The sequence below is a fragment of the Nothoprocta perdicaria genome, unplaced genomic scaffold (genome assembly GCF_003342845.1).
Source record: "Nothoprocta perdicaria isolate Ctin4 unplaced genomic scaffold, notPer1 scaffold_96, whole genome shotgun sequence".
NCBI lineage: Eukaryota > Metazoa > Chordata > Aves > Tinamiformes > Tinamidae > Nothoprocta > Nothoprocta perdicaria.
Window position 1 is genome coordinate 1,673,923 of NW_020456265.1, and position 71,864 is coordinate 1,745,786.

Here is a 71,864-nt window from a genome sequence, read left to right on the forward strand (position 1 = left end):
TATTTGCAGAAGTTATGTCTGTCAGTAAATAAATTTCAAGTGCTCTTCTGTTGCATATGAAGAAAATGCCAGTTTCACATTCACTTCAGAAGCAAGACTATTTGACCAGGATTTTAAAGAGGAGCTAACTCAGGAAGCTGCATGTTCTGATCATCATCCAAAATTAAGGGGTGTTGTGTGAATGTATATATATATATATATTAGGACATCAACAGAATAACTGTGTTGTAATGTAGGAGGTAAAATGTTACTTTTTGTGTTAGTAAAATATTTGAAATGTATTTATAAATTTCCATAGAAAACATCTTTATTACTAAAATCTATATATAACATCTCATCTGAGGCATATGACCATCTTTCAGAAGYTTATAGATACTTCAAAAAAATTACATTCCTCAACGTTTTGTCCCTGGTGAGTACAGTGAGCATTCGGACAATGTTACAGTTGTGCTGTATGCTTTGCAATTATCCTTAGCTGTTGTTCTCTCATTCTCCAGGGGTGGGAGTCACTCGTCTCAACACAGGCACCCAATGCTGCTCGGGAGGCCGCAGAGCACTGGGGTGGCCACATGAGGCTCACCAAGAGCCCCAGGGGACATCCGAGCCCCTCTGGCACAACAGCAGCTGGGCCAGGCAGAATATGCTGGGACATCTCAAACGGTGCTGGATGCCTGTAGTTAGGCAACTGAATCCCACAGAAGGTATTTGCTTTTGGAATGGCTGATAGACACAATTACGGATCCTAAACAGTTCTCCTCCATACCTGCCTGACCATCCATGCTAAAGAAATGCTCTCCACTAAAAAGCTTTTTTTTTTCCCCCTTTACAGAATTATTCTAGTCCATTCCTCTATTTTCTTCTTCTGTAATTCCACTACATTATTTAAAAAAAATAATCTGTTGATAGAAATAATTGAGAAAATATGTAATAATTGGGTTGTTATAATCTCTTAATACCCATTTGAATGTACCTACCCTGTSTAACCAAAAGACCACAAAAATTGGCTCTTCTCTTGGGTAAGTTGATAATAATGATCATCAGACTGGCCTTGAAACACTGATTTTTTTTTCTGAAAACACCTGTTTACCCCCAAAAACATAGAAATTGCAGAAGCTTCAGTAATGGACACTTAAGCATTTACATATTTGGAATTTAAAGGGGCTATGGACTTTAAATATGACAATATGACAGCTTCCTAAGACTCAAATTCATGACTTTTGTTCATATAGAAGTGCTGATGACTTGCCAGCCACAGTAGGGTTGTTTGAGAGGTCCTTTGTGTTGCTAAGCCAAGGTCCAGTGCTAGGACAGCCACTTCCTCTGGCCAAGTCAAGGGGAATGTGCTGGGCTAACGTTAGACAACAAGTTACCTGAACTGTAACTTCATCTTGTCAAAAATCAAATCAACAWATAGCTATTGGTGCAAACAGGTACTTAAAACAGCAACACTATTTTGGTGTTATCATTGTTATTCTAGAACTCTATGTATACTACATGCTATTCATGCTGAGAGTTTGATTAAATATTAAAAATGAGCCATGTATTGTATTTGTAAAATCAATGAGCAAAGAAACAAGCACTTTTCTTTAAATTGTATATGCTGGGATATTTCTGGACCCTATAAAAGTGTCATTTTGGCTTTTATTCTTGAATATATGCCTCAGCTAAAAAAACAATGCAAGTTTCATGTAACGAAACGAGAGAAGAAAAGGAACATACACATACTTTTTTCCTGAGGTGCTGAATCTCCTTTGTCCTTTGGAATTCTAAGCATCCGATTTGCATATATATTCCTTATACACAGTTCTCGTTCCTTTTCCTGGGAAGAAGTAAATGTTACTAAACCTCTAATATGTGTTAAGAATTACTTTCTACCGACGTAATTGTCCTATATTGGGAGACAACTGTGAACAATTTGGTTCTGTGTCAGGCCATGTGGTGACTCTATCATTCATATTAATGGCCATAAGTCACATTTTRTGGCTCACTGCAAATTCTCCCTTTATTTGGGAGCAAGAGCACACCTGACCACCTGCATGATCTTTTTCATGGCATGATGCTCAGGCCTTCTCTTTTTTTTTTTTTTTTTCATTTATCATTCTTTGCTTTGTTCAGAGTATTTTTGGCTTCACTTCCCTGGTTTGTTTAACTTACTAGGTGACTGTTTTCTATATAAACTCTTCTGATTTACAACATACTGCTTCGTAGGTGACACATTTCAGGGGCACACTTTACAAATCCATTTTGTAAACCTTCTGTTTCCAATACTGAAATGCATCTAAAGCACAGATGAGGAATTTCTCTAACATTCTCACTGTACTGATTCTTCTTAGTGTGGAAAATAAAGGCTGCCTCTATATTAGAGATACAGGTTGATTTCAGTGGACATTGCCTGAACACTGTGAAGGGTGTGAATAGCTGGGTGTCCAAAACTACGTATGTGTAAGAATAAACACTATCTTGGCACAGAAATAGGGTTAGTATGCATCTCTCCTCTTGTTTGCAGTAAAAAAAGGTGAAGGTTCTGTGAATGTGAAGAGAACATAAAAAGAATGGGGGACACAGAAAACTGTGGAAAACATATGAAGTATTTCAGCCAAGCATTAAGGTAAGAGCTATACTTCAAAATAATTCTAATTTCAAAACAGTTTTATATTAGTGTTCCTGGAACTTTTATTATTCCCCCTTTCCAGATCTGCTCATGAAGGAGGTCAAACTGGGCGGAAGGGAATTATTACTGGAAGTGCTGGTCAGACTGTTGTGCCTTTTTCCTTGCCCAACAGTTGGGGCACAGGGATTTTACAAATGGACRATCCTTGTTTGCAGGAATGCTGTCAAAAATCAGGAGGAAAGTTTCTGATAGGGAATTTAGAAGGAAAAACAGTGCCTCTGGAGAGTAATGCAAATCTCCCTGCATCCGCAGGAGTTGCCCATTTACAATGACTGGAAGAATTCCTTAACAACATCCTCACCTTAACAATGTTCTCCCTAAGAAGTTCCCTAAAGGAATCAACAAATGGATTGGTCACTTCATATTGTTTTTTTTTTTTTTTTTTTAAGTGTATTTTAGTGTATTTTTTAATTATTTTAAAAATATAGTTTAGAATTTTAAAAAATGTTTATTTTTTCTGGAATGTTTACTATTTTTCTTAAAAATTACTTGTATGATGCAACAACTGAATTTCGCTTTTTATTTCTGTATTTCCAGCCTTTCTTTAGTAGAATAATGCTATGTTTGGTTTACAAATATTAGAGTAAGAAATGATGTTGAAAAAAAAAAGTTAAAAATCATACTAGAATTAAAAAATATATATGTTGCAAGATTTATATATTATTTTTAATTAAAGTTTAGTTTTGCAGGTTGTAGTGTTTGGCTTATTTTGATTTGAAAGTGTTCTTGAAAAGAACCTTSTAAAATGTTAACAGATGAATAAATAGATTGACCTACATATATCAAAGTGGTAACAAGTCAGTGAGGATTACGTGTTCAAATTGTTATGGAGTAATCTCTGTTTTGATTACTTATTTAACTACATAAGTTTTTGGCAARTAGAGCTCAAATAATTGCATTATTTTACCTTCTGTCTTTTTTATAGACTCAGATAATTTTATAGACTCAGACCAAATGGTCCAAAACTAGATAATATAGATAAGGAAAAAAGGAATAGATAAAATTAAATACACTAAATACTTGAATCATCTTATAGGAACAGAAACCTACTTAAAATATTGAATACCTTAATCTTTTGGTGAAGAGAGTTAATTTCCATTTGCAAGTGTTTCGTAATTATTCCAGCTTCAACAGCTTTTTTGTTCTCATCTGCCAACTGACGACTAAAGGTGCTATTGTTCAACTTCAACTGCTTTTCAAGGACCTGAAAAAAATTACATACTTTAAAATATGGATGTACTCAGTTCGACTGCTGAAGAATTTCAATTCTTATCAGATTTTAAAAAATAAGCATGCTAAACAATAAAAAGATTCTAACTATATTCCTCTGAAATGTATGACATTATCATGAAGTATCCCCAAATTTATGCAAAAAAAAGAGCAAAAATTAAATTCAAACCTAAAAAACACAAATTAATGTATACTTAGCATTTAAGTAACAAAAATAAGTCTGTAGGTTACATTTCTTATGGATTAAYGAATACAGTCATCTTAGAGATAAAAATTAAGACATCATTTCTATWTATACAGAGTTCTATTAACCATGGCATCATAAAGAGGCTTGGTATGAATTAATACGAGGTATTTTAGCAAGTACTTTATAATCGGAACCCAGAAAAYCTTATACTGTGCACTGAAATCATGGTTACTAAAATTTTAAGTTGAACATCCCATCTTGCAAGCTTTTCACAGCTTCTCACTATAAATTCTTTAAACAGAAATATTTCAAACGAGTCTTAGTCCAGCTGTTTGTGTGTATATATATATTTATAAATATACACACACACACACACACACACATATATTCTTTTTTCATCTAGAAGACTTCTGGCCTAGCTCTACAGATGTTCTTTTCTGGACAGCAATACACTGAAAAGAATATTCAGTGTTACAAGGATTCAATTAGAAGCATTAATTTAAGAAGAAATGGCTAAAAACTTTCTACCATTCTGGCACAGAAACTCTCTTCTTACTGTTCCAGAAACACAGTGGTATGCTCATATTACCTGTATTCTCTTATTATTGATTTCCATTTTTTCTGTAAGGATCGATAATCTGTGATGAAGTTCATCTCTGTCTGCAAGAGCYTTGTCTTCTGAAAGTTTATGCAATGCCTGCAAAGCATCTTTATTTTTCAGCAGCTCTGCTTCAACTTTTCTGAGCTTCCTGGCTGTATTTCGTTCTTCCTCCTGAGACGTCCTCAGGAGCTTCCTTAAAGCTCGTACCTCAGTATAATGTCTCGCCAAAAGACCAGGCAAGTTATTTTCTGAATTTTCATATCTACCTATTGCTTTCAAGTGCCGACACTGAAGTTCCTTTAGAATCTGGTTTTCTAAGTTTGAGGCTTCTAGTTTGTGTTGTAAATCAAATAGTTCRTTTTTCAGCTCTCTGATTTTCTGAAGTTTGGCTGATGATATTCGCTGAGCCACRCCATTTTTTTTCTGGGAAATATTATTCTGCAGACTTAAATATGAAGTATTCTTATGTTGCATTTTCTTAGGTGCCCACTTCTTCCCTCCTGCATTGAGATCAAAGCAAAACGATACTATGGCATCTAAGACAGCAAAATCACTATTTATTTTTATTGTTCATGTAAGCTAGAATATTGCTCAGCCAAGCTACTTAAATATGCTATATTTGACAAGCATCCACAATCTATACTAAGACTGCAATATTCAAATATTTTAGAGATAAACCCATGCAGATTTTTATCCCTTTGTGTATGTGATGCCCTGGATCATAACTGGGTCCTTACAAGGTCGAGGTTCCTTGATTTCCTTCTCTGAAGCCATTTTCATTCTAAAGAGCCATCATGTTCATATTCGATAAGTAAGGGTAGTAAGGGTCCTCTCAGGCAAAGAGCAGTAATACTCTGCAGATTACTTACTAAAGCATGGTTATTTAAAGCAATTACTCTAACATCAAGTGAAGCAGATTTTCTCTCTCTCTAAATCATTCAGGTCACTAATATATCTGTGAAATGGGGATTGACAAAGCAAATCATTCCATCTGGAAAGACTCCCACAGGCTTCAGTGAAGGRGAACCTTAAATAGGGAATGGAGCTTCAATATAGAAATTGATTAATGGAAGAAAAGAAATAGTAACCTATAGACCTACAAGAACTCAAGAAAAATCAAAGTGATCACAGTAATTCATGTTAAGTTTCTCTGCTGCTTGGAATTCTTGTCAGCCTTCTGAAGTTCCATGTCATTTTTCAATTGACCCAAGTTTTTTACCTCTGTTATAGGAACCTATAGTTGTACACAATTGTCTGCATTGATTTTAGACAGGAGTTAACCGGGGGAAAAAAAAAAGCCTAGCATTCTAAGTGCATTACTCTCATTTCTCTTTTCTAAAACATAATTAGAATTTGAAAATAGTCAGGACTGTTTATCTGAGTGTTTTCCCGCTTTCCAGGCAAATAATTTCACAATAGCTCTCCAAGCATTTCCTGCAGCATTTTGCTAGATGATTGTTATGATTATTTATAAATCATGTAGTATTTTAGGAATAAAGGAGGCAAGGTCCTAACCTACGACAAAACAAACACACGCTCACGATGAGACAGATCTTTTTGAGCACAACTATTAAATTCAATGGATAATCTCCATGGGAACTATTGACAAGGGTAGGTTCTCGGTAGGAAGCACCACATTGCAGAAGGGAAGCTGTCAAATTAGTGCCAAGAAAAGGAAGAGGAGACTGCAGCATAAAGCCATCRCCTTGCTGCTTCCACCACCTATGCTGGAGTGCTGGAAAGCTACAGAGGTGAGCGGAGCAGCATCTCCTGCAGAGCAAGTGGCTCCTCTCCGCAGCAGCAGCTTTTCCTACCTTTTCCCTTTCCTTATGGTGTCCGCTGAACCAGCCAGGGGAAAAAAAGAATGTTCAAATGTTAAAAAAAAGAAGCAAATATCCTGCCTGCATATTCTCTGTAATACAATTTGTAGAACTCATTTCCATTGCAGAAGGACTACAAATATAAACATGAAGCCGGCCACACAAATATTTGCAAAATGAGACAACGGTTACATTGCTAATTTACTTCTTGCCACAATGGGATGTCAGGATATAAGTTWGAAACACCTAATAGCAAAAGCTAACAAAATGTTGTAAAATCTAATAGCACATCATGCAGGATGGAAATTCTGGCTATAGGTTGTTCCTAGGAGATAGAGTCTATGAAGTTGCCATGCACAACCAAAACCAATCACTGAAAGGACCCAACAAAGCTAGAAGCCAATAATGATGTTTTCTGTTAAACAGATAAAAATATTTGGTTACTCGTGCAGTTTCACACCAGGATAACTTCTTGAGACTTGCATAAAACTTTTATAGTAGAATAGAGACCCATGTTTACATTTGCATCTTTATAGATTTTGTAGAGCTAGGTGAAATTGAGAAGAGCAGAAGGAAATGGGTCGCCGGTTTATTGTGATTTTTTCACTTAGGATGGTGAGATTTAGAAAAGTGTATGTCTAGATATGAAAAAAATGCCTATGTGAAATGATTTTTTACTGCTMGCATTTACATAAATGGAATATATTTGTCCTACATGGTCATTCATTTCAATTAATTAATTGATTTCAATTTTCAATTAATTTCTATTTAGTTTTATATAATACACCATGACTAAGCTGGCCAAAATATACAACTTTTTGGGAGGTCAAAGCTTACACTTTTGTGCAAACTTATCATTTTTGAGTATCTCTTCCTCAGGAAAGGCTTCTCAAATGCAATTCAGAGTCAAAAACAGATAAATWACAGTATACATGCGAGGTCTACTTTCAAGTTCCCAAACTCAATAATGAGGAAAAAGGATTGCAAAAGTGTTCATACAATGCAGATGAATATCCAGCCTCTTGGATCACTGACTACTGTGGTAAAACATATATGGAATATCTCCTCTCCATTCTGTTCTTGAAATATGATTTTTTTTAAATGCACTATAAAACTGTTTCCCAAATCAGGCAAAAAAAAAAAAAAAAAAAAAAAAAAAAGTCGAGGAAAGCAAACAGACACATTTCTCAGGACAGCCTCACTTTACTACCAGAAATTACCTTTTTACCTTTGGGGGCGATGACATGCTGCCCTTTTTTCTTTTTATTCTTTTTCTGTGATTTCTTCTCTTCAGCTCCTGATAGTTTTAAATTATTGCTCTTTTTAGCTGTTTCTGAGCAGTCACTGATGAAGTCCTCAGAATAGTTAGCGTAAGAATTATCACTTCCATATTCTCTACAGCACTGACCACAATCATTAGTTTTGCCACAGATGCTGCTTTTAATACTCTCATTTGTCTTCGCAGAATCATTAGGGGCCCTGCTTTTTGTGCCACTTCCTGACCTATTATCTTCTTGTACTAAAATATGGAGGAAACAATGATCCGAGCTCATCATTATGTTGCTTGTAGAACACTTAAAAATTGACACCCATAACCTGTCGGGAATCAGGATGTTAGTGAGCTGATCACACAGAAACCTTAGCATAAGCAATGCCAAACAGCCTAAGCCAACAGTGTAAGCCTGTTTCCAGAAAGAACTGCAACATGTAACAGCTTTTATCTCACAATTTATTATTATACTGGCCTGTGTTTTCCAAAGATTTACAATGCTAGTATTCTAATGCAAAAAAATAGATATCATAGTTTGTAATGTATATATTTTGCCCATGCTTAACCTAACAGGGCAAATGTTCCAATGTGATTTTGCTTAATAGCTGAAAATTGCTTTGCACTATTAAAAATAATCATAAATGTGAGCAAGTCAAGTCCCTAGATGGTATCTAGAAATTGATTTAATTGATAATTCTAATTGTGTTTTTATATAATTCTTACAGCTAATTTATGTAATAAAAAAGCAGCTTAGTCATATTTTTCAGTATTTATATGACAAATGAGACCAGGAACGTGTACATGAAAACAAAACAATCTTAACTGTTACGTTAAAATTATAGGTAGAATATATAGCAGCAACAAAAGCTGCACAACAGAATATCTATTTTATATATTAAAAGCTTTCTTAATCTTTTGGGATGTTATTTATTTTCAAATTAGAATCATTTGTGAAAACAAGCCCACTAAATTAAAAAAAAAAAGTAATAAAAGTGCCTCTGCACAGTTTTGGAAGAAACATTAGGTGAAATTCCAACGTTTTTCTTAATGATAGCAMTTTCTACACAGCTCAGCTACACTTTGCATATTTTTTCCTTTGAAAATACCTTAAKATATTTATCTACATCTTCAGGATATAACTTTGGAAACATCACCTGTTATTGTTGTCGTTAGATATTTGATTTGGTGATGATMTTTGATCAGCTTCCAGGCCCCAGGCTTCCTTTAGAGCTGTCTTCTCTTGGTAGTCCAATTAATAAGAAAATGAACAACCCTAGTTAGTGCATTTTTTAAAACATGTATTTATAACAAAATGCTTAAGTATTTTCTGTACTTCCGGGAAATTGCAGACTAGCAATTATGCAAAAGGAATAGGAGGGGATCAAAATGATTCTTCAGTTCAGGTAGAAATTAACAAGCAGCTTAAACTAAAACAGACAGGAAATATTTTTAGAATATTTAACCATTTTTACACTTTTTCCCCCCCCCGGGATAGCATTTTATTTTAAATTGACTTAAGTTTATTACAGCAGAATGTGAAAAGAATCACGTAATTCCCTAAGAAAATGACAAAGTACAATTTAGGTTTGCAGAAAACGCTTCCTTTTCATTCCCTCATACAGAACAACTGTCCTGGGTGGAAAAGCAAGGACTATCTTGGAGCAAGTAAATTGGAGCCAGTGCAGGCACCCGTAGGAGATGGGAACTCCTGTTTCCAAATGGGAATAAGGCAGCCTGGTACAGAGACCTGCATTTCTGCTTAAATGGGATCTGGCTCTGCCATACTTTTCTCACCAAACCGTGCTTAAATCAAATCATTGCTTAAATTAACTTGAAATTAAACTGCTCCTTTCATTTGYTTCAGCGAGAAGTGCACGCGACAGTGAAGCATTTAGTTTCGAAGGCTGAGGGTACGGAGAAAAATGTAATGGAAAAGGGCATGAAGAGACAGGAAAGCGAAAAGAGAGAAAGGAAAACAGGAAACAGGAAAAAAATATATATTTCTGTAGAAATGGAGACAAAAATAAATCAGCAGCGCAAGGGGAAATTAACCTCGGCCCCCGCCTCTCCCGCGGGGAGGGCGATGGGAGAAGCCGCGGCGCCCGCAGCGGCCTCCCACCCTCGGGCACCCGTTGGTCTCAACCGCCCCCTCGCTCCGCCCAACGGCCGCCTCGAGGCCGTGGCGGCAGCCGCCCCGACGCCCCGAGAGCCACCCGGGCTCCCTGTCCCCGCGCAGGGCACAGGGCCCCCCGCCTGCCCCTGCGCCCCCGCAGCGCCGCCGCCGCCGCCATTACCGGCCTCCTCGGCCGGCGCCGCGCGGCGCGTCGCCATGGGGACGGGCGCGGGGCACCCTGGGAGTTGTAGTCCTTCCCCCCCCCGCCAGTATCCCGTATCCATACCTTTGTGTGTTTAATAATAATTCCAAGAGGAGAAATCCCATGGGGAACAACGACAGCCGAAATACTATTTTTATTCCCCAATCCTGGCCATTAGAGTTTGGCTGTGAAGACATTCCCCTGTGGGTCAGTGCTAGCTGTCGGTTCYGCTATCGTCACAGCCATTACCTTTACATCTTAAGAGCGCCCAACCAGCTGATTTGGGAATGGTCCCGTCTGAACGGCTGGCCCTGTCTACCTGGCCCTAGAGGTCCCTATAATCCCATTTGGGGATTTTTGGGGCTGGGCACTGCGATGTTGAGCCCTGACACTTGGTGTGTGCATAAACACTTGGCCATTTTCAGTTCTGACTTAGGCTCCGTTTTGCTGAACCCTGGGGTACTCGGCCTGCTTGCAGCAGAAGTGAACTTGGCTCTTGAGATTCGGAAAGCCACCCGTTAACAGCTCACCCTTTGAGAAATACCTGCCCCATGTGCTCCTTTGACAGACACACGCATGCAGGCACTGAGCAGGGACCGGCCCTGTGGCAGAAGGCAACAGCCGCATGGGAAAAAGGCATCCTCGATGACAAGGAGGGATAGAGTAAATTTTACCAATAATTCCAGCCCCCTCCTTTCCCTTGTGCCCTGGGAATTTTGGCTGGCCATACAGGAAGAGGGATAAAATCCTGTATAAGGTTCTGGACACGTGGAACCAGCTGCGCCACCGTCCCCAGCAGCAAACACACGGACGTGTATTTCAGAGAAGTGCCTCAGCTATGCTGCTGGGGTCGCAATCCGAGCTTGCGAAAGCTCCTGGCCTCAGTGCCCAGGGATTATGTCCATATGGTCTSTGTTACTGCTGCTCCACACACACGCTCACTTCCTCAGCACGTTTTTTGCAGTAAAAATTGCAGCTGCAACTCTGGAGTCACCTTTGTGGTGGGGAAGGGAAAGGACAGGAGCCTTGTGGTGCAGAGGGCACCTGAGAAAGCATCAACGTGACTTCGGAGATTGCCCTGCAGGGTTTTTATTTTGATCCCGCCAGCTCCAAGTTCCCTCTCCCGTGTCCTGTCTCCCTCCCCCTCTCCCAAGCATCCCTCCAGCTGGGCCTCATTGGTGCACTACTCTCCTTTGCCTTTTTTGGGCTGCCACCCCGTCAATCTAGCGCGATAAGGCCAGGGGCAGGTGCAAGTGCCCTGCTAAGGGATCCTCTTACTAACCAATCCTCTGCGGGCCCCTCGTCCCGAAATGCCGAGGAGCCAATGGAGCGGGGAAAGCCGGCAGCCCGGGCGAGCAGGAGAGGCCAAAGCGGGCAGGGAGCTGCGGGCGGGATCATTTGGGACGCAGGTTAGCCCAGGCGCGGCCGGATCCTTTGGGACGCTGTCAAGATGGTGATCAAAGTCTTTGTGGCCACCTCCTCGGGGTCGACAGCGGTACGTGTCCCACCTAGCACGCGCCTCTTCCTGCCGGGAGCCATTTGGAGAACAGCCCAGGGCCACCTGGAGAGCCCRGCACAGCCTGGGTTTGACTGTGGGAAACGGGAAACACTGAATTGCTTCTAGTCTCCATTGACCACCTTATTCCTGAAAGCAATGCAGGATATAGAGAATAACTACTAATATAGGAATTCCTGTTAATATGGGCTTGCTTGCATGCCGGTCTTGCTGCTTTTGTATTTGGTTTTTTGCATCTCAGATGTGTCAATTGATAGACTTTTTTTTTTATCTATTTGAAAAGGTGTATGCAATGCATGTTCACCAGGGACGGAAAAACTGGATATTATACCTGCACAAAATGAAGTATATTCTTTACATCAGAAATTAATTGTTTGTGAAAGAGATTTTAAAGAGAGTTTAAGACACTGCTCCCGCTGARGGGGAACAGTGTCTAAGAAAGAGTATGGAGCCAAAGTGAGCGAATAAAACTGCAGAAAAAAATGGCTTCCCCATGCCTTCCCTTTCCTTAGGTTTTCATGGGTATTTTTTTCTTCATTTTGCGGGGAGAGGGAGTTGTTTCTTGAAATGCTATACTGATGATTCTTGATTTTGATGTCTACTGCTGCAGCTGCAAGCACAGTGTTATCAGCTGAAGGGACGGGCATGYGGATAGTAGGGAGGCTGGAAGTCTGTGGGAGGTGGGAACCGGGAAAGGACTGCTTCCTTTTATATCCAGCTCCCAGAGGAGGTCGGATTGCAGCTTTCCTTTGGCAGTCAGTCATTCCCAGTGACACGGCTGARCAAGTTGGCTGGTGCTCACACATAGCTGTAACTGCATCCCTCGCGGTCTGACACGAGCTTCGCGTCCTTAAGAAGCTTCCAGAGTTGAAATGCTCCCTGTTTACAGTGTCACCATCTCTAGAAAATGAACTGGTGGAGATGCACTGAGGTTTAAGCTAGTCCACAGCAAAGGAAGTTTGCGGGTCTCTCCTCTGCATTTTTTGCCAGCCTGTTTCTGTGCTTGAAACTCTGAATTTAATGCTGATATTCTACCATTTTTTTAAGAAACCTTAAATGCAAGGCCGAAAAAAATAAGCAAAGTCAGATTTGGTAATTTGTAAGCTAGCAGTTACTGCTTGAATAGCATTATAAGTTTGCACATACTGTGCACTGGAAGACTTCTTTATCTCCTGTTTGGTTACCAAAGAAGGCTTTTCCTTTGTCAATCATCTGCCTTCAAGGAAAAGTTGTGACYGTGAAATCATTTTGCAGACTCTCTGCAGATGTCCATCATTTTGGTCCTCCTTAGAGACTGACTTTGTGCAACTAAAGCATAAATTGTTGCCATTCCAGCTACAGGACTATTGGGCTGTAGTTCAGCAAAGCACTTGTATGACTGCTTTGATTTAACACTGACATTTAGGGAGATCACTTACACACTTAAAATGAAGCCTATCATATGCTTGCACTACCTGAACCAAAAGCTCTCCCCTTCTCTGGGCATTCCTCCTCCCTCCCTCCCTTTGTGGCTCCTTTCTTCATGGGCTGCAAAGAAGGGATAGATGCACATGCTGTGTTGAACACAAGGCAGCACTTACACTTTATCCAGTCATTTTGAGCTGCTAGACATTGCTAATGCAGGCTACTACTGCTGAGACAGACAGATRAGGTCAGTGAGCTGTAAGAGGTTTTAAGTTTATTAATGCGAATCTTCAATATTTGTTAGCAGCCTGCAAAAACTGCCATTGAGATGCCAGATGCATGCTGGAAGGAAGGATATGGCACCAGTATGCACCAGTTCCTCCTTGTGTATTTTGTGTATGTTTAGCTATTGCAGTCTCAGAAGGCAGTATTTGTTCATGTTATAGAATCATAACTGCAGTTTCAGATAAAAAAAATGTTATGGGGCATATTTCCAGGTTTACTGGCTCAAATGGATGGAAGATATCTTTTCAATGGGCCTTTAATGAGTTTTGATATCTATAAAATAAAAGCTGCTCATAGAAGAAGCAAGCACAAAATCAAAAATATCCTAAAATTCTATTAAAATATATTTTTATCTGCCTTGTACAGGTCTTCCTTGAGAATAACAAAAGAATGCATTTCATCCCAATAGACCCTAAATAGATGTCTACATCTTCTTAGTAGCATTGATGTCCTCTCCAATCTCCATCAAATTCATATTGATGGAATTTTTAATTTTTAATTTTGAAATATGGTGAATCTGACCTCCTTTGGTATAGAGTAACAATTGGTTAGATCAACAGAGTTTAACTGGTTAAAAAAAAGCATTTCTATTCTTTATATTATACAACCATACCACCAATAATTGTAAATGGTTATCCCATTAGTAAATACTTTTCCAGAGTAAATACAATGAATCCAGTAAGACTGTGGTGCTCTGGAGCAGATGCTTAATGATGTAATTCAGTATGTTTCTGGAGCGAAATCCACTGTATCTATTTTCCTCTCAACAATTCAGAACTTTATTTTAARTAGCTTTCGCTTTATTGTCATTCTGCTCCAAACATGTAGTTGATATCTAACTATTAATTATAAGTAGAGACATTTACAGGATATAAATATGCTGAATGGTTGTCTTGAAACATGCAGTAAGAACTAAAGTATTTTCATAATTAGCCACAAAAGTGTTTAGAAGTGGGTAATAACTTACAAGGCTCTAGTGTACCATAAATCACGGGAGAATGGATGTTCCTGTCTTATGCAGGGGTTATCTTCCAAAGTCTTGAAAACTGCTACTCCACTTAGGTCACCTCTAAAGTCTTCTTATTTCCAGTGTTTATGAACTTGCCCACCTTCAAATCTGTAGATGTCAATTTTAATATATCACAATCACCTCRAAAAGACTTAAGCATAATGTAGACTATCTGTATTATCTCCTCTGAAATACTGGTAGTGGTTTGCTATCTGTGATGGTGAATCTGACCACAAGGAAACTGGAACTCAAATTTCAATTCAAGAAAGAAGGCAACACCTCATAGTGTACACAACCTCAGCAGAAGATGTAGTGTAATAAATAAGAATAAATCTCTGTTCAAGTACAGTAGAGATAATGTTGTTCATGCAGTGTTAGAGATGAGAGCTGCAGGACTCTGCCTGCTGACATTAATATTCCTATTGTTGACTAAATATCTGATTCTGAAGCAGGCAGTYGGTAAAAGCGTATGCTCTCCATGGCAAGGATATAGATGAAAATATTAATTCTGCATTAGATAAAGCTAATATGATCTGTAGCTGTCACATTCCAGACACTATTTAAAATAAAATATGCTTTATTTAATTTAAAGGACATGGTCGCAGCTAGGCATGATGGAGCTTAAGCCTTGTTGAAGTGAAAGATGACAGGCATGAATTAATATCCCAATCACTACCACTTTCCACGGAATCTCTTCCCAAGTACTCTGAATTCCTCTCGTGCCAGAGGATACATGTTGGGGTACAAACAAGCTTCTGCAATCCTCACATGTTATGGAAAGGTTTTTGTATGTCCCCTTTGTTGTTAAATCCTGGAAGATTTCCTTCTCTGAACACTGCTTACTGAAGAGATTGMCAGCCATTGCCGAGAAAAAAATCACCACTAAAAAGAAATATCAGTTAGAATTTGGCCAGAACTTTGCAGTGTTTTTTCTAGGCATATGCTTCACCTCTGCACTTCAGAACAATATAGTGGTAGTGGACGTAGTTCTGAACTTCATTGCATTTTGTGCACCAAAGCACAACTTGCAGCAACATGGACTCTCCATAGATTTATTTACGACAGCTAAATGTCTGGTACCCAAACTAGCTTTTTAAAAATTAGCCTCAATACCTTTACACTTAACCTTAGTGTCTGCACCAACCATTAGAGTAGTAATTTTCTAAAAATATTGTCCAGACAGAATAAATAATCCTTTCAGCTGATCTTATTCATCCATTATCTTGTTCTGCATGAGAAGAAAGAAGAGGTTTTATATGAGGAGCAAGAATTTGGGTCASGATAGCATTTTGCCACTTGTCCATGCTACATGTGTGCCTGCTGCAGCAAACACCAGGAAAGTTGTATTTGCAATCCTCAATTAAAAGCTAAGAATGATCAGAAAATCCAGTTTAGAGAAAGTAAAGGTCTCAGAGGCAGGAGCTTCCATCTTGCTATCTGCAGTGAGAGGGTCCTGGTTGGAGCATTTAAATACTACTTCAAGGTTCATACCATACATACGGTAGAGATGAAAGGAAAGCTCTTTTTTTAATATATATGTTCTATTCATCAACATGACATAAGTTATTGTAGTTCTTATAYGCCAGTTCAAAGATGATTGTTACTAATAACCCTCCAGAAAAGGTTTTACTAAGAAATGTTTGGGACAGGACATGCTGAACTTTTTAATCAACTTTTTAATACCAGAAATTTCTACAGTTCTCATTTAGTATCTGAACAAATTTCTGTTTTGTTTTGTTTTTTTTTTAACCCTGTAAAATTGACATCTGGCAAGATATAGTAGTCCTTAACCTTAATTAAACCCCAGAAATGCACAAGACTGCCTTAGTTTATGAAACATTTTAAAAGTACATTTAGGTCTCTCTCAACTTGCTGCTTGATTTTGAAGTGATGAGGGCTGGAAACTTCTCTTTCTGTTCACTTGCTTTAAACATAAGCTACGATTCTGCTCTAGTCAAATCACTTTAAAAAGTGGCTAAGAGAAATGGCAGAAATTAGGAAAATTATTGTGGAGCCCTGAGATTTGACAAGAGTGATTATACATTAAAGGCTCTCTCCCCCCAGGAAAATTCACACTTATCAGCAGGGATTAAGGATTTTAGAGGAGACATGTAGTAAGGAGTAAGAATTAATATTAAAGCTAAGTAACGCTTRGAAGAGTATCCCCAGCCTTTTGTAGTTTGTAGTCCTCTGAAAAATTTCAAAGGGAAATGTCCCCTGGTGTGCCCCAAATACAAGCCCTTCACCAAGATCTGACTTTTCATAGTCACTCCTTTTTTACACTCCTTGAAATTAATTTCCTGAGGTCCACTGATTGCTGCATAAATAGCTAGTAATCTGCTCCACGACAGCTAATCTTTTCTACCAGCACTGCGTGAGCCCTGGGCAGCCTGGTGGTGACTATTGCAATGTCTCTAGGAAGATGTGTTGAAATAAAATAATGACRCCTATGCCCTGGGTTAGAGACTGAAGAAAATCCACACCAGCTGCCATTGCTTCCCTCTCTCCCGCTGAAGGGGTTGGCACACGTCAGTTCAACACATTCTGTCATATTTATTAGTTCTTTTGCCTTTCTTCTCCTGCTGTCTCCTGTTTTTTTCGTCATTATTTTGTTTTGTTTTTTCCTCTTTATTCAATTCTGGTCCTGAGCAGGTCTTCTGAGTTTCCTGTATATTATAAACCTGAAATTACGTAAAAAAAACCCCACATATCCAGCTTTAACTCTAGATGCTCTAGTTGCAACCATAAGCAAGGGAGTGTAGCATGTGCAGCTAAGTTTTCATTACCTCCCTGCAGGACTTACAGGGCAGCCGCCTACCCAGGAGCCTTGTCTACTTCAATGTCAGTGTCCAAAGTGAAAAGCTGATGCTGAAATAGCAGCTGTCAACACTTGAACTCRTTGGATTTCAGAGCATTTGCTGAAACTCTTAGCACTGTTGCACGCAGGTTTTATTAACCATTTATACAGACATCCTCTGATGAGGTGCTCCTGTGTATTCATCATGCTGTCCTGTTTTGCCATCTGAATGTGGTCTTTAAATAATCGTGTAGCTGAAAAGCCATTAAAAATTACCTCTGCTTAAAATGAGAAAACAAAAATAATCACCCCTGAAGGGATCCAACTTGACATAGCCACATTGGTTCTGTTTGCAGTAGTCATCCCTTTTAGAAAACCTTTTTATAAAGAAGCGATTTTGTCTTTCATCTTTCCCAAACAGATCAAGAAGAAGCAGCAAGAAGTAGTGGGCTTTCTAGAGGCCAACAAGATTGACTTTCAGCAAATGGACATAGCAGGTGACGAGGACAACAGGAATTGGATGAGAGAGAATGTCCCAGGTGAAAAAAAGCCTCAAAACGGGATCCCTCTTCCTCCACAGATCTTCAATGAGGAGCGGTACTGTGGGGTAAGAGGTTGTTTGGAAATAAGTATCTTTAGACACTCTTCTTTCATAGCCAACTCCTCCTTTTCCTTTAGTAGGAAGTGTCCTCAAGCGAAATCCCTAAGGCAGCTCAAGATTTACTCTGAAAGAACAATTCTTAGAAAGCGTTTCCTAGGGCGCAGAAAGGAAATGAAGCACAAAATGATCCTGTTTTAGCAGAGGAATATGCAGGGAGGGAGAAGTGACTGCAGAAACTCTGCTTAAGAGGCTGCATGGCTAATCCCCCTGCATATCCTGAGTCCATGCACTCRCTGCCCGGCATGGAGCACTTGGCTCGAGGAGCTCCCCCTTTTCTGTCCCACGGTCTCCTCACTCACAACTCCGTCTGCTGCTGCTGACTMCCTGCTTACACCCTCATTCCAGCTCCTGAAGGCCAACAACAGCATTGCCTAAGTGATACTACGGCTTCTTCGCACAGGATGATGAAGTGRAGGATAGGAAATGGTCTCGGTTGCCCTTGCAGTGCTAAGAGTTTTTGGCTCGAGAATAACAAGCTAGTCAAGACTAGCGGGGTTTATAGCAGGATTCATCTCCCCTCTCTCTTACTGGGTTGCACTTCCTTTCCTGAACTCCCAGCCAGTTTTGCCTGGTGGGTGTTGATCTCCCTGTTCTTTTCACACAGAGCTGTCTGGGCTGGTAGGAAGTCAAGTGGATGCCTGAGGCACCAGGGACCATGAACAGGCATTTTCTTTTTACACTGTGTTACAAATATAAATAAATAGTAGGCATAGTTGACTGAAATAGCTCTAGTGTATGTCTTTTGAATTACTGAAATTGTGTTGCTTATTCAAGAAATATCCAGCTTCATAATCAAAATTTAAAGCTCCACAAGGCACTTTTATATTTACACATAGGCAGGAAACAGGCAGGTTATCTCTCTGCAGAAACTGCGTACAACTCAGTGGAGGATAATGTTGTAACAACACAAATTATTAGGATCCAGAATTAAAAGATATCTGTGAGGTAATTTTGTACTCATAGTCTGATGGAAATATGACCTGGAAAGTACTTTGATATGATCTATGAAATGAACTCCTAAGTACTGTGAAAAGTGTGTCCAGTTATGTTACTCCACAAATCCCGTGTGAACTACTGCATAGGCTGTTTTGGGAGGGAAGGGATTTACATGGCACTAACTCTTCAGAATTAACTTCTGAGAACAAAAGATACTAGTATGTGGGTAAAAATGTTTTCTCATTTTCTGCTGCGAATCTTGAAAGAGAAATCRGCAGGTTAGAGCTCGTGTGCATTTTAACATCTAACCTGGACCTGTAAAAAGTATCACCTGATATATCTTGTTCTGGATTTCTCGGCAACCGATGTGGCAATAAATATTTCTGAGAATCCTTGGAGAGGTTATCTAGTGAATTAAAGAGCAGTTGCTTTACAAAGCATCGTGGCTGATCTGCTTTGCCAATGTATGATAAATCAACAGTTTTTACTCCTAGTGTGAAACTATTTCAGGAAGCCAAATAATCTCCATGTTGATATAAATTTATATTTAAAAATGTGTCATTTGCAAAGACCCCTCAGTGTGGAAGGGAGTTGAGAAACCTGTTTAGCTACTGATGTAAAAACTAAATGGAATTTGAAATTAGCCTAAGAGCCTCAGGAGGTCTGGTGTGCTCAGCTCTCAATCTCATATCTAATGAATCCTGTGGGTCCAGGCTAAAAATTTGTTTTTAGCATGAAGCTTGTCTCCAAATAAATGGGGTGAGGAGATACATGTCAATCCATGGTCCCTGGGATATTGGTGCCCTGAGGGAGCTGCACGAAGCAGGGATAAAGGGGGTTATTGGGCTAGTGGAGAACATGGCCACTGGCTGCCAGACCGGTGTGAAATTCCTTGGAGAGATGTGACATTTTCCACAGACAGTCTGTGGTTTAGAGCTCGGGATCCGCATTCTCCTTCCCTCTGAAACCTGCATGGATGCAACAGGGACGTCACTCTGAAAATCAGGACTGTTTAACATGATCTTGTTTTCGCTCCTCTGTGGCCTTTTTCTGCTGCCTTCAGCCACATTAGGAAAAATAACAAAGCTTTTCCTGGGCAGTGGGTTTCAGGCCAGTATCCTGAGGCCATGAAAGTCCCGTTAAAATGTGTTATTCCTGACAGTGCACTGTCCAAGGGTCTCATCCTCTTGGTGGCTGGAAACCTCCTTACAATTTCCAGCCTGGATATAACCAACCCGTTCTTACCTGTTTGCTTGTATGACAAAATTGCCCTCTAGCTTAAACAGCTGCAGCCCAATGTATTTATGGATAGGATGTCTTTTTTTAATCTTCATTTTGCTGTGCTAGAAAAGTCAAGCCCCTTATGCCTTATGCCTCTTTTTATCTATGACACGTTTTCTTTCTCTCACTCACCTTCCTACCAAATCCTCATATCCAATAGTCCCCAAATAGTCTTTTTTCTTTTTTTATTAAGTTTCTTTTTTTCTTTTTTTTTTTTTTTTTTTACTATGTTTCATTTCTGCACATTCTGTTTTATAAGATCCTTTCTTTTTTCCCGCCACCTTACTTCCCATTGATTCTTCTATATGTTTGGTTCCCATCCACATGTGCATATATATGCAGTATATACAACCGTGTGCTGACCTAGGACCATTGGCCTGGGGTGGGTGAAAATGTGGGATAAAATATTTCCTTGGAATAAATGACAGCCTTCAAGTACTTAAAATATTTTGGCAAAGAGGAATTCACTAGGATATGAATTCAGTATTGACCCAGCTTTGAGCAGGAGTTTGGGCTAGAAAATCTTCCAAGGTCCCATCCAACCTAAGTCATTTTTGGTTCTGTGATTTTTAAAATATGTTCTGCTCATTGCCCATGGGGATGTCCATTGGGGATGAAACAAGAGGTAATGGGCATAAAATGCTGCAAAGGAAGTTTAGGTCAAACGTCAGAAAAAAATAATCTAATGAGAAAAACAACAAAACACTGGAAAAGGTTATTGGTGAGATTGTTTCATTATGTCATTAGAGTCCCTACCAATGGATTGAAAAAGCATCGTCAGGAACAGTATAGTTATTCCTGGCTTGGAAAAGTCCTCTGTGCTCTGGGTGTCCTTGCTGGAGCAAGGAGGTTGGACAAGATGATCTCCAGAGGTCCCTTCCAACCTCAACCATTCTGTGACCCTGTGATTCTCTGYGGTCGTCCTTGATCCTCTTGTGCACAGTTTGTAGGGGAGGAATACCAAATGGCTTACTTTGGGGGCAGAGTGACTTCCTTTTTGTGCTGGAATAGATTGACATAGTGAGCAGGTACATTGCTGTACAACCTTTTTGAACATCTCCTTTTATTGCCGATATATAAAAGCACGAGCACCTCCTGGCTCACGCTGAASAGCTGCCTTGCTTATTGCCTTGTACTGTAAAGTGCAGGTTTCTTCTGGATGYACTTATGAAAATACTCCAACTGTCTGCTGCTTTTCCAGTGGGTCAGAGAAGCCTAAAGCTGTTTTATAAAGAGCATGAATCTTATTTTTCTTTTGGATCCTTGGTATTGCCACTTGTAGACATAGATTAGGAATGGAATCATTTTTATGCCTGGCTATGCTACCAGTTTCAAGTATCCACTCTGATCCATCAGTGTGGGCAATCATGTTCTTATTTATTATTATGTTCTTTTATCTTAGGCTTCTTCTTTGCTCATGTCTAGACATAAGTCTGTGTCTGTGTCACTTCCTAAATATATTGAGCACTCTGCTGCTCTCATGTGTGCTTTTGCTCATCAAAGGGAATTAGAAAACTAGGAAAGGAACAGAATGCAAACTTCTGTTTTTCTCTTGGAGCTGAAATGTATAGAATAAGCTACCCATGTACATCTTATTTTAAAGAATGTCTGAATTTTTAAATGAAAGCTTTACCTGATGCCTCATGGAGCTGCTGAAGTCAAATAAAAAGAAATCACAACTACCTCTGGAGATCTCTAGTCTAATCTCCTGCTTAAAGCAGGGCTAACTTTAAAGATGCTTGTACCCTAGGCCAGGCAAGGGCAAAATCTCTGAAAATCTCCAAGGATGTYGTTTCAACAGCCTCTCTCTTCAGTCTGATCTGGCATGGCACCACTCATGTTTGGAAGAATTTTTTCCTAATGACCAGTTGGAATTTACACTCTGGCATTTCCTCAGTAGTCATACAAAGGATAATACATAGTTCACCTGTGTWTATATGCTCTGGTATCATAAAGAATCATATTGAAAAAATCCTGGGAGTATTTTTTTTTTAATATTTTTGCTATATTTTTTCATAGAGTGGTTCCAAAGGCAAACAACACCATCAGCCTCTGCATTTAGTGTCTTCTCATATAGGTATTGCAGAAAATCTTCATGCTCTGCTTGCTACAGTCCTCCAAAAGGTATTGATGAAACTTCAGACACTGGCTTTCTTAAATGCTGTGGCAAATTTCACAGAATCACAGGATGGTGGAGGTTGGAAGGGACCTCTAGRGATCATCTAGTCCAACCCCCTGCTCCAGCAGGGACACCCRGAGCACGGGGCACAGGGCGGCATCCAGGCGGGTTGGGAAGATCTCCAGAGAAGGAGACTCCACARCCTCCCTGGGCAGCCTGTGCCAGGGCTCTGGMACCCTTGTAGGAAGGAAGTCCCTCCTCACMTGGAGATGGAGCTGCCTGTGTTGCAGCTTGCACCCATTTCCCCTTGTCCTGTCASTGGCCACCACTGAGAAGAGCTTGGCCCCTTCCTCCCTACATTYTSCCTTCATGARCTTATACATGTTAATCAGATCCCCTCTCAGCCTTCCCTTCTCCAAGTTAAACAGGCTCAACTCACTCAGTCTCTCCTCATACAAGAGATGCTCCAGTCCCTTAATCATCTTKGTTGCCCTCCGCTGGACCCTCTCTAGAGTTTTGAGTTAGGAGTTAGGAACACACAACAAATTTGAGTTAGGAAAAAGAAAAATAAGCCAGACAGGATAACTAAAGCAGCAATCAGAGGGTTTCCAGGGTAGCTGAAGTACCAGTAGATGTTCTGTTAGTTGAGGCCAGAACGGGCTCTCAAGTTCTCTCCAGCCACGGTAGCCCCMAGCTCCTGAAACCTGGTCTACGTCTGTGAAAACCAATCTGTCCCATAGATAAATCAAGGAAATGGGCTGTCATTTAACCTGACTGCTAAGCTATGTATACCCCTTCCAAACTGAAATTAAAAGCTGTTGGTTGATTCCAGCCTTGTTGATGTTAGGTGCCTTCTGAACCATCCACTGCAGCTTGTCCCCAGGATTACCATTCTCCAACCATTTATTTTTGGAAATGCTAAAGCAGCCCAGCAAAACACCTCAACTCCTAACTCAGCTTTACAAACAAGGCTCAGGGATGATTCAGCACCTTACTATTTACAGGCTTCTATTTTTGGAGTTATTTGGGTGATAAAGCTGTCAAGGTCTAGGATTCAGCAGACCTGTCCTATTCAGAGCTGCTGTGTGATCCTGGGATGGTCTCTTGCCATCAGAATTTCTGCTGGCTCCCTAAGTTCATGTTGATTTTCATCTGAGTAAGACATGGGTTGTGAGCCCCACAGCAGTGAACTAGCAACAGCAGCACTTCTGTGTTTGATAGGAAAGTAGAAATGATGAACACAGGTAAAACCACGTAGCAGAACAGGAGCTGTTCATCCCATCTTTTCAGTAGTTTTAGCACTGAAGAGAAAATGGGCATGCATGTTATTTATAACATGTGAGTTATAAATTCAGTTCACATACAAGACCTTTTGCCTCATATATACATGTCAGGGGAAACAACTCAACGCTTGGTAAAGTTTGGCTGAGATCATGTTGCTCTCTGTAATTCGAGTGCCTTCCCCTGCAATGAGCAGCTGCCTCTCTGCCTTTTTGCTCGTGCTGTGATGCTGACTGTTGCCTCTCATTTGCCATAAAGCTGCCCAGGGTTTTCAGGGCCTTGTTTGTGTCCTTGCCCAAAACAAGGTTTGTTGCAATATTTAAGTGGAAGCATCCTAACTTTGGTTACGTACAGCTGAGATACATTAAAATGACAAATTTGATTTCATATGATTCTAACATAGGTATGATAAAGTATAAATCTCTGGAGAGATTGGCTGATTTATTCATTCTGACAGCTGGCATGAAACTCCCTTTACCTGAATATTCTTTCTGGGGCTTAGATAATGCAAGCATTTGCACAAATGCATAGTCATTTTCATCACTGTAAGATATATTTGCCAAATCTATTTTTTTTCACTTTTTTTTTAAATGTTACTGATTGTCTACTGTTTGTTTGTTCCCTTTTTTTTAGGACTTTGAATCATTTTTCTCTGCTAAAGAAGAAAATATTATTTATTCGTTTCTGGGTCTTCCTCCTCCTCCAGGCACAGAGGTATGCGCTGCTGTCCTTCCATGGGGACCACTTACTTGATTTTAATAAAAGATGAAGGTAGTAACTGACTCAGCACATCAAATAAGGGACAGTGCCAAGTTCTACATAAGATGCTATCACAGCAGAGTGTTCATAAGGGAACAAAACAGTGGCTGGGTTAGTCCGAGGATGTAGTTCTCTCTTCCCTTCCTTCACCACAGGCTTGTGGTGTGTGTCCAGCTGAAGATCTTTTACTGAACTCAAAGCAGTATTTTTTCATATTCAGCTTCCACTTCTTGGCTGCATCAGACCTGGAGCAAATAGGGTTTGTATTGACTGCCAAAAGAGGGATGTTGGACCAAGCCCAACCTGCTTGTGCCCAGACTGCTGTTCTGGGGTTCGTGCTCTGCCTTGAGGAGATAAGCTAAGGTCTTACTCAAGACTTCATGAAAACCCTCTGGCTAGTCTCCCCGTTCTTCTCCATCCACTGTATTCTGACAATGCTCTAACATATTTGTAGCAAAAGATATTTCTTTCTGCTTTACTGAAAGCAATGTATTTTTTCCTTAATGTGGTCATTTTTACTTGGAGGCTTTATAGATCATGTTAGATCACAATCGAGTGTTTCCATCTTTAACAAGAGTGATTCAACCAACAAAATGAATCAAGAGAATGATGAGCCAGATTGATAGCAGAGAACTGCTGCTAAAAAACCTGCCCTGGAGCATGAGATCTGCTGTCTAGTCTAACCCTGCTGCCAATTGTGGAGCAACTTAGAGTGAAACACAGTTGTGAAAGCCTCTGGTTTTCCTCTTCTGTAAAAGCAGAGATAAAAATGAGCAAATGAGCCTTTGCTTCGTGCCCTGAGATCTACTGATGCAGAGATACCCAGGGGAGAGACACTACTGCTGTAAACGTTATCTTTGGTACCATGTCCCTGTGAGATAAGGAGCAAGTGATTTAAACTTTCTGCTTTAGCTGTCCCATCTCCCGCCAAGGGAAATAAAAAGTACTTGTCTGCCTCACAAGGGTCTTCTGAGGATTCATTTAATTAACATCCACAAAGCCATGAAAGGACCTACAAGTATTACATATTATAATCATCATAAAAGATATGTGAAGAATCAGTGAGATAAAGAAAATTGCATTTTTCCACCTTTTCACTTCATATATTATCTGCTTCTTCATGCAAGGTTCTGTTAGATAGTATGTCTGTAAAGCAAAGTAGCAATTTTTTAGAATTTAATCTTTCCCACCTGACAGCAGAGCCTATTAAGGATTCTAGATTGTGACAACTTTGTAAATGTTGAAAATAATAAGTTTGGAGCAATCTGCCAGGCAGATAACTTTTAGTGCTATTGGCAGCAAACGAGAATCGTTGATGCTGATTAACTGCTGCATTGGCTGTGCTGAGGATTGTTGCAGTCCAGAAAATGGAATTTATGAGGGCTTATAAAGTGTGGAAGTGTACTTGCATCCTGCTCATTACACAATCTGCTCCGGAATTGGAAAGAGAAATATTAAGTGTTGAAGCATTTTTTGCACAGGTCTTTCTCAGCATCTCCCCTGCCTAACAGCCTGGCTATGCTGCGTCATACAGGTGCCCTCGCTGCTGTGCTTCTGTTTCTTTTTTCATTAGGCCTCATTTCAACCTTAGCGTGAAGCACAAGGGGTGGTTCCTGACATTGCCAGCAGCAGGAATCTGGGGAAGTATGTCAGGTGTGGAGGARATGCTGATGATGACAGATATGACAAGAGTTTCCTGCTAATCTTTTCTTTCCTTCCTTCTTTCCTTTCCTTTTTTTTTTTTTTTTTTTCTCCTGAAACACCATGATAATTTACAAAAGAAGCAAACTGTAAAGTATGAAAACACCCCAAAGCAGTCAGTAAGCATTTACCYTGTAGGTGAGGTTACCTCACTGAGCCATTGTGAAGATTAATGTGAAGCTGGTGTGCRTTTTATACCGACCACTCCCGCCTCMGAGGATTTTCTTCTCTTTCCTACCCATCCTTCAACCCTTACTACATTCACTTTCATGATCATGATGCTGTTTCAGTGATCCTACCAGGATCCTGATCCACCACTCTTTTTAGCCTATTTCCCAAGGCAGGCAGAGGAACTTTGTGCTACTCCTTCAACTAATTTTAACTTCCTAACAAAATATGTGGAGAACTAAATTCATTGCCACATCAGCCTGCTGGATGCACAATACAGATTTCATTTCTCCAGATTCTCATGTTTGTAGCCCYGACTTCTCTCTGGCTACAATTTGCCACCAGGCCTCGTCAAGAAAGGTGCCTATGCTGGACACCACTGCTAGGTATGTGGAGCTCCGATGGCTCCAGGAGTTGTCAGACTGAGTTGTCAGTCCTAATGTGCTAGCAGAGGCTAAGCAGTAGGTCTGATTTGTCCAGGATACATCAGAGCTGCCACCAAGATGCAGACCGACTATAAGACACATRCAAGGAAGCCTTGAGTTTACACGGATGTAAAGGAGATTCCTGTCAGATATTCAACACACATGCAAAATAGCTTTTGTGTACAGTATCCTTTTACTTAAAAGGTTAAAAAAAAAAAAAAAAGCTTCAATTGTTTCAATAGGAACCATCAAGTCAACGTCAAAGATGAGCAGGATGGCTGGAGAAGAGGCTGGGACAGCTCCCTAAATAAGCACTTCTCCCAGCAGTCAGCCTTACTGCTGGCTATGCTGAGGTGCTCACTGTAGTACAAAATCATGAGTTATCTCTGCTTTCCCAGTCCCAATCCAAAGAAGTGTTTAGCTGCAAGAGTGGCATATGGAAATCATGTAGGTCTTGGTGAAAAAGGTTAAGTTCCAAATGCTGAATCACTTAGCTCACTGTGGGAATCAGGTAGAGTTCTTCACACTTCTCTTCCTTTTTAGCAAATACCTTATTAGTATTATGAAGGTGCTTTTTGGCCATAAAAAATAGTGACACTGCAGGAAATCAATACATATTTTTTTTTGGTATTTCAGGAAGAGTCAGTTAGTTCTGCCTACAACCTCTCCTGTAGTCTCCTCATCACATTGATTATCATATTTCTCTCAGCATCATTTAGCAGCAATGAGTGCACAGCTTGATACCTGCAAGAGAACAAGCAGACACAGAGTTTGTGTTAATAGGTTCTTTATCCTGTTAATATGGATTACCTTYTACCTTGAAGGAATACCTTGTCTTAAATACTTCTATTTAATTCTAACTTCTAAATAAACAGAAAGTTTCATGTCAGTCTGGGATGTACAGCAACTATACTTTATGTCCCRTCTCAAAAATCACTCAAGTTAGTGATGGATTTCTGAGTGATTTGGGTCAGTCTTGCACTAGTGGCATGAAAAATGATGTGCCAGGACTATTCAAGAACAGGAYTGAGTTATATTCAGTGTACTTCATAAGACAAAGCTTATGAACATCAGTCTCAATCTCACAATGTGTTGAGTACAGCTGAGTATGATTCTTCGTAAGGCCCCACTTTTATGCTCACCACTGTTAGGCTCAGTCTGAGACTGTTCTCAGTATTCTTGAAGCTGCRCTCAAATACTGTTGACGTGTGAAAAAAACACAAAGAGCTGCTGCCGTTTTGAACTGTTCTGTCCATGAGGCATCTGCTACTTAAAYTGGAATGACAAAAAGTGTGTTGTACTCTTGCACTTTCTGAGTATCTTAGCAAGGTTGGAATGCAGAAAACTAATTGTTTCTTTAGTCTCAAGCACAAACAGGCTTTTTGGCAGCTTTACTGACCCAAGCGGAGCATTGCTTCTTTTTCTTGGAACGCCAGAGCGCAGGCAGCTGGTAGCGAGATCATTGAGCTTGCAGTTGCCCCATGAACTCACTGAAACTGATTTACATGAGTGAAGGTCTGGCTTCAAATCTCACATATACTTAAATCCATAATCTTAGTATTCCTACCCTAATATCCTTAAACTTGATATTCCCAAATCCACACAATTTGTCCTTTGCCTGAAGAAGGCTTCTACAGTTAAGACTGCTTTGAATTGCAAACTTAAAATAGATGCATCTTACTGAAAGAGAAAATGATCTGTCAACCAGTCTTTATGAGTGGAAATTCATTTTTAGTTAGTTAGAATTATGTGTTGTGTTGTTGTGCATAGCTAGTATAAYGATAATGTTCAAAATATCACAATTGTCCATGATAATTATATCCTTTGATAACTCTGTGTGTGTGTCTGTGCTGGCTTGTAACATGCTGCCTCTATTTATGAGAATTTAACTCTCTCAGTAACAAATTTTATTTGCCTTATGTTCTGAGCAAGTATACATTTCATCTGAGATAGTTATACATGATGGTTTTTTTTTAATGAAAATGCCATCATTACTTTTTGTGTATTTTTATCCAAAAAAAATGAGACCAGGGATTTTAAATGTTAGAATATATGTTGAAAATAAATATGCAACCAATCTAGGCTTCCTGAACACTATTCATTTTAGGAGAAAGCATCTATAAAGAAATTATATTTTGCTTAAGCATGCAATTTGTAAACACAATGTTGCACAAATKAGAGTTTCAATATATTGGTGTATTACTCCATATCCTTATCTTCATTTTTTTCTAGCTTCTGGGGCAAAAGTAAGAGATAAGTTCAACCAAACAAATGTCTATGTAGATCTAGTTTTAATAGTAGTGCTATCAGCATAAGAATGCGGTGAGCCTGCAGTGTCAAGCACACTTAAAAGAAGACAACGTTGCCAGGAAAACAAATAGTCCCACCTTCCTCCTGGTCCTTCCCTTTACTCGCAGCTGCCCTTTCCCCTCCCYAGGCATCCTCCAAGTGCCAGTAAAAGTGTTTGCACAGCTGTGGAGGGTGCAGGCTGCTGSAGATGGACAGAACTGTGCTTCTTTTGAAAGCTTTTAATTCTAGATCAGTCCCCTGCTGCAGTTCACCAGCAGCCCTGCAAAGGGTTTTGCTGATGGCAGGAAACGGGGCAGGGGAGCTCTGGGAAGGACTCCTGGCAGGGCCTGACTTGCTTCTGTGACACTCTTGTGACACTTTCTACTGATAAGGGTCTTTTTTTTCCTCTTTTTTTTTTTTTTTAACCCCCTGTAATGTAAGGTTCTTACTTTTTTTTTTTAAAGCTTTCCTTGATTCAAGAGAAAACAGCAGAAGGGGCACCAAACCTTACGAATAGCAAAAMCACAGAATTATTTTGTCTATCTTCCCCCTTCCATGACTCCTGCTTCCAAACATTCCTGTCCTTGTTTCTGCCATCTTTTCCCCGCCCAGCAGAGCTCCTCAGCTGAAGAACATCCTGTATTGCCCAGCAGATCATGGGGCCGGCCCTGACCAAGTTTGCCAGGGGGCTAAAAGCCAGGTAGCTGTGGCCGGGTGATGCATCCACAGGCCAGACACACCAGCTGAGGGATCATATGTGATGCAGGACACAGGAGGAGCACTCRGGAAGCTTAAAGAAGAATGGATCTTGACTGAGGAGTTTGGTGGGACTGCAGAGGCCCAGATGAAATCAAAGAAGAGCAAAGAAAATCAAACCTACCAAAGAGATGAATTGTAGGGGCTCAGTCTCAGGAGAAAGGAGCTCCCCTTGTGTTCAGGGACCACTGGGCCACTCTGCCCAGAGGCTGAAGGACTTGGGAAGGCCCAGGACAGGGTCTCCCTGGAGCCCAATTCCACGTTGTGGAAGCCTTTCGGAAATGTCAGAGCATCCCTTTAAAGAACTGGGTCCTCTACCTCCACTTCTTCTACTAGAAAGCTCTTCTAAAAGATGATTAAGGGACAAAGATGATTAAGGGACTGGAGCATCTCTCATATGAGGAGAGACTGAGTGAATTGGGCCTGTTCAACTTGGAGAAGGCTGAGAGGGGATCTGATTAACATGTATAAGTTCATGAAGGGAGAATGTAGGGAGGAAGGGGGCAAGCTCTTCTCAGTGGTGGCCACTGACAGGACAAGGGGAAATGGGTCTAAGTTGAAACACAGGCAGTTCCATCTCCAKGTGAAGAGGAACTTCTTCACTGTGAGGGTGCCAGAGCCCTGGCACAGGCTGCCCAGGGAGGCTGTGGAGYCTCCTTCTCTGGAGATCTTCCCAACCCGCCTGGATGCCGCCCTGTGCCCCGTGCTCTGGGTGTCSCTGCTGGAGCAGGAAGGTTGGACTAGATGATCTCTAGAGGTCCCTTCCAACCTTAAACATTCTGTAATTCTGTGATTCTGTAAAATTGCACACTGCTCATGATTAGGAGCTTCCTTCTCACTTTSAGCTTTTTTTTKTTTGTTTGTTTGTTTGTTTGGGTTTTTTTGCTTTGTTTTACACTTCGTTTGTACCCATTTTACATCTAATTCAATGCTCTTCCTTATYCAATCCCTCCCTGGTGTTTACTCCSATCTATTTTTAGAGAGACAGCGTATCCCCTCACAGCCTTGCATTCACCTGATTAAACTAGGGAAGCTTTTTTTGTCACTCTTTCATAAGACAGGCTCTTACTCCCTCAGATATTTCTGTAATCCCCCTCTGCACCTGTTCCCATCTGAATTTCTCTTTCTTGAGTCTGGGTGACAAGAATGGTACAGAATGATCAGGAGGAGTTTTTGCCTTTGCCTTATATGTTGACATTAATACTTGCTTTTACCTCTATCAGATACACCTCAGATACACCTCTCCTGATACACCTGAGGACCAAATTTATTAGCTTTTTCTCTGCTGCATCACATTGAAGGCTCAGCTATTCTGTGATTAATAAAAATTAAACCATCTTTTCCTCCTTCRTTCTCTTTCAAATTACAGATGAAATATTTCTTTCCAATATCTGGAAAGTCTCTAATAACATAATTTAAATTTCATTCTATTGCATTTCATCCCATTCCAGTTATTCCACACAAGGCCATTTAGTTCTCCTTTTATCTGACACAGCGTGTGGTCCAACGTGACCTTTCATAGCTACCTAACAGAAAGTACAAGGGCACTTAAAATGAAGAGCTTCAAGGAGTTGCTTGTTAGTGTTCCTGGGAGATACAGATCTGGTAGATTGGTATGTGAATTGAGGAATATTTACATGATGATTTTAAACAAGCAAGTTAAGAGTCCGTATATGAAATCCTTTATTACATCTGTTTTCCTGTAGCTTCCTGATGAAGTTTAATTGGAATGCATGCTGGTGAAAAGACTTTTTTCCCTGAAGCCCGAATGTGCCATCAGGGTGAGCATCAGTTTCTATTAAACTTTCCACAGAAAAGTCAGGAAATCTACTCTGCTCTGAAAAGGAAATAAGGGGCTTGAATTTGTGTTTTCCATATCCCAGCCAGTGGTCCTTTGATAGGAAAATGTCCAAAARGGAGTATTTTCATTTAAGTGTTGAAGCAAAATTAGAAAAATACCTCCCCAAACTATACAGCCAAAAGACTGTACAGGGAGGAATCGCTGATCACATGTCCTGAGGCTAACAGTGACCTTTTCTTTGCTGCCAGGAGACTGAAAAGTCYGATGCTACTGAAGTAAATGAGGCCCATGCAGAAGCCAAAGCAGATGAAGGGGCCGAGTCTCCTCAGTCACCATCAGAAGATCAACAGGTAATTTTCTCTTTTCCGTCTGTGATGAGTTTTTTTTCTGTTCTAAGTTAATGAAACATAAACACACAGGTCCTCCTACTATTGATGCAAGTGAGAAGACTGAATGCAGAGTGGCCTCACCTACCTTTTGGCTGCATTTTATTTGATAGCATAGTGATGTGAAACATAGATAAAATTCCAAGAAACTCTATTCTGGACCTTGAATAACAATAGTTGTCTTCATTTAACAATTTCATTTTCTGCTTTTTTTTCCCGAATACTTTTCTTTTAATGCTCACTTTTAACCAGGCTCTAGTACTGAAGAATAAYTCAGAACTAGACATCTGACTCCTGTCTGTGTGGAAAAAAAGTGCTGCTACCAATGACCAGCACGTGTAGGGCTCATAAATCTACTTGATAATCACATGCCATGTCCTGGCACTGACTGCAGTCGCAGCAGGCCAGACATGACAGTATCTTCTCCCAGCCATGAAGGAACCAGTGCAGAAATGGAGAGCACTGTCATCCTTTCCACCTACAGCATGGTGTGTTGCAGCCACAAGGGCAGACCTCAAACTGCAGCGCTAAAGGTTCTTGGAAGAAAACATCTGAGTTGCTTCATCAACTCCCTGGTATAATATCTACAAAACATACCATTCACATTCTCCTGCCCTGAGCTAACATCATGAAAGCACTTGTGGAGCCTGCAGAAAGGGCCAACGCTGTTGTGTACAGGCTGTTTCTGCAGTGAGATGTGTTATGTTACCAGCCAGGTTCTAGCCCTATTAGAGACCAAGTAGGAATGGACCCTGTAACTGGAGAACAGACCTGGAGATCTGTTTCTCTGGAGAAGAGAAGGCTGAGAAGGAATCCGATTAACATGTCTAAGTACATGAAGGGGGAATGTGGGCAGGAAGGGGCCAAGCCCTTCTCAGTGGTGGCCAGTGACAGGACAAGGGTCAATGAGTGTAACACAGGCGGTTCCATCTCCATGTGAGGAGGAACTACTTTCCTGTGAGGGTGTCAGAGTCCTGGAAAAGGTGGCTCAGGGCGGTTGTGGAGTCTCCTTCTCTGGAGATCTTCCAAACCCGCCTGGATGCCAATCTGTGCCCCATGCTCTAGGTCCTCCAGGTCCTTCCTGCTCRAGCAGGACTAGATGATCTCTAGAGGTCCCTTCCAACCTCAACCACTCTGTGATTCTGTGATCTGCATCCAGCTGCTGTGTGTCTCCGGATGCTCTCAAACTTGGGCATTTAAGGATGGGCTTGTTTTGATGCTGCAGTATCAGGTGACTCTCCTCTCAAAGAGACCGGCCAGCTATTGAATTAGGCACCTCCCCTTGTTCTTTACTGCAGTGGTTTGGACCTCAGATGGTATCTGTCTGTGGAATATTTGTCACAAATGCATCATCTCTACGCATTTAGCAGCTCCACAGAGAGGGACCTGGGAGTCCTGGTTGACACCAAGTTAACCATGAGGCAGCAGTGCCCTTGTGACCAAGAAGGCCAATGAGATCCTGGCTGCATCAGGAGGATGTTGCCAGCAGGTCAAGGGAGGKGATTCTGCCCCTCTGCTCAGCTCTGGTGAGGCTGCACCTGGAGTACTGTGTGCAGTTCTGGGCWCCCCAGTATAAGAGAGATGTGGAGCTTCTTGAGAGGGTCCAGCGGAGGGCAACAAAGATGATTAAGGGACTGGAGCATCTCTCGTATGAGGAGAGACTGAGTGAGTTGGGCCTGCTCAGCTTGGAGAAGAGAAGGCTGAGAGGGGATCTGAKTAACATGTATAAGTTCATGAAGGGAGAATGTAGGGAGGAAGGGGCCAAGCTCTTCTCAGTGGTGGCCACTGACAGGACAAGGGGAAATGGGTCTAAGTTGMAACACAGGCAGTTCCATCTCCAGGTGAGGAGGAACTTCTTTCCTGTGAGGGTGCCAGAGCCCTGGAACAGGCTGCCCAGGGAGGTTGTGGAGTCTCCTTCTCTGGAGATCTTCCCAACCCGCCTGRATGCCGCCCTGTGCCCCGTGCTCTGGGTGTCCCTGCTGGAGCAGGGGGTTGGACTAAATGATCTGTAGAGGTCCCTTCCAACCTTGAAGATTCTGTGATTCTGTGATCTCTTTCACTAATGACCACAACAAATGTAGTTTTTGTTGTTTTTTTTTTTTTTTGGGGTTTTTTTTTTTTTTTTTGGTTTTTTTTTTTTTTTTTTGGTTTTTTTTTTTTCATTTGGCTACAAAGATCTTCCAGAGGAAGCCCCTCCCTCTGGAAGCCTTTTCCCATTCCCATTTTAAGAATTAGGATGGAAATGTATTCTTTCCTTTAGCTTCATGCAAGTGTCAGGCACCAGGGAAAATCCCATTTAAAATTTCAGAGTGGATCCTGCACAGCAGTAGGGACAGCTCTGCCTTTAGCCCTCATCAGGAACTGAAATTTGTCCTTAAATTGTTTCCAAGCCCTTTCAGTGTGTTTCTGAACTTCACCAGCGCATGAATGCCATTGAGCGCCTTCTTCCTCAAAACTTAAGAGAGGCTCTGAATTAAACCCTGCTGCATTCCCTGGCTGGATTAGCTTCCATGCCGTTCGGGCTGGCACTCCATTCCAATGTTTTTCAAATGAGAGCAGAGTTCTGGAACTTGTCTGCAACTGTGTCAGGCAGCTGCGTGCGAGAGGCTTTGCCATGACCTAATGCAGCACCGCTCCCACACAGCGAGCACCTTGCTCCGCTCCACGGGGAGCAGGCTCGGGCTCCAAGTGGAAAACAAACTGGCTTCTGGTTTCATGGCAGAGGAAAGGGAACCAGGCAAGACACTGTGCTTGAACAAATCTTTGTGGGGCTCTTAAGGCATGAATCATGTTTCGACTTAYGAATCCTCCCCTTTCACCTGCGCAATTCTGGCAGTGTTGAAATGCTCTAACAAGTGTATTTATGTAAGGGGGAGGAAAAGTCTTCCTGAACTTATCTGACTTGGATACCCACCTTCTTCATGCTGGAGGATGCATRTTAGCCCCGAGGGGAAGGTGCAGTTTTTGCTTGTTTCTCTCTCATTTGTTGTTAGAGAGGGTGCTCACGACTGCAGGTAGTGAGGTACCAGCAAGGCTGCTCCTGGGGAATCACTAAAAAAAGCTATTTTTCATTCAATTCTTCCACCCACTTCCCATGTCACAGAGGACAGATCACTTGGGTGATGTGGCACCTGCCTGCCTTGCCAGAGTTCATCCCAATTGTACCTCAGGATGACGTGAATCATTCTTTAGAAATTCTGGTATTTTCATTCACTACAGAGAGTGTGCAGAGGGCGAGTTTAGATGGGAGAATTACTTTGAGACAGCTAAAGTGAGATGAATTCTGCCTTTTGTATCTGTATCTCATTTTCTCCTCTATAAAAGAGCACTAAAATAGCATTTCCTTACATGGCCCGGATTTTATGAATTTATACATTTAAAGATGGTGAGGTTGCCACTGAAGTACCTACTTCGGATATTAGGCCTTAAAGGATACATGTAGCATCAACGCAGCATTTCCAGCACTTCCCTCTCTCCCTTTAGTTCTGCAGCCCAGCAAAATTATCCTGTTTGGCTGCTCGACTGCCTTGAATAGCTGTTTTCAGTGTATTCCCCCCAACCCGTGCCTTTTTTAATTCCAGCTTATTAAAAGCTAGTTTCTGCCTCTCCTGTCCTGAAAAGGTGGCCTTTTTATCACTGCTCTCTGTGACGTGCAGCGAAACTGCTGCCTCTCTCGAACGGCAGCCAGGTCCCGTTTGGACTCGCTCGCTCGACAGCCCCACAGATTGGAGTGCCCTCACTGACACACTGCACCTCTATGTTCTGCTCCCAAATTAATACCCTGCTGTGCATCAGGCATTGGCCTTTGGCTGTTGTTTAGCACTCGCTTTCAAACAAGCTTAGCGGTGACTCTCCGATGTTGGGTTATGACCCAGTGACTGTGAGAGAAATGCACGCCCTGTGGAGCAATTCCAGAAGGATCTTGGTAGGGTAAAGGTAGCTCAGTCTTTGCCCGTGGGTGTGTKACAGACAACAAAATAAATTGGGACAGTCTCCACTGTGGTGCTGCATGGAGGTGGGAGCTCCCTGTGGAGTTGTGGGAGCTCCCTGCRGAGCTCCCAGTTTCAGGAGGCTCAGGAGCAGCAACGGCAGCCAGTGGCCAACGCGGGTGCGTCCTCTACAGCCTCCTCTGCTTGCTTGGAGGTGGGAGACGCACAAGTCCAGGAGCTCCAGGCTTTTGTCTCAAGTGAGAGACCCCAACCCTGTGGAAAACACATCTCTTAAGTGATCAGCTGACTCCTGGAAGCATCGGGAATAAGTGCTGCTGTGACAGGTTGTTGGGCACCTCTTCCCAGGAGAGCTGTCAGCCGCGCTCCAGGCCTCCCTCGCTCGGCAGCTCCAGCCCCTCATTGAGATGTTGTCACGGAACGAGTGGTGGCGGGGGTGAGTGATAAATGCACTTCACTCGTATGAAAGAAATAATAACAGGATTTAATAATATGGACAATGATTTCCCGAGATTCTATGGCAAGGTCACTTATTATTCACTGCATGGAGGCTCAAGATAATACACAATTATCTTGGGATACCCTCCCGTTGGGTCACGAGGTTCAGATTGGACCCCCTTGCTTTCCAGGCTCCTTCTGAGAAGAGTCTAGGTGCGGCTGGATCCARTCCTAGTCCCAGACCTGGTCAACGGTTTATGACTAAGGGTTCTTGTGCACAGTTACAAAGTAAAGTTAAAGAGAGCGCGCTATGTTCACTTACCACAAATCTGTTGTGGGAAGGGGGGGTCTCTCAACCTCGAGGARTAWCCTTGAGAGGCGTCCCTGCTCCAGGGGAGATCCTGCTGTGCAGGCCGCAGCCRTGTCAGGAGAGCTCAAAGGGCCCTCGGGCTGTCGGCATATTTATAGGATAAGATGATTGACTTATAGTCATTCTTTCATTTCAGAGGCCCATTGACTAGTGTATTAGCCTTACCKCCCCTTTRGGATGCAGCCTTCAGGAATGYTATGTTGAGTCTAAGTGGCAGAAGAAATCAGAATGGTGGYGCCTACCARGATTAGATAAATCGCTGGTGGYTAGCAACTGAACAGGGCTGCATGTAAGGTACAGGCCAGGCTGAGCTGGGAAAGGAGCATATCCGTCACAGATGTGCAGGCAGGGAAGCCCGGAGCAAGTGTCCAAACTGAAAGTCACAGGTGCTGCAGCAGGTAACAGGAATTGCTTTCAGCCTGTGCCAACAGCTGCACTAACATTTCTTCATGAATTTCTTACCTTAAATCTCCCTCTCCTAATYGTTTCATTAAGCTTCAATTCCTTCTCATCCTTTTTTTCAACTCTAATCCCCATCTTTTGGTGGAGAAGATCGTGGGGCCATTTTGCTTGGATATAGTGTCCCTTTCTCCTGCTTTGTCTGTCCTTTGGTTTCTGAGTATTTTGAGGACGAGACTGTGATCTTCCACAGGGCTGGCACAGCGAGGGCTCTCATTCTGCTGGTCATGGGATGTGGCAGCAGTATATTTTAGCTTGTGTGCAGAAACTTATTTAAGTGCTGTCCCAGTTAAATCCATTTCCGGTACAGACAAGGCTTACTTTGAGAATGAGGCCAAATTATTTTAGAACTGTGTTCAAAAAATCGTATTACAATGCAAGTCTATAGCCTGTCTCAGCAATTCACACAGCCATATATAAACTCTGCCCCTGCAGCTCATTCCCCATCCCACCTCATTCAATGCAAATTCCTCACAGCCCCCTGTATGGTACCATCCTCTCTGCCCTTTCTCCTTGGGTTCCTGTGTAGGATTAGCTCTTCCCTCCAATAAGCAGTTTGGTATTTGACATTAAATCCTGTTGCACTGTAAATTTTTAAGTCGGTTTGCCTTATTTCTTATTCCCCAGCACTGTTGAGCCAAGACATCTGTTGCAGCCTACAAATCATCAACAGATTAGCAAGCCAGGTTCTCAATAGTGGTATGCCACACAGATAGGACTCTGCATAATACAGATTTAATTTTGATTATGAGGACCACATAATTAGGAAAAAAAAAMCACACACACAAAAAAAGAAAAGCCAATCAAAACCCAAGCCCTAATTCTTTGCTTGTAAATGAAGAAGATTTGATTGGAAGTAACTGAGGAAAAAAGCAAATTTTAAAGCCTTTTGCAAATTAGAAGCTTAGTTTAAATGTGCTTTGTGACTTATTCTGGAGCACAGTAGCGCAAAGTAAATGCACTAAATTCCACATAATTTTCCTACATTCAGCATTTTAATCTCTTCTATGCTTTACCTGTATAACTTCTATTTTTTCTGATCTGTCTTTTAACTATTTTCTTTTACATGTCCTTTTATGCAGGAAAACAAGGAAGAACATGCAGCAGCAGGGGTATAGTATACTCTCTGGACATTTTGCTTTCAGCTTTTGTCTGTGTGCATGTAGTTTCTTTTCAGTCTCCTCTAGTCACTTGAAAGTTAGCAAATTCTTACTCATGAAACTGAATATACTAGTATTTATTACATTTTTCTAGGATAATTACCGGTCATATCATAGTTCTATTGTCCTTCAATTATTTAAAACTGTAAATGGAAGAGAACTTGTCTTTCACAGATTCTTTAATAAAATTTGCCAAGAGCTCCCAAGACTTTGAAAATACCTTTGAGGCTCACTGACACCACGCTGATTACATTTTCAGTGTTCTGAATGTGTAAGAGCCATTTTGACAAATCAGGCAATTAGCTGAAGGATGTATTTTCCCTGCCAAGATTTGTAAGACCCAGGTGCAAGTTCTTACATACYTGTATCCTTTGCCAGGGCTTGCGAATTTTTGCCTTGAATATTTCTCCAGTATTTTCATTAAAATTATTTGCTTGGGTGAAGGCAGGAGCCTTAAGCTTTAAATTGTGCCGTTTCTTCTTTATGACAAACATTTTTTTTTTTTGAAACAAAAAGACCCTTACTTTCTGACTCTCAGTGATCTGTCAAGAGTCTAGCTCCTGTTGCATGAATCTTGCCTTGCTTACTGCTCAAAGAAAGCATCTGATTCCAAATGCTAAGTTCTATGTCATATTTGCACATATTTTTATATTCTGCTTTTGATCTTGAGCATCTTAACCATCTACCTTCCTCTAAAGTATCTAAGAAAGGTATTATATTAAAACATCAGCCTTCTAACTCCATGAGGCTGGAGCCTTTTCATGTTAAAAATAAAAACTCTATACATTGTTCCTTGGTTCTACTTTTGTTTTGTGCTCTAATGAAACTGACATTTGCTAGAAATGTAACAGCTGTAAAAGGACTGTTCAGTTTTTCCTCAGTTCTTGCATGATCCACTGAAATATTTTCTATAAAAAAAGGAAGAAGAAGAAAAGCAGGAAGAGGAAGAAGAAAAGCAGGAAGTAGAGGTGACAGAGGAACAGGAAGAGTCTTAGTATACCCTCTTATGGCACATTCTTTCCTGAAAAAGTTTTCAGGTAACTATTAGGGTATCCCGCACAGTTTCTAAATGTTTCTTAAAGAAAAAGAAAAATCATTTTGAAAATTTTGTACATATTGGTGTTATATGCAGTAATGGTGAGGGCCAGGCTGGAAAGAACTTATCAATTGCCTCCAAAATGAAGTTTTATGTATTTGATACATAATGGTTAGTACTAACTATTCCCCTTACAGACTCTGTAAATCACAGAAGGGAAACTTCTGTGGATTTGTGCCTGTCCAGATGTAGGAGCATCCAGCATTACTCAAGTTTTATCAGCAAGAGTTTTTAAATTCAGTTTTCAGGTTTCCTTCTCTGCGATACTGTCTCTTCTCCTTGGTATTTGGAATTTCCAGTAGATTATCCCTTGGGTTGGTATGACTGTCTCCCAGCTGCAGGCACAGTGTGTGATATATTCTTCCTAGAACTAGACAGATTCCCAGCTAATTCTGCCTCTGAGGGAAATGGCCAGAGGTTTCAGCAGCCACGGAGATACTGGTGTGGATACCCAGTGCCTCCATAGGACAGGAAAGTGGCCATTTCTTCCATGCTGCCTCTCTGAAATCTGCATCCCTCTGTTTCTGCGAGGAATTAGCTCAGCATAAAGCCATTCAATGTTCAGACACACACAGTTATGGAAGGAGTGCTAGATTCTGATTTGTGTTCTCTTCTCAGGAAGCACAAGCTGGAGCAGTACCACCAGAGAAAATAAAATCACCTGTCAAATAAACTGTCACTGTGTTTCACGCCCGCACGTGTATGAGGATTTAAATATAGCAGAACAAGGACACCATTCAGTCCTACCTTCGGCACTTATATATATATTTGGGATTGCAATTGTTAAAGATTGTTAAACTCTTCTATGTGACTGATGATATTTCACTCAAATGTTATATGTTGGAATAGTATTGTCCATGTCAAATTTTAGACTGTAAGCTCCTCAGGGCAGGAACTCTGTCTTTCTCCGTGTTGTCCACCTCCAAGCAGGTTGTTGCCACACAGCCTGTAACTGCTCTCTCATAGTGATGTTGTATTCAGAGAAAATGTAATTGAGCATTGAAAACTGCAAAGATGCTTCCTGTATGCAAGATTTGTGAGTTAATTCTCCCTCAGCTGGCTTTTGAAAATGATTAAGATTTCCACTGTACAGCCGTTTAATTAAAYGCATTTGTGTCACATCTGTTCTTGGCCTCCAAAAGCATTCATTTAACCCCAGCAAGCTATTATAACATCTGTAAAGTTCATTTTTCTTTGTGATTGCAGTTKCAGGTTATACAAACTGCTTCACTGTGTTGTATTCCTGCTGAAGCTTCTGGTGCTTTCTGTGCATTCACCTCTGTCCTACAAGATGCACAAGATACAGGAGCGCCCACTTTTCTCATTAGTGAGGCACAATCAGATCAGACGTGATTAGAAGCTCACACAAAATGAGAAGAGAAAATGAGGCTTTTYTTCCCCTTCTACTCTATAGATTCAAGCTTAATACATTCATTTCAATTACCGAAAGCACACATGCTTATTCTTACCTGCCTCCTGCACTGACCATCTCYAGTCTGTCTGTGGAAGGCCATACACCACCAGAAGGCATGAGGTCCTTTGAAGAAAGGAGAYATCACAGTTCCTACTACTGCAGATGTTTCAGTATTTTTGGACACATTTGTCTTCACCGGACCAAGGAGACAGGGAAAATTAATCCACATCATACTGTAGCTGGTGGCTAGACATTTGTCAAGGAGTATGGAGCCTGCATTTCAGTCTCTTGGCCAATAACTTGTTAGAAGAAGTGGTTTATAATAACCACTTATAGGGGAAGGGAGAGGATGAGAAATGCTCTTTGTCAGAATATTTCAGAGCTTCATAGATGAAATTTCTAAAAGAACAGCAAGTCATATTTAACACTTTCGAAAAAGAGGCTGGCTTCTCAAGTTTACATCTCTTTTGCTGTGTGTTTGGACAAGAGCAGCAAATTAAATGGAAGAAAAAATTGTGCAAGTTTGGAAGTTTACTGAACACATAGGCATATTTTCTTTGTTCAGGATACATCTCATTTTGCAGATTGTTGGGAAGAGATGGGTGAGGAATCGACACTGTCTACTCTGCTGCTATACTTGTAGATGACACCAAGCTCGGAACTGGCAGCTGCAGCTGAGGAGAGAAACCTTGGAGTCATCACTGACACCTCTCTGAAACCATCCGCTCCATGTGCAGCAGCAGCCAAAAATCAGCCAAGTCCTGGGAACCACCACCAAGACAGTGTGATTTGCTGGTGCATGAAGCTCTGCTGAGGCCACAGCTTCAGCACTGTGTGCAGTCTGGTCTCTGCGTCACATAGGTGCTGTTGTATTAGAAATAGTATAAAGAAAACAGCTAAATGATTCCAATAGATAATGGTCCCCCTCTAGGAGGGGACTAGGAGGGTTGGCACTATTCAGTTTGGAGAGGAAGCCAAAGAATTTTCTAAAATCATGAAGCTGTGGGTAAGAGGAATGAGAACTGTCAAAAAAACTTGCAATACTAAAATGAGGACACACAATCAAATTACTAGGTCAGTCTAAAAGAGATGAGAGTGAATACTTTTTTTCCACTGTGGGCAGTGAAGTTGTGGAATTTGTCACCACAGGAGGCCGTGGAGACTGACAATGTCAGCAGGCTCAGAAAAGTATTAGGCAATTTTAGGAGCAAGAGGCTCACAAAGCCTGGGGGATATGAAAGCCTGGCATGTGGCCAGTAGCATTCCTAATCCAGTAATTGTGGATATTGGGGATTATGAGCAGAAGCAAGTGAACAGAGCGGATAGAACCAGGTGCTGTCCATGAATGGCATTGCCTGTTGCCATTTGCAAAGACATGGTAGTGGACCAGGTGAGACATTGATCTGAGCAATTCCGTATGTTYCTGTAGGTGACACTTCTCCCTGGGCAAACCCTCCTCAGCTCCCTGGCAGCCACAGCCACAGGAATTGGCAGTGAAAGGCTGGACTTTCAGGGACAGGAGAGACAACAGGGCGGCCAAACTTAATCTCTTTGGAAATGCCATAAATCCAACCCTGAGCACGTGCTGTGTGCCAGTCTGCATGTTTGTAGTGGCCCCGATACGTCCTTGAACTGGCTGGGCTCTGTCGTGCCCCTGTGCGCTGGGCTCTCCTTTCCCACTGCCGATGTACAGACCGGAGAGCCCGAGGGCACCAAGCTAATCAGGCAGACCCAAAGGCGTCAGCCTCGAAACAGGAGCACCTCACCTCGCACGCTCCCGTGTTGCTTGTTCAGAGGGAAATGGTTCTTGAGAACCATTTCTCGAGAGGGCGTAATGTGGAAAGCTTGCGAGGGCATGTTAGGAATGCTAAGTACCAAGTGACATGCTGAACTGATCCTTCACTGGTGACATGAATGTGGAGAAAAATAATGCAAACAKGATAGCTGACCTTATTAATGTCTTTGGCATATTCATTTTTCTGCATCTTTTGATCACTTTTTCTGTCAGAGGAAAGGCGGCTGTGAGTGGGCAGCAAATAAACTGAAAATGAGCTGCTGTACTCTAAGAGTGCCACTGTAAGAGGGCCCGCTATGGCCCACTATAGCCATAGTGGAGGCTAATTCTGCTTACATGAGCTTAACGCTTTCTGTAGTGATCTAGTGAAATTAACAAAAGAATGAAATCTCTTCTAACTGCAACTGAGATGAAAATCAGTAGCACAAATAGATGAGCTGCTGACTGAAGTGCTTTTTAAAAGCATACTCTCTATATTGTTTTATCAGTTATTTTTTGCAGGGTGAAAACTACATTCAACTAACAGGGAATGTCTGGTAAATGGCACTGCATGTGTATCAGAAAACTGTAGATGCAAAATCCTTCTGGTACACCACAGATAAAGACATACCAAAAAGCCTTTAACCTTTTCTGACACTTAAATATGTGAAGTATTTTCCTAGGATGATTGATTTGGGAAATTTCTAGCATAATGAAGCAAGCTAAGTTCAAGCTACACTTCGTACAGACCAGTACATGACATAGGATTCTTGCTGCCTATACCGTAAGACAATTGATTATGAAATGACTTTTTAGGTTTAGAAGAAATGACAACAAGAACTGACAAGAAGTAACTAAGTAACTAGGATCAGTCAGTGGGTTCTTTTCTAGGAAAAGAAATAGTAAAAGCATAGCTTTTGGTTAACAAAAGTACAAGGCAGGCTTGGAAATTGTCAGACCTCAGGTGAACATAGCTGGCTCTGGGGTAAGGTCCAGACAGTAAGGAAAGGTTCACGAGCAGTTGTGGCATAAGAGGATATGCAGAATACAAATTTGGGGTTAAAGCAGTTGTTTTGTTTTTTAAACTGTATAAAAGAAAGTTGAGTGCTGAGCAACTACAAAGCAGTTGGTCATCACCTGAAGAACAAGAGAAACTAGAGAAAGGAAAAAAACTCTTGGCACATTCCCTGTGCTAGGGCCTGTGGTATTACGTGTGGCTGGAGCATGGATACAAGACTGCTTTGCTTATGGTGGAAAAGGTTTCAGTTCATTGCTAGCCRTAAAGGCATTTGAATAATACCTCCAGAAGGTAATCTGTGCCAGGCTGTCATTTGCAGGAGAGAACTTTTGATCCAATTTAAGAAGTTTTCTTCTGAGAAAACTCAAAGAAGAATTAATGAATTGGAGAGGGGAGGAATTAAAAGGTAGTTCTGACAAACTGGCTATTGCATTTCTAGCCACTTTTCCAGGCATTTCCCTTACAACTACTACTTGCTAACAGTCTTCTCTTTATGTGAGACACTATCAGTGTTAAAGGAGATAAGACTATTTACCTTCATGCTTTGAAAACTTCAGAAGACTGGGCCTACACCTGACTTGAAGATGAAAACTCTAGATAGTGATTTCTTAAGAGGACAAACTGAAAGTTTAGGGACTAAGGTCAAATATCTCAAAGAATGAGTGCTGTTCCCCCAGTTATAAAGTCATTGCTGTTCCTCCAGTTATAAAGTCATTGCTTATATGACAAATAGAGAAAACAGCAGTTCTTGGATGAGACTCTCACTCCTAATGAATTATTATCTTGATTTTGCCCTAGACGAAATAAGGTATAGAAGTTGAGTGGCATGCTTAATAGTGTAGGTCAAGGATATTGGAATGCAAATTGGATGCAAGACTCCTGAAGTGTACTCTTCTGCTTCAGAGCATATTGCCCGTGGTTTTGCATGTGGATCAGACTCTTTGTCACTAAAAGCAAAGTGACAAAAAGAATCCTTATCTGAGAGGAACCAGGAATGAATCTCTTAGACTATCTGGAACTGCTTTACAGTAATTACAGTTTCTTTGAAGAACAATATCTTTCCCTTYCAGGATACATGTTTTTCAAGGAATTAAGTTGTCCTTACAATAAACATGTTTAAGAGAAGCTGCGTTTTGATGGCAGCTTTTCCAAGACCATTTTTGACTGCAGTTCAGTAAACTATTCAGTTAACTTATTTTCACCTTACTTTCCCTGTGAAAGAGCTAAAACACTTGTGATACAAAAAGTATGGTGTGGAGGTCMACCTCAAGAACAGCAGTGAGAAACGTCTCCTGAACAGAAAAGAAACTATATGAGAGAAACAAGAAACCTCAACCACATGGCTAGCACATGATCAAGAAGCTCATTASACTATTTTGTGCATGATCAGTGACACTATTGGTTGAACTGCAGCTGCTTCACGTGCCAGAGCTGTATTCAGGGTGGTAGAATATATAACTTGTTGCTGTTGCTAAGTAAAGGCTCTTTGGTACCCAACACCAGAGTCCGTGTCTTCATACGCTGCAAATGGCACCCGRACAGGGACACTCATATTGAGGAGGCTCACGAAGCCCAAACCCGTCAGCGTAGCCCAGCTGAACCAGGAGTGGAGCAAGCAGGAACTCCGGTGTGCATCCATCAGCTAGGCAGGTGAGCAGCTTGGGATCCATGGGAGGCGGAATGTCTCAAGAGCAGAGATGCGGTCTGGATGCGCTGCAAYGTATGATGCATAAGGGAGGTCTCCGGGAGGTCTCCGGGAAAGATTTAGTGAATTAATTAGAAGGGATCCGAGAGAAAGTGCCTACTTTTCCACAAGAAGGTATTTTCCAGCAAGACGTGTGGGAAGATCYTGGAAAAAGACTTGAAAAGGCAACCGTAGATCCCACAGCAGTATGGTACGTGGCCACTTGGGGGCAAATTATGCTTATGCTAAAAACCACGTGGGCCCCTCTGAGTGATAAGAATGACCAGAAGGAAATTGTCCCCTTCGGCACCACAGTATGAGGGAGTGACTGACTCTGAGTGACGACCCATTTGATCCAGGCGGCCCTCTGGATCCAGAAAAGGAATCTGATCTGTATCCACCAGACCCCCATGATAGGGGTATGAAGAGATATAAAGGGTCGGATCAGTGGGAAATATTTAAAAGGGAGGCTGTTCGGAAGGGGGATCTGAAAATGTTGACTACCACTCCCACTAGTCGATGCCGGTAGGGTATCGACCTCATGTGCCACCACAGTGGGAAGCATTGCTGTATGAGACTGTAAAGGAGTTACAAAAAGTGGCAGAGTGGGATATTGTCAAATGTAACTGTGACGTTGGAATCTGTAGTAGAGAKTTATATGCTGACTCCGCATGATTGGAAATCAATACTACGAATAGTTTTGACTCCTATGAGCTGTTGCGTATGGTTAGATGAGTTCAAGGAAATGTCCATATTACAGGCCATGGAGAATATTTTGCAGGGTCTACCYGCCTCATACCAAATGTTAGCTGGAGAGGGTCCTCATGCTGTCCCATGAGCGCAGGCTGGGTACCCGAGGCAGGTGTATGAGCAGATAAAGGATCTGGCCTTAAGAGCGTTGCGACAAGTACGTGATGCTGGACCTGAGACAACCCATTCATTTGTGACAATCACTCAGGGCCTCATAGAGCTTACTCCGTGTTTTTTTATCTCCTACAATGAGTTCTGGAGAGGCAAGTTGAGCATCCAGGCGTTTGTGAAGTATTACTAAAGCAATTTGCTTATGATAATGCAAATTCAGATTGTAAGAGGACCTTACAGCCTCTGAAACCCCAGGATCCTTCTGTTGCTGCTATGATTAGAGCGTGTCAGAACATTGACACTGCACAGCATCGTGCCAATACACTGGTTACAGCTCTTGCTTCACACGACTATTGGCTGAGATGTTTTGCAGCAATGGGAGTTCAGAAAGCAATAAAAACAGGTAACAGGTCTGCACATACTGTGGCATGAACTCAGGAATTTATGAAACAATGAGATATTCAGCATATTTTTGGTATCCCCCACTCTCCTACCAGACAAGCAATCACTGAACATGCTCATCAAATTTTGAAGGTACAAACTTGATGTTAGCTAAACAAAAAGGGGGAACACAGGGAGAAGGCCCTCAAGAAAGTCTAGATAAGGCTCTGTATGTACTTAACTTTTTAAATCATAATGAAGCAGGGGAAAATTGAATTTTTCAACACTTTGATCAACAGTTTGGAAACCTTCAGCTGACGCCTCAAGTTATGGTAAAGGACCTGATTACAGGGAAATGGGAAGGCCCAAAAGATCTAATAACGTGGGGGAGAGATTGTGGTTGTATCTTGGCAGGCCATGATGGGTCCCTTCACGCTGTGTGTGACCATGGGTATCGCCAGCAGCTGTGGAGCCTTTATCCCAACCTGGTTTGGGCAGCCAAGAAACATATGGGTAATGTTAGCAAACGTAACCAACCAGACAACTCTCTGTTTAGCCATGTCAACGCCGGGGAACCCTTTTCAAACATGCTTGGTAGGAGTACCTTTACTCTTTGGGTGTTTTTTCCTAGTTAGGACGGTTAGGACCTTGGACTGCTCAAGTTATCAAGTTCTTGATAATTGTGCTAGCTGTGTTTTGTATATTGTTGGTGTTCTTATCTTGTTTTTGTCCTGTGTACAACAATTGATAGATCACTCAATCAAGTTACAACACATAAATAAAAACTGTGATGTCAATACAACAACTGAATAAAGAAGGGGAAGAYGTGGAGGTCAACCTCAAGGACAGCAGTAAGGAATGTCTCCTGAACAGAAAATAAACTATATAAGAGAAACAAGAAACCACAACCATACGGCCAGCACATGATCAAGAAGCTCATTAGACTATTCTGCGCATGATCAGTTACACTATTGGTTGAACTGCAGCTGCTTCACGTGCCAGAGCTGTATTCGGGATGGTAGAATATGTAACTTGTTTCTGTTGCTAAGTAAAGGCTCTTTGGTACACAACACCAGAGCCTGTGTGCTCATACGCTACAATATGGAAATAAAATCAAAGTATCATCAGAATGTCCTCGCTTACTCTTGGCTAATTGTGTAATTTTGGTCAAAAGATGAAAGTAGAACTGCATCCTTTTTCTTTAGTAAACTTAGGTGCTTCTGAGAAACTGATTTCACATAGGCAAAAATGTTAATTTCCACCTTTTTTTTTTTTTTTTGATTATTACCTGTCAGCTGTAATAATTTCCGTCTCCTTTACATTATGTGTGACTAATTTTTCACGTAACCCCACTTACTTACAAAATGGGCACCTTTCCACCAGTGTGATTCACAGGCCTAGATCATAAATAATCTTTTAAAAAAGTCTTTTGGGGGAATATCAGCTAGGTCAACATCCCCTTTCTCTTGGGACTTAAGCAGATATCTACATACATGTATGTCACAAGGTCTCCTCTGAAGTATAAAAGGCATATGAATATATGAAGGTCTATGGTCATTTGATCAAAGCCAGGTTCATATAGCTTATACATGTACTAAGCAATACATTTTAAAGATGAAGAGAACCTATCCAGGGCTCCCAGTTTACTGAAATAGTTAACATGTTTCTGAAACTGCATGAACTAATTTGTTGTTATGCAACTGARGGAAGAAAAAAAAAAAAAGAATGTCACATAAAATGCCACTGTTGGACCCAACTAGCTAACTGTGGTTTTGGTGATAGGTGTGAAAATATGAAGAAAAGCATTATCATTTCTCCTTTTTTTTTTCAGAAATGTAATCCTTAAGAAAAAGTGTGAGTCAAGAAAATGAAGCCTAGAGGCAGAAAACAATGCCATAATCTGGAAGAACTCTTTTCTTACCTGCTTAGCATCCAAAAGGTGCTGGTAGATCCAAGACCGATGGATCTGCCTAACCTCTTCTGGGATGGCTTGCTGTCTCTCTGGGCCCAGCAAGGATCTGTCTGACCATTACACACCTTTCTATAGAAACCCATGTGTGCGTGTGTATCAGTCCCTTCTGCTTTGATGAGTAAGTTGGCTGTGTTCCCCTCTGACATGGTAGGACACCATTCCTGGTCGGCAGAGACATCCCTGATCCCAATCAGGCATCTGAAAGATATCACGAGCTACACGGGAGTCTGAAGGAAGGCTCCTCTGAGCACAGGTACTGGGCATCGGAAGGTGACTGAGTTGGGCTTGTTCAGCTTGGAGAAGAGAAGGCTGAGAGGGGATCTGAGTAACATGTCTAAGTTCATGAAGGGGGAATATAGGGAGGAAGGGGGCAAGATCTTCTCAGTGGTGGCCAGTAACAGGACAAGGGGAAATGAGTGTAAGTTGAAACACAGGCAGTACCACCTCCAGGTGAGGAGGAACTTCTTCACTGTGAGGATGCCAGAGCCCTGGCACAGGCTGCCCAGGGAGGCTGTGGAGTCTCCTTCTCTGGAGGTCTTCAAAATCCGCCTGGATGCCGCCCTGTGCTACATGCTCTGGGTATCCCTGCTTGAGCGGGAAGTTTGGACTAGATGATCTCTAGATGAACCTTCCAACCTTAAACATTCTGTGATTCTGCTGAAGCCCATTTCTTTTAGATTTAAAATTTAGATTTAAAAAGTTATCTTGTTGCTTCTACCAACAGCTATAATGCAACTCCAGGCTCATATTACCACATCCTGTATTCATATGTCAGCCAACCCCCCAGTCACCAAAATATGGAAGCTCCTCATAACAAAACGTGGCAAAAGACTGTACATACAAATTGCTGCAAAATCCATGGAGGAAAAACACCACCACGAGATGGTGTTTTTATAACAAGGTGAAAATGGAGAAGCAAGTCCAGATGCTGCTGCTGCAACTCAGGGAATGAAGGGAACCCCTCTGACTGACCCTGCAGTTTGGAGTTCCCTAAGCCCACGCGCTGGCTGGAATTGCTYGCTTGAAGAAACCACAGACAAACTGCTGCAAGCTTGCCAAGTGTCCATGGGTCTGTATGTACTTGCATGTCTAGATATTAGCCCTAGTTKTCACTGGATAACTGGGCTTATTGCCATGTTAACAGGAATTATGATAATATTTGCTTGCCTTTATTATTMTTCTGTAGTTTCAAGTAAGCTAGTTAGCAGACACTGCTTGTCTTGGTGTCTGACATTGTGTCCAAAACCACTGTTGCAACTAAATCTTTCTGTACAACAGCTCAGTGATGCTCTGTAGTTTAAGCTGTCTTTATCGTGGCATGAGATGAAAATTCAAGGCAGATTCTCATTTTTTTAACCAGAGAGACTTCATCCCTCCTGCTGCATTGAGGCCACCCAGAACTTTCCCACTGCAGGGCAAGTCAAGGGATAACCAGAAGATGATCAGAGATTCCGATCAGTCTCATTTCAGCAACAGGGAAATATAAGCATACTTGTTGCTAGCATGACGTTTTAGACTTCCAGGGTTTTTATTTTATTTTTTATTTTGTAAAATAAATAAAAAAAAAAGATCAGGAAGTTTCTATAAAAAGTGTTGACCCTTCTTCATTTTCATTATATGTTGCTGTGAAGAGAGGGGGGTATCTCCCATATTTCCCTTGCATGTCACTTGCACTTGCACAGTGTTCAGCTTCTCACCTAGCCAGGACTCAGCTGTGCACCAGCATCACCAAGTAGAGGGTAGCAAAAAAAACTGTGTATCCTCTCCTCACAGCATCCCAAGGAAACAAGCAAATATTTAGTGAAAAAACAAAGTAAGCTAAGAAAATCTCATTTGAAAAGACAAATTGAATTATCTTTCTTGCTGTTCACAGTCCAGAAACATCCAGAGTGGGTTTCCTCTTCAGTCATCAGGACTTGCTGCCTGATACGACTGAGCTTATAGTGATATCCAGGGGGAGATGCCAATAGCAGCCTCTGAGGGATCATGTTAATAGGAGAGTCCCAGKGAGCCCAGGAGATAATTTACATTATAAATCCTGAAACACAGCAGAGTTGGGAATGTGTAAACATAGCTGTGACAGTTGTTGTCAGAGCCAGAGCACCTGATTCCCAGCTGACTGTCTGTGGAGAGCTATTTCTATGGAGCAGCCAGCAGAGCACGGTTGCTTCAGCTCCACTGACTTCAAAGGTAGGACACTGGATGAATTCAAATTATTCTGCCCATCCCTATTTCTAGGATTTTTTTTATTATTTCAGACCCTGATGCATTACAACATTTGAGTAGTAAAGCCAGAGGAAAACCYGTTGATGTTTCTTCACAGTGGCTGTTCCTGCCTGAGGAACACGTGTGTGTGGGTGTGTGACAACATCCCCCTCCAGCACCTACCAGCTCGTAGGAGGGCAGACCAGAGCGGCATGCCAAGCTCTCCTATTGATGTGGCATAGCCTTAAAACCATGGTACCTTGAAAAAGACATCAGCCCCACTTGATGCTCCCAGTGTGCATAGTCACTTTACTGATGGATGCCTGGAGCGTGAGGTGCTGGGGGCTTTGGTCATCCTCCACACCGCTCTTCTCTTCTGCAAGATCTAACTCTTGTGGATTTTAATGACATGTAGCACTACACTGACACCAGCCATGGCCCACCTAAGTGGGGCTRATGGATGCATCTGTCTGCTTCTGACTGGATTTTGCTGAAAGCTAAAGGAAGCAAAGAGAACGGATGTTCGACTTCTAGAYAGCCTTGGGGCTGATTGCATTGAGGCAGCTGGGGCGGTCCCTGGGAAGTCCCGGGAGAAGCTGGAGGAGAGGAGCCTGTTGGGAGAGCAGTGCTGGCAGCATTTGGCTTGACGGGGGAGCGAGCCCTAGTGTTGTGCCCCACCAGTCATGAGCAGAGGTGTGAAAGATCCATCAGCCATATGCACTGCATGTGCATGCTTAAAACTGAGGGAGGAGTAAGTGGTGAGAATGGGGGCAGGAGAGCAGCAGGTTGGGCCAAAAGACCTAAAGGAACAGAAAGGAGCTGGAATTCAAAAGTTTGGAGTATCAACATTGCATGCTTTGGTGACCTAGAAGGATTTCTYCTGTAAACTGGGAATGATACAAGAACTGGACATGAAACTGCGATGCGATGCAACAGTCACCAAGAGAAATGTGATCGTGATGTGCGTTAGAGGTGCTGTTTTCAGAACTGAAGGAGATGACAAGTAGTGCTGCATAACACTATAGTGACACCCTGCCTGGGATATTCCTTCGTGTTTGATCCCCTCTTCCAAAAAGGATAAATTTGCACTGGGAGATGAAGGAAAAGCTATTACAGTAATCAGGGTTTAGACTGTTCGATTTGTAAGAAGAGGCTACGGGACCTTGCATTGTTTAGCCTAGCAAAACGTGTCAATACTGATATAGCTATTTCTTAATCAGAGTCAGAGAAAACATGAAGTAAAGCTGGAGAAGGAACTTAGTCTAGAGGAAGGGGAAATATGATGGCTCAGCAGAGGTAGACTGTGCACCATGYGTTACAGGCCAGGAGGATTTTCATGCAAAATAAAGCAAGGAGAAATTATGACTGACAGTAAGACAGAAAGTGTACAGAATATACAGAACAAGTTGCTTGGCATATTAAAAAAACAGAGCCTCGGCACATATATTTCCAGGAGAAGAGCCTGAAGATAACCTGAGGAACCTTTCCTAAAGAGGAAGCAGGTGGCCTGGCATTGGGGATGATTGTGTCCTTTGCCTTGCTGAACAGGCTCGCTGTGCAGCAAGGCAAATACTGTGCAGGACTCTGCAAGGTAGCTGGGAGCTTCCCTTGAGAAACTTAGTGCCATTAGCAGCTGGGCTTTCACTGATGGAAATCTGTTACCTAGCGCATTGCCATTGTAGAGGGATAGAGTAAGAGCGTGTATTCAACCAATCCTATATATCCTTAGCAGTGTGTTGCGCACTACTCTGTGCAGTAGTTCTTTCCTGTCCAGTGATCTTAGCCCAGCTGGTGCTATTCCTCATGGTGCTATTCCTCAATAACTTTCCTCAAGTGATGCATGCTGAAAATGCCTGTATTCTAGTGCATGATGCCCTAAAGGAGCTCCCTGTGGTCTTGCCCCGCGGTCTTGGTCCCAGTATTCAAACAACGTGGGAGCCGGGCAGGCTCTGGATCCTGCTGCCAGTGGAATGCAGAAGGGTGTGCTGATATAACCCCTTGTGCAGCAGCGGGCGTGTGAGAAGCCCTCATAAAGTGGCATGAAGAAGACAGCGGCCTTGACAGCACCGCTGCATTGAGAGATTAATTATTGAACTGGTGGTTTAACTTCCGAACGTTGACTCCTCGCTCATGTTTGGTTAAGCCTTCGTCAAACAAGGCAATTCTGCAGAACGTGGCTGCAAGACACTGCCACACTTGCTGTTATACTCCAGAGAGCAGCAGGGAAAGGCCCCATCACCCAATTCTGATCAAATCAATTATCAATTGACCATTATGATCACTAATGATCATTAATGACCGTTATCAATGAGCAATTCCTAAAGTCTCACCTAAGGCGAATGGGAAGCCCCTCCTGAGCTCTGTGTGCTGTGCAAATCTGCCCTAACTGAATGAGTAAATACAAGTCCAAGAGGGCATTCAGTTTATTGATACACGGAAAAAAGTGCTATAAAAACCATTGGGACAGCAATCAAGGATGGCAGAAAACGGAAGAGCTGGAGGTGCTCAGGAGAGCTGATTTGTAAATGGAGGTATCAGAAGGAAAATGTGAGTGGAAACAGAAGCATGAGTTTGGAGAGAAACTCTTAACTTTACGGAACTTGCAGAGGACCTCCTGGGCAACAGTAATGACTCCAGCGACTCTTTTTTGGTTGGTCAGCTACAATTTTTAATATTCATTCCTTTTAAAAGAATTTTATTGAAAACAAAATGCTTCACAAAAGCAAAGATTAAGCACCTTTTCAGATTCTTACGAAATTTTATAAAAGGAGCTATTTCCTTTTGAATCAATATTCAACAGATTTATTTTTTTTATAGAGCAAAACCAAAGGGAAATATTCAGAAGAAAGCCAGAAATAACTAATTTCTTTCAATTTCCTCTTTTAAGACCCCAAACGTTTTCCAGTCGTCTGCAATAATTTTATTTCAATTAGAGTGTTACATTTTTGAGGCAGCTCTATTCATCGTGCATCTTTCCGCTTCCAAGCGAATGGATGAGCAGTTAGTTCCTGAGCATGAGAACTCTTCAGCCTCCAGGCATCTCTGGGCAAGAGATAAGGGTAGTAAAGAGACAAATTGTCTAGTTCCTAGGCTCATGTCAGCTGGTGTGCAAGAAAATTATTGTTGTTTCTTACTTCTCATGAAGAAGGGAGATGGGTAGGTGTTAGTCCAACTGCTATTTTGTCTGTCTTGTTGTTGTGGCTTCCAATAGAGGCATGAAAGCTTGCTTGGAAATGTGAGAAAATATACTGGTGTCGAGGGAAGTAAGAATGTAGATGGATGGGTTCGTTTTCCTTTAGGGTAGTAAAGGACTTGACRGTGGGACAGCTACTTGTAAAGAAGGGTGGAAAGAGGTAGGGCCTGATACATCATCCTGAAATAGTCACTTCATATTAAAGTGCTATGTAGCAGGTTCATTGCAGAGGGTATGGGTTAACGTTCAAAATACAGTAGAAAAAATGCAGTATGTAACTGTGCATATATACCCACACACAGAGATGTGAGGAGACGTTGCTTTTAGAAATGCAATTTTGTTATATGTCAAGTGTTTCTTGTTTGAGAAATATTGTTCCCCAGCTTGTTCTAACCTTAACACTTCACTTTTTTTTTCCCCCCAACGTTTCAATGAAGAAAAAAAGAGAAGACCAAAGTCCAGAAAAACACCAAGCTGGTCGCAGGGTGCCTCGACCAGCCCTTGGCAGCTGCTGCAGTCCCAGGCTCGGCAGGCACATGGGAACAGCCAAAGTGTGCAGGGATGTGGGACTGGACGGGATTTTTGGCATTTTTGGCAGGATTTTAGAGTATCCATGGGAGGAGGAGTGGCTTTTTTGTGTTTTTGTTTTTGGTTTGGTTTGGTTTTTAGGGCATATTAAATTGACACCAGTTAAAAAAGCCTGCCACTCATCCACCCATAGAAAACAGGTTATACTTGCTAGATCTGAAGTTGCTGAGGTATTTATTTTTGAAAAGTTCTGTCATTAAGGATCTTCTTAGACATGTGCATCAGCTTTTCCGCCCCACACAGTCCTCTGGGCCCAATACCTTTTTCTGTGATGAGAGGTAGCATGGGTTCATAATCACCATCCTGCTGCCCAGAAAATACACTTTGCACCTAAGAAATTTTGGGGAGGATGGAAATACAGACATTCAAATTTGATGCCTTAAGTAAAAATCTTAAGATAACTGAGCTAGAGATACTGCAGTCTATAACTGTGTAAAGAGTTGCCAGTTTTGTAAATTTATGTATGTCTAATATAAATTATTAACATATATTTACATGATTATTTCCTATAATTGGTACTGTATTTACTTATATTTAATAAGTTCAGTTCTGGTGCTTTGGATTTACCTTTCTCTAAGGCATTTGTTATGCCCTGCCACATCGTCACGTGTTCTTTGGCTTTTCTTTACCTAATCCTAAATACAGAATTCTGCACTGGCAGAGCAGAYCCCCAGTGTGCCGAGGCAGGAGGTGGCTGTGGGTGCTCCGTGGCCATCAGTGCTGGGGCTCTCACGGTCCAAGATGCCCCTGATTGCAATTTAATCTGTGCAACAAAAGCTTTTTTGTGCTCAGGCAGGCACCGGCAAGAAATTCTAATGTTAGCATTGAAATGTTTTGGAGACCAAGGAGCAAAGTGGGGAAAAGTGAGTTTGACATGTGTAAATAGTCCAAAACTCTTATATAATATTAGCAAGAGAAGTTTGTGTCTTTAGTATCTATCTGTACTTGAAAGCCCTTCCTAGGCAGAGCTCATCTCATTGAGCCGTGCACGTTGAAACTGCAGAGTTAACCAAGCAATAAAAATATATTGGAGTGAGTGACACGGAGCATGTTTTACAGTTGCGAATGCGAAGGCTGCGTCCACATAAGAGGCTCCTTTCGTTCTCAATTACAATTCCATTTCCTGAATTTCCCCAGAGGGCAAAAAGCAGCATGATGATTAAGTGGTCAGCAGGGAGCCGCGACGGATACGGTCTTTCCTCCTACATGCGTCATGGTGCTGTGCTAATGGTTAGTAGCCTTTATGTGGYTGGTGCCCCCAGCTTGCACGCAGGGGTTTCCTGCTCTGAGCACCCAAAGCAGTGTCTCGTGGCAGCTTTTTGGGGGGGCTGACACCACTTTTTGTGGGGACGTCTCCGGAGGCCCAGTGTGGTTGTGTCTTGGTTATGGGTTTGTTCTTCTGGAGGTTTGGGAGTGCAAATACAACCTAAAGAAGGGATTGAAAAGCTTACAAACAAGTTACAAACTTCAAGCAAGTTGAAAATGTCTGCCAAAATTTAGAAAAGATGTTTTTAATGATAAAACTGTGTCTTTCATAAAGAGAGGTCTGGCAAGTGAGCAGCCAGAACAAAATATATAAACATTTATCTGAAAACTGCATGCATTCCCATGGTGTCAGTGTCTTCAAGTGAGTATTTCATGGGTCTGAGTTGAAAAGGGGATAGTCTTAGCAAATAGTCCAACAAATCTCAGCTCTGTAGAGACCTAGACTCATGAAGCTGTCCCTATGCAGAGAACAGCTGATGTTATGGTGGGAAAAATCACAAAAACGAGGCTTTGCACTTGAGCTTCTTACTTGGATGAAGCAAAGAGGAGAGCAAGGTGGCCCAGTGACTATTTACTTATTTTATTTAGTAACTCGTAAATGAACTTGGAGTTTCCCATATCCAAGGCAAGTGCTGCAAGCAGCTGCACACACAGGTGCCCCAGCCAGACACACCTGATGAGCAAGGAGTGTTTGATCAGCTTGCAAAGGACACACAAAACCCACCGGTGTCCAAGGGAGGCATCTCTGCTGCAGTGCCTGCCTGCTCCCGTCGTCAATAAGGGTCTCCTCTCCCATCTGTTCCACATGTCAGGGCCTTGGGAGGCTCTTCCTCTTTGCTGACTTCATCCCCACATGTATGGAAGGGAGGGAGGGAGGGAGGGAGGAAGAGAGAGAGAGAGAGAGAGAGAGAGAGAGAGAGAGAGAGAGAGAGAGAGAGAGAGAGAGAGNAGAGAGAGAGAGAGAAAGGGAGAAAGGGAGAAAGAAAGAGAGAAAGAGGAAAAGAGAGAAAGAGGAAAAGAGAGAATGAGAGAAAGCGAAAGGAGAGAGAAAGAAAAGGAAAAGAAAGAAATAGAAAGGGAGAAAGAGAGAAAGAGAGAAAGAGAAAGGGAGAAAGAAAGAAAGAAAGAAAAAGGGAGGAAGAAAGAAAGAAAAAGGGAGGAAGAAAGAAAGAGAAAGGGAGAAAGAGAGAAAGAGAAAGGGAGAAAGAGAGAAAGAAAAAGGGAGGAAGAAAGAAAGAGAAAGAGAAAGAAAGAGAAAGGAAGAAAGGAAGAAAGGAAGAAAGGAAGAAAGGAAGAAAGGAAGAAAGGAAGAAAGGAAGAAAGAAAGAAAGAAAGAAAGAAAGAAAGAAAGAAAGAAAGACCAAGAAGCAGTTGCTGTAGAAGTGAGGCTGGGGTTTACATACCCAGGAAATTACAGAGAAGATGGATATCTGGCTACCAATATGCAGTGTCATTCATCTGAAAAAAAAAAAGCAACTACAGAAAATAAGGAAAACAACAACATGGGGAGAAAGAAGCACAGTTCTTTAAATATTAATATTTAAAAAACATTGATAAATCCTAATGGAGCTAGTGGTTTCACTCAGTTTACTAAATCACTGCAAACAAAACCTCCCAGGTAACAGAAAAAGCCTGATGGTGCAGGAGAGCAGACTTTTTTAAACAGACGGATTGAAGGCTAWAATCATAAACAAGGTTTACCTTAAAACATTACTGCAGCACTTACTTTATTTTAGGCACTTACGTGGCCATACATTATGAAATCAGAAAATGGGTTTTAAAGACATGAAAGTTCACCAAATGATCCTATGTTCCCTTGTGTCAAAGAGGTTCTCTCCCCCTTCCTCTCCCTCTCCTTTCCACCAAAGGTGACATTTAGAGCAAGTGCTTGATTGTAAATTTCTCTGTCTTTTTTTCTGTCTCTGATTGTTTGGGAAAAAATCATTCTGCAAGCTTTCTAGAAAGGTGTTTTCTAACATAAACTATTTTCCTTCTGAGAAATATTGGCCTTTCTTTAAAATACAGAGAAGAGGCACAAAAGCAGATAATAATACTTCCTTTTTCTTTTCTTTTGTTTTTTAATATGAAAGCTTTGGTGTGCTTGTTTTTCACCTAATTGAACTGAAACATTCCTGTTGACAACCCCCATTTTGAGCCAGATCAAATATATGCTGTTGGAAAACTTACTCTTGGCATTTGTTCTCTTACCATCCTAGTAAAAGGTCATGCTGCTAACAAATAAGTAAATAAACAAACACAAAATTTAACCCATCAGCTCAGAGGGATCCATTTCTCAGAGTTGTATCTGAATGACCATTTTTGTGGCACTGCAATCAAATTTCATCAAAACCTTCATCTTGTGCTGTGCAGCAGATCATGGAGCTGAGATCAGTCAGCATTGAGGAAATGTYTGCCAGCAGACAGGCCCGTTCCGCCGAGAGGCACAGCTCCTCACTGGCTGCTGTGGACCTCTGGACTTTATCATTAATGCTTCACAACTGACAGACAAGAAAGAGCGTGGTGCTGTGATGAGAGAAGAAGAAAGACTGAGGTATCTTCTCCGTGCATCTACTTTGTGCAAGGTTCAGCACTTTTCCTTAGGGTGAATGTGCCTTCCATGCTGCCATGCATTTTGTTGTGGAACTGCGCTGTTTTCACTGGTGAGGCTTCTCTACCCCCAGCTTTTCATTCCGGATGTTTTCCAGTTGCAAGGGCGGTCCATGCCTTTCAATATGGCCATGTTTCTCCCCCTTTCCTGGGAAAAAGGAAGATGGTGGAATTTCTTTGGTGATATTTCCGAGGCCCTGGCATGTGGGTTTCTCGGTTTCTGAAGCAGGCACCTCGCTCTGCAGGAGACGGCCTGCAGGGTTTCATGCTCTTTCGGTGCCTTTTTAGTGCATCTTAGAGATGGTCTGGACTTGCCTTCTGATAATATTCATTAGGAGATTGAAGTCCCCCCAGATGCTAGTGGAGCTTGGCAGAAGTGGAATAACGAGCTCTTCTGGTGTCCAGCAGACAGGTGATTGCTGTGGGGAAGACGCAGCAGCTGAGCTGTAACCTCCGATGCAGAATAAAGGCATCTTTATGTCTGCCCCATCTGCTCCCTGACCCCCAGTCAGGCACTTGGTGTGGGAGCAGAAATCCCTTCTTGATCCCCATCCAGTGATCAGCAGAAAGCAGAGCACGTGAGAGAGACCCACATCCTGCAGCTTTGAGACTGTTCCGGCCCAGTGAACGGCACCTAGTTGTGCATATATTTGTTTTATTTTTTTTTTTTTTATACTTCAAGCCAATGGGCAAGGCAAAGAGAAACATGCAAGATCCTCTAAGTACATCGAGCTATTTGTGCACTAGGGGTGAAAAAAAGTGCTTTTCTCATTCCTGCAGGTTGACGCCCTGGAGCATATGATTTGATTATCATCTTTGTTTAAACTAGTCCTCAGATCCTGCTCCGAGCTTACCTACCATGAAAAAGGTCATTTAGGAATGATTATTCAGAGGGTCGTGGGCTCCCAGGACAGGCAGGGTGACCTCCAGCTGCCTATGGTCCCCTGCATCTCCTGCCTGCTCTGCTCTCCACTGAGATGTRCTGCAGGGCTCCTTCCAGAAGTGCCCTGAAACACCCCGGGCAGTGAGGACGGGGTTGCTTTATACCTTTTAGTTGGTTCCAGGGTTTCATAACCTGCACTGTTAGAAAGCCATGACTTACTTAAAGGCTTAATGGGTCCAACTCCAATTTACAGGTTCTGTATGAGGACAAATGTGAGGATGTTGTCCTGCCTTGGGGCAGAGCCCATGTAGGAAACTTAGAGGGTCTCACTAACCCTAGTTTCACTCTCCAAGAGGAAAATGGAAGGGATAAGAAGAGTTAAGAGGATGTGGACTCTGGAAAACAGGCCAGCAAATGCGACGTATTCTGCTCAGATCACTCAGCCTATCAAAGGCTCAGGAGTGAGCGATCCAAGCGCTGCATGTAGGTCACCTTTGTAGGACACACCACGTTGTCCCAGCCAGCTGTGACTCTCAAGGGGTCTGGGAGGTCACAAGCAGCAAGTGGCTGAACTCAGCGGCACTGTGACAAACGGAGAGGGCGTGATCTTGGGGAACAGAAGGGGCAAACCGGGGGGAGCATGCATGTCAGTGAGAGCACCACTAGCACACAGCATGCAGTTCAAGCATCTTTAGGCAAAATCTAAGCATGATGGGAAGAGATCAGGAGGGAACCGCAAGCATTGCTGGAGTGCTGGATAATGTGTCCTCATGGCAACAGAGAGGAAGTCTCTGTTACCCTAAGTTCCCAAGCCATGGTGAGGATCATGCAGCGTTATGGGCTGCGTGGAGTACTCGTTTTGAGCCACTGACAATTTAAGGAGACTATGGGGATTTTTTTCTGCAAGTTAATTCAAAAGAAAGCCAAAAGGCAACTTGATCAAGGTCTATTTCTGATTATAAAAGATAATACCGTTCCCTGGAACAGCAGATGGGAGTAGAGCAGGAAATGAGGCAAACAAAACCAGCGTGGATGACTAACTAATYGGGCAGCTTATCATTAGAAGCAGAGGTCTCACAGCCCTTACACCAAGCGGGAGTTCCTCTCCAGAGGTAACGCGCAGTCCGGGCAGATGTCACTGAGTTCAGGCAGAAGCGACGCTGCCGGCCGCGCGCTCCGCTCCGCAAGGGAGCCGGCCCGGAGCTCCGAGCGCGCCCGCCGCCCGGGTGTCTGTGTGCCCCACATTAAACGCAGAGCCGCAGGGAGCCGCCTGAGGAGCCGTCTGGGCGGCTTCCCGCTCCGCTCTGCGCTCACGTCCCTGCCCGGCGCTCCTGGCCGGCTCCCTTGCGCTTAGCTGGCAGCCGCCAGCCCCTCCGTAGTAAATAACTGAGAGAGAAACAAATCGGGAGACGGTTAATGAGCATGTCGCTCTGCTTGCATCCAYGTAAGCACATCGTGGGATGTGGCTTCAGCTGCTCTCAGTAGGTGAATTGCCGTAAGCTCTACCAGGAATTAATGTCAGTAAAAGTAACGACCAGCGTCTGAGGATATGTTGGAGGCTTCATACATAAATATATGTTTTCAAGTGCATGTGTCTGAAGTCTTCCATTGACTTTGTGTTGCTACGATTGCTTGAGGAATGAACTCATAGCTTCTGCAGGAGCTGGAAAAACCTCAACAAGTCCCTCRCCCTTTGCGAGGACCCTTCTGTATTTCCATATAGAGATAAGTAGATAGTAAGGGTTTGGTTTACTGGAATACGACCTGCTTTTGTAGCTCCAAATGTAATTTGTGTTAACATACCACCAACTTGCTTTGCTGCTCATAATGGGCAAAGTTGATATTAGAGAAGCATGATAAAACCAATTTTAAGGACTGTATCTTTTGCAAACACAAATGAATGACACTTTTTTTGGTACTATAGATATATTTAAGCATTTCCATTCACTGATTTTGTTTTATCCTTTTACTGATTAGTTCTCTTTATGTGCACCCACTTTGCTCAGATGCAAACAGTGTGGGGGCAGTTTAAGCTTTTTCCCTGCAGAAGCAAGCAAGCAAAACAATAAGGGGAGCAATTCAGATTTCTCTTTTAGCTGAAGCTTTATTAAGACAAGTATATGCAGGCAAGTAATTTGAACAAGTTTCTGCATCCACAGCTGAGCCTCTTGATTTATTTAAGCATGATAGAGAAGTGGGCAAGGCAGAAGGAGGGGGAAAAGGAGAGGAGGAAAGCAGGGCTGGGTAGGTGAGCAGGGAGAAACCTCCAGCCAGGAGGGCAGCCCAGGCTCTGCTATAGTCAGGCTCCTGACACAGCTCCAGGCGCGTTGATCTGTATAGGAGTCAGCAGCAGGCAATAACACATAACCTATGGCACTGACTACCCCTTAATATGAGCAGCTTGATAGGTGTTTCAGGCCTTGTTTGCACAAGTAATAACAATGCTTTAATGATTTTGATATAATTTCTCCTCCCAGCTCCACGCAACCCTCACCCTCCCTCTTCTGCCCAGGGTGGATGCTGTTATATAGATAAAAACTRTATGTGTAGTGGGATAGCAGATGTGCCCAGTTTACAAAGAAAGTTCACACTGATAATAGCCATCTGCTGAAGATGTGGTTTTGAGCCAAAATTACCCTCCTTTAAATATTATGGTAGAAGCCATTTTAATACTATGCAGGTGGACTTTATTTGTACGGATTCTCCTCATTTGAGAAAAATCTGTGCTGTTTTTGGTATCTTTCTGTGCTGCTTTTAATATTTCTGCAAATGTCCTAGCCATGACTGAAAGAAAATCTTTGCATAGATTACATATAGGAAAGTCCTTGATCTTGAAAAACTTCCACAGGAAAAAAATGAATTTAGTTTTGCATTAAGCTGAAAAGCCAGCAAACTGCCACTGCAGTCAAGTAATAAAGCTGTTAACACACCCMGTACACTACACCCAACATACACATCAGTTACTCCCTTCAGCTGCAAGTACTTCTTTCCTTCACCCACGGCCGTCGTATCAGCACATGCATTCAGAATAAGCCAAGGACAGAGCTCCCACTCATTTCTTCCTTGATGTTAAAGAAAAAAAAAAAGAAAAAGGARGACACAACAAACCCAAATGAAACAACAGCACCTCTTGATGAGTGTTTGTAGTTTGATAGTATTACCGCCTGCCTTATGCTGCAGCAAGCTCTTGCACGCAGCGATTAACTGCCACGCAGCAAGRCCACGTCCAACACATGTTACTTGTCAAGCAAGTAGCAAGTACACATCAGGTGCTGGTGACAGGCACCAGCGCCAGCAGTGCTCCAGGTTCCCACTTCCCTGGTTTCAGTGGGTGAACTGGGTCTGGAAGGCAGCAGCTCTCCTTGGCTCAAGGCAAACATGTGGATCTGTGAGCCCCAGCTCTCCCTTGGCCAGCTGGGGTGACACCCATGCTCGCTTTTCTTAATTTCATCTAGCCTCTTCTGATGACTAAGGGAAAGGGAAGATGATGGTTGAAGTATATCATTTTTATTTGATGTGACAGGTTAAAGCTTTGTGCTTTTAGAGAAGGTTTAGATTGTTTTTGTTCAATTACAGGACTGATTTAGGCCCTGACTCACCCTTTAAGGACTGGCTTCATGCAAACATACATTGGCTTGGATTGACTGCTCGTGAATTATACGCACATATTTATATTACTGTACTTAAATGCTTTGCTGACGTGGGGATGGATCTGTGCAATAAATACAATCCTGAGTCAAAGATACAGGTTTGTTTAGGCTAGCTTCTTCATATTTCCTCATTCTTTTCGTCCCCTTCCTAGATACTAGCCTGTATAATCTGCAGCTGAAGTGTGTTTTCCCAGTGACTGAATGCCCTCCAGAACCCTTGGCATTAATGACAGCTGGGTAGACAAAAAGCTGTGAAGAAACTGCTAAAATGCATGTGGCAGCCTGGGAGCCCGAGCCTCTTGCTGGAAGAGCTGAAGGGAGTGGAAACAGCTTAATGTGAAATTGCAGTGAATTCCCAGATCTTGGTGTTTCTTGACTGTTTCAAGGGCATCCACCTATGTGACTTTTTTTTTTTTTTTTTTTTTTTTTTTTTTTTGGTGAAGGAGCTGTGCAGGGAGAGAAATGAGTCCCAGCACTCTGCTAATTCCTCTTTCCCACTTGATGCAACCCAATTCAATTCCATGTGGAGGGCTTGAAGCTTGCTTGCAGAAACACACATGTTTCTCATTTCTCTTAGATTTTTGTAGGGGTTGGGGGACTTTGAATAGCAGAGATAGTCATGCATGCAGAGAAAGATAAAGGCGTTTTCAATGACTCAGCTACTGCTTCCTCTTTATAAGAAAGTGAGGGTTTCTTATAAAGCTATCTGGGTTTGTTTTCTGCCTTACTGAAGCAAAAACAGCAAAGCCCTGCATTTGTAGGAGAAGTCCCATCTGCAGCAAATCTGTTGAGGTTTTTGAACTTGTCCTGTGTTGCGTCCTTTTCAATGCAGAAAAAGTAAACAGCATTTTGTACATGTACTTCATTACATCCATCTATCTRTATCTTTGGAATGGAGGGGGAGGAGAAAGGAAGCTGCCAGCAGTCCGTAGTGATTGATTTGTCTCTTCTTTCTTTTTTTTTTTTRATGCCAAACTAGAACAAACTGTCTTCAAAATGACAATGATGAATCAAAGGAAGTATTTCTCACTAGAAATTCAAAATCCCAGGCTTGTTAAGGGGAACATGAAATAAGCTGCTTAATCCATAACATTCATTTGCAAGCATTCATTTCTGCTTGAGCCAATGCTCTTAGGGATGAAAGGTATTTGCTTGAAACCATCAGCTTTAATAATTGTTGTCATGTGAAACTCTCTGTTGTTAATTGCCCTCACTTGAAGACACTTTGCCTATATATGATGATAAAAATACTGCAGTTACCAGCCTGCACAAAGCAGTGCAGCTCACGGCCCTGGAAATGGATCTAGCCCCTTGCCCAGGCTGAGGACAACCCCTAAGTGCAGGTTTCTATTTGCCTAGAGTTGAGCCCTGGCCAGAATAAGACGGTTTCCCTGACTTACCGCTGAAACTATGAACTGCAAGAGGGCTCAAGCAGCCCCTGGGGACCCTAGGAGAGAGGAGTGGAAATGACGGGGGTAGAGTGAGGAATATAGATTGGGAAGGGGTGCCCACGTGCTGCCAGTTTTCGGCCCTGAGAGGAAGTGATATTTACTCCCCTTTGCTCTTTTAAGAAAAGAAAATCCTGCGACCCACAGGGTGCTTTTATACTGCCTTTTTTCTTTTATTATTTTATTTTTTTAGCAGAGCGTGCTGTCCTCTCCTGCTGTGAAAATCAAGGCAGTGTCGCTTTTAATTAAGCGTGCGGAGCCGAACTGTCCCAGCTCTGCACACTGCAAAGGGTTCGCTCTGCTCAGCGGTGATTTTTAGCTCGGGCGGCACGAACCGCAGCGCAGGGCAGCGCTCCGTCCCTCCCTCCCTCTCCRAATGCAAAAGGAAAACATTTGCAGACAGCTCCTAACTTTGCTTTCCCTGCCAATCGCACCGCAGTGGTACTGCCAGCCTGTTACCTTTGAGCGAGGGAGTGAGGCAGAGGGAGGAGGCAGGGAGGGAGGGAGAGCCAGACGGGCACAGGGCTCCGGTTACCGCCGCCGCATCCCTGCTTTCCCTCGCTCCTTGCCCACGAGGGCACACGGATTACAGCAGAGTGCCTCACTCGGCCCCACGGGCACCAGGGAGCGGGTTGCAGCCCGTGCCTGCCAGCAGCGCCCGCGGCTCCCGTACAACATGGCTCGCGGAGCTGGAGGATGCACCGCAGGGACGTGAGGCAAGGAGCTGCGGGCYCCTTGCGACGTGCGAAAGCCGCCGAGGGCAGGTAGGACCGTGCACGGGTGAGCCCGGTCACGCGCAGCCGCCCGCTGGGACCTACGTTAGGGGTTTTGGAAACTCACCCGCCGCTGCTGTCCTCTGGCTAGGGGAGCTGCCAGCGCTGGCGCGTAGGGCTCTGTGACAGGGAATTGAAACAGGGCAGGTGTGAGCCCACTTCGCCCCGAGTCTGCGGCGGGGCTTGTTTTAAGGGAACAAAAACTGGATCAAAGTCCAGACCTCTGTGCCCGGGGATGCCGCTTGCCGCAAAGACACCTGCACCGAGCGGTATTTGGCCCTAGCGTGGTGTGGAGTGTCTCCGGAGGCTCAGGATTGCACCTATCATCCCATAAGAAAATGGGCAAGTGGGCAGTTTGTGTGACCAGCAGGCACAGAGAACCCTGTTTCAGTGATACAAAGCTGTTAATAAGTAATCTTGCCTTTCAGGGGATTTATTATGTGTTTTAACCCTGAAATTCTTTCTCGTGTCTGTGACCTTTTCAATGGAAAAGGCAGACTTGGTTGGGACAGACGCAGACTCCTCATTGCACCTCCTGATCTTGGGGCAATTGCTTAAAAGCACGAATATCCGCGAGATCTGGGTGAACAACTAGGAAAGYGCTTGCTGGGCCTCATCCTGCACACGCTGGCATGTGTAGTCAGCACTTTCAGAGCCAAGGAGATGTTTACAAAGGACTTGCCAGCGCTGGTCCCCCACAGCGGGGTTTCTGCTCGGTTGTGCTGTGCCTTAGCCTTGCTGATCAAATAGCAGAGCTGGATGCAGCCCTTCAGGTTGGCCCTTGGCATGGGGCCGGGACAGTGCCAAGAGCCTGAATTGCTATCCCAGGGATGTCTTTGCTCTGCCTGGAAGTGGACCGAAGCCYAGGATTGCTCTCCTTCAGAAGTCCCAGGCTGTCTCATTCACAGGCACATGCATTCAGAGCCTTGGCTAAGCTGGTTTATTGACAGGGGAAAAAATGCAGCTCCAAATGCTAAGAAAGCACAGGGCAGGGTACTGAATGGTGCAAGCACCGGGCTCAACTGTTCAACACAAGGGTTGCCCTGGGTTAAAACAAGGAAATAAGCTGTCTGAAAAATAATGCTCAGACAAGTCCTGATCCCGTGGTGGTGTTGGCTCGGGATGAGTTTTCTTATGAAGGGTTTAAGACTGACAATGGAATTTTGTTATTGGTAATTTATCCTGTTTTGCACAATGTTTGTACAATCTGCAGAGCTCACTGTCGTCTGCACTGCTTTTTCCTTCCTGCTTCATCTGTCTTCAGATCACTGCCAAGGAAGCGGGACAAGACTGTTATCCTGAATGTTCCCATATCCAGATTTTTTTTTTCATCAYGATGAAAAATCAGTAAATAATTTGTTTTGAGAGGAGGCAAGTGCATAAATACAGTTTTTGAAGCCCAGAGCTTCTATAGCTCAGAGAGCAGGCTCTTAGAGTACTGCAAGCAAAAGCTTAATGGGGATTTTTTTTAATGTCTTTATAAAGACTTACATGTCCTTTTATATCATGCTAATAGACTCTTTTATTATATTCCTATCTCTCTTTCTATAATGCCCATATTGTTCTTATTTTACCTGCTAACAAACATTAACCAGCATAGTTAAGTTTTTAGAAATCTGGCCTCATGAAAAACATGATTCAATTTTTTGAGTACTGTATCCCCAAGTCCTTATCATACAGTAGGTAAGATGGGGTGCAACCGCAGCCTTCTCCAGTATAAACAAGTGTAGGCTTATTGTACAGAACAGAAATGAAATTCAACGTGCAACAGCTTTTGTACCTTTATTCCAAACTCTGCAACAGGGTTGCTAACAGCCTATGTGGCAAGCTTTACTGCAAAACTTCTTCCCATCCCAAGAAAGGAATCTACCTCAGTTAAATATCCACACTGACTTTTCAGAGGACTTTATTAGAACTAGATATTAAGATGAAAGTTAGCTTTCTTGACTTGGCTAAACTTCCTGGAAATTTATTTTAACTCTTCAGACTGAACGTTTATTTCCTTGACAATTCTGCGATTCTGTTTTCTGACCGTGGCAGAGTGGATGAGGTCAAGCACATCAAGAGCTARCAAAGGCAGACATGCAGACTCTGTGCCTCTTCCCCAGTTTTTTCTTCTCCTTTAGACACTGACTGCCCGGATATTGTTGGAGACAGAGCCCAATGGCAACATGTCTCTAGCCTGGGCCATTGCAATCCTACCTGTAATGGAAAGCTCAGCCTCTAGTTTGGCATTGTTCCATGTGAGCTGGAAAGACCACACATTTAAGCCAATGAGACCTTGAACTTTTGTTCTGTCTTTCGTAAGAGCAGAGGTGGACCCTTTCAACGTGTGAATGGTACCTGCCAAACTGTTTATATGCCTGTGTTACATTTTAAGAGAGCTGTGGTTTTCAGGGTGTGCTTATATACATACGCTTGCTCTTCAGCAGTGATACAATCATAGCTAACCATCAACACAATACCTTGTGTAATACAGAGAAAAACTTTTATTTGCAGCGATAATAAGATTAAAAAGAGTTACACTAGGTAGGTGGCTATTCTGAAACCATCCATGTCATAGTATGATCATAGTGAGATTCAAGGCAAGTAAATGAAAGTTTTAGAGACTGAAAAACTAATTTTTATTTATTTTTAATTGATTTTATATTTTACGGTCCCTTCTCTTGTAATTGTTTTGTGTTTTTTTTTCTTTTTGATTGCTAGAAAAAGACATCATTGTTTGTTATAAACAGTATATATGCTATGCGTGATCATCCTGCTCAAAAGCAATATGCAAATATGGTATGCAAACATGTCTGTATCTGCATGATTTATCTGTGCATAGGAATCCCTCACAATGACGGCTAAGTTAGAATTCAAAATATTGCTCTACTTTTTTTTCCTTAGCACTATTTAATTTAAAACTATGTGTAACCATTTGAAGGATGAAGCTTTGGCAGCAGCTGCCAAGGAGGTTCTTCCTCAAGCACCGTGCCCAGGTCTTGTCTCTCTCACGTAACTGGGTGCCCCAGTTAGCACCTTGCTGGGGGAGGAAGGAGACCTGGATTTTTAACTTGGTTCCACCACTCGTTCCCTTTACGGCCACGGGCAAATCACCAAACCACTTAGCAGTGTCACAGCCACTAATGGGCAACATCCTGGCCCTTCAGGAGAGCTCAAGGATCACCTTAAAAATACTAGTGCAACACAYGTGGCGGATGTGGCCATGGCAGGGCTGGATTAGGGCAGATGCAGCGGAGAAGGAACTGGGACCGTTGAGGCACCTTTGGAAGCATTATGTGCTCCTGAGGCATCCAGAGTGCRCGTGGCCTCCCACCTCTGCTGGAATGGAAAAACACAAGTCTTCTGTGGATTTCTATTCAATAGGAATGATAAAAGGCACTCCTTTTGTTGGGGGGTGGAATTTGTCCTCCTGTCCCGTACCAAGAGTGGCCCAGGCACTGCCGCCCTTGCTGGCTTGTGGTCTGGGCGTGCCTGGCCCTGCGTACTGGGCCCTGCTCCCCCAAAACACTTGAGGTTAGCCGGGGGKAGAAATGTGTTTCCTGATGCTCTTCCCATTTTCTTATTATCTCTACAATGTCCGATCCTCCTCTGGATCACACTGAGCCTCTCAGAGAGCAATTYTGGGGGCTGTGTTTATAAAAAAACCCTCAAAGCTTAGCAGGGTTAGCAGGTCACTAGCCCTCTTGCTGGAACAMGTGCTGCTGTTCATCCTTAGCACAGGAAAATCACAATCCCCCAGCTGGTGTTAAACATGTGATATTTGCGTTTCTAATGTCGCTCGTTGGGCCTGTCCTGGGGCAGCCATTGGCACCTCCCTGCTGTGGCCCTGGCTCCAGGCCACCCGGCAGCTCCATCGCTGCCCAGCGCGCGTGGCCTCAGGGCTGGAAGTCTGCCGGACCCTGTAGCTTTTCCCCAGAATAATGAAGAAAGCTTATTTTCTTCAAACTGCTGTTTTGGAGCTTTTCATTTCTCGCTGTCCTCCCTGCCGCCTGCTCAGCAAGGCCTGTGTGGAGAACTGGGGCCAAATTTGGGTGCTCGAGGGCCTGAAGCTCTTGTTGGCCTCCAGCAGCATCCCAGGCCCTCGCAGCCAAAGGGGGAAATAGGAAAGTCAGGGCCAACAGGTCAGACTCCGCCTGAACCTGCAGCCCTTGCAAAATGCACCGGAGAGTGGGACAGGCGCCAGCTTGGCTTGCCAGACTGTGGATTTTGATTTTGTAAAGACGAGAATAAAACCCTACTGCTTGGGATGCTGACATCCCTTCCTGGCCGCACAGCGGTTGGTGTAGGAACCAGCAGGGAACCTCAGCGAAGGCTGCAGGGTGCAGCCTGACAGGGGCTCGCGTGCTGCTTGTGCGTTACCCCAGACAAGCGCTTGAGGCTTACTGGAGGCTTTGCTATTAAAAATCAGCCAGAGTGCAAAGGTTCGAGTGATTTCATGGCAGAACTACCCAAGCGCAGCTGAACTCACTAATTTAACAAATTGCTTTTCAAAGTGGTAAATCAGCTGGGAAGTACTGCAAAACAAAAGGATTTTTGTCAAGAAAGTGAGCCGAAAATAAGAGAAATAGAAATGTTACAGCAGAAGGTATAATCCAGCCTTAACTATAGGCAGGAGCCTGCTGTATGTGCAGTTTGAAGAAATTACAATCGCATGTTACGATTTACATAACATATTTGCATGGCCGKTATCAGAGGAAAGTGATGACAGCTGGTTGAGGTGTGCATATACCTGTCTATGTGTGCGGTTATGTCTGTGTAAGGTAAACTTCATATATGGCCTGAAAAAAGGAAGGCCCTGGCCGCTGACAGTGTAGCGAGTACTTGCCAGGATGCCCTTGTGGAGACTGGTCGGTCCCCTGCCAGTCACCCAYAGAGGAACCTCTTTGGAGGATGCTGTGGGTGCTGCTTGGCCTGATCCCCTCCATGCCGTTGCTGGCGTATCGGGGAGGTGAGGAAGGAACGTGGTGGGTGCCCAGGTTTCATGCAGGAGGGGTGGCCAGGGGCTTCCAGGCCCTGCCCTGGGGTTCCTTGCTGCTGGAACACGGCTCTGCTTGCCCAACTCCCTTAGCACCGACCAAACCTGGAAAGAAGGTAGAAGTAACCATAGCCATGTGAGTCTGGTACTGCTGAAATTGGGTAAAATGAGCACTTTATTTTTTGCTCTTGAGTATTCCTGAAATAGGCGTCAATAGATTTACATTGGAAATTGTTCTCTCAACTGTTTTCTTAGTTATTTCAAAAGCTTTTGTTTGCGAGCATTCAGCAGTTCCAGCTGCTGAGATGCTGAGTCCCTTGAATAGTCTCCTGAGAGCAGATGACAGGAGTGAATCCTTTCTGCAGCTTTGCTGTCAACCTCCGAGCTTTTTCTTTTCTGAAAACATAATTTTCAGTATATTCATATGCTCCTCCCAGCCACCGAAGAAAGCAAGAACAGATGCAGAGGAGATTGTGTAGGATACCATATGTGCATATATATACATGTATGTATATGCATATATTTATATACACGCACACACACACAAAGTTTCATATCTCTATATAATTAAAACAATTTTTAAGCTAATCTGCAAAGCCTATTGTGAACTACACATACATGAGAAAAACAGATTGGAAGAATATTCAATCTAAAAATAGTCTAAGTTAAACAYAAGGGGCACAAGAAATGTGAAAATTGTATACATTCTCCAAAGTGATTAGTGAATCATTACAAAAATACATTTCACTGTGGGGTGAATTACAGTATAGCAGTTCTATTTATTTGATTAATGCTTACATTGTTTGGACTTCAAAATGCATTTATGCCTGTCATGCAAAACCTTTCCATTGCATGGAAATGGAAGAAGTTGTGGATCTATGTCTGAATTACAGCAACAAAASGATGCTGATGTGGCTTTGGGGAGTCCAGGTAGAACATTCCCGCTCGGAAAGTTTGAAGAGATCAAATTTGCATGAAACCTACAGCTCCGAGGCTTGTAAACTTGGTTTGCTATGCTATTTGGATGAGAAGGCAGATCCATTTCTTCCTCAAGAAGCAGGGGAAGTGGAAGGGAATGTGCCTCTCCCTAGTAAAATTCCCCAACGCTGATACTCGGAAAAAGGAGTTGCTGAAGATAAGGAGTTATGGAATGACTAAATTAAACAGTATGCTTTTCTCACTAAGTTAATAATGAAGATGTGTAATCTTTCAGGCACTGTGGGTTTTTTGGGGGCGTGGGGGTATTTGCTTGGCTCATTTTTCTCTCTCTCAAAGTTTGTATTAGATTTGTGACTAGTTAMCCAGCATGCTCGTCTGTGACACAAACAAACGGACAAACGAACGAGCAATGACACTGTTTCACCCACCCGTTTCGCCTAAGAAGGGGTGTGTGGGTTCAGGACCCCCCTCTTTCACCTCAGCACACACCAATGGGTCAACCACGCTCAGCACCAGAGCTATCTGACCCGCTGCTTTTCTCTGTGCTTTGTTTCTTTTCCCCGAAGGCCGTTCTTGGCATGACCTCCGAGAGGTGACCGATGGCCCAGGCAGCAGCGAGGCCGCAAGTGGCATCGAGGTTGGTGCGGGAGCCCTGCTGGGCACGAGGAAGGTGAAGATGGGAGGAACTTTGGGCTCTGGTTTGGTCTGGCAATCGGCCAGGCCTTGGGGGCTCCAGCATCCGCTGCTGCTCAAATGAACGGAGAAAAAAGGTAATTCAGGCCGTTACTGTTACTCTCTGCCTGGGGTGTGTATCAGCTSTTTCTCCCGTATTTCTGCTCCTGAGGATGCTGGTGGGTCAGTGTCACGTTTTGTAACGCGGCATCGGCCAGGGCGACCTGGCACTTGTGGGTGCTCTCGTGGGCTTTCAAGGGTGTGGGTGTATGTGTGGGCGAGCACCCTGGACTCGGCCAGGTTCAGTCGCAAATGACCTGCCTTTTAAGTCCCTGTGAGACAGCAGGGAGTTTGCTATACAGCACTGAAAGAAACATTTTTTTTTTTAATGTAACATTCCTTCTTTTCTCTTTCAGA

At 42.7% G+C, this 71,864-nt stretch overlaps 3 protein-coding genes across 3 annotated transcripts in view; 2 read left to right on the forward strand and 1 right to left on the reverse strand.

The window, feature by feature from the left end:
- The window catches only part of LCA5L (LCA5L, lebercilin like), a 21,403-nt gene extending 12,323 nt beyond the window's left edge, over positions 1-9,080 (reverse strand). Inside the window, 6 exon segments of the mRNA XM_026053025.1 lie at positions 1,726-1,819; positions 3,738-3,875; positions 4,678-5,189; positions 7,738-7,851; positions 7,854-8,105; positions 8,934-9,080. Coding sequence (XP_025908810.1) covers positions 1,726-1,819; positions 3,738-3,875; positions 4,678-5,189; positions 7,738-7,851; positions 7,854-7,980 — 985 coding nt within the window. The 5' untranslated portion in view covers positions 7,981-8,105; positions 8,934-9,080.
- Positions 9,081-11,540: 2,460 nt separating this feature from the next.
- Positions 11,541-39,037, forward strand: LOC112959076 (SH3 domain-binding glutamic acid-rich-like protein). Its single transcript, XM_026053027.1, has 6 exons — positions 11,541-11,589; positions 17,527-17,712; positions 24,017-24,097; positions 31,531-31,632; positions 37,965-37,994; positions 38,963-39,037. Exons 1-6 carry the CDS (start codon positions 11,545-11,547, stop codon positions 39,035-39,037), a joined length of 519 nt encoding a protein of 172 aa, XP_025908812.1. The 5' UTR covers positions 11,541-11,544.
- Positions 39,038-71,863: 32,826 nt separating this feature from the next.
- The window catches only part of B3GALT5 (beta-1,3-galactosyltransferase 5), a 1,635-nt gene continuing 1,634 nt past the window's right edge, over position 71,864 (forward strand). Inside the window, exon 1 of the mRNA XM_026053052.1 lies at position 71,864. This exon is cut by the window's right edge and continues 1,634 nt beyond it. Within this exon, the coding sequence (XP_025908837.1) occupies position 71,864 (1 nt within the window).